At 33.5% G+C, this 69,976-nt stretch overlaps 8 protein-coding genes across 13 annotated transcripts in view; 4 read left to right on the top strand and 4 right to left on the bottom strand.

Moving 5' to 3' along the window:
• LOC109358513 (3-hydroxyisobutyryl-CoA hydrolase-like protein 2, mitochondrial) overlaps nucleotides 1–4,468 on the bottom strand; it is a 5,490-nt gene extending 1,022 nt beyond the window's left edge. The window contains exons 1-10 of the mRNA XM_019602788.1: nucleotides 4,246–4,468; nucleotides 4,075–4,155; nucleotides 3,901–3,969; nucleotides 3,749–3,812; nucleotides 3,054–3,133; nucleotides 2,337–2,420; nucleotides 2,141–2,225; nucleotides 1,020–1,105; nucleotides 824–945; nucleotides 69–129 (exon numbers count right to left, since the gene is read on the bottom strand). Coding sequence (XP_019458333.1) covers nucleotides 69–129; nucleotides 824–945; nucleotides 1,020–1,105; nucleotides 2,141–2,225; nucleotides 2,337–2,420; nucleotides 3,054–3,133; nucleotides 3,749–3,812; nucleotides 3,901–3,969; nucleotides 4,075–4,155; nucleotides 4,246–4,365 — 852 coding nt within the window. The 5' untranslated portion in view covers nucleotides 4,366–4,468. The remainder of the gene's footprint in view (nucleotides 1–68; nucleotides 130–823; nucleotides 946–1,019; nucleotides 1,106–2,140; nucleotides 2,226–2,336; nucleotides 2,421–3,053; nucleotides 3,134–3,748; nucleotides 3,813–3,900; nucleotides 3,970–4,074; nucleotides 4,156–4,245) is intronic.
• Nucleotides 12,049–12,980, bottom strand: LOC109357715. Of its 2 annotated transcripts, XM_019601734.1 has the most exons (2): nucleotides 12,382–12,980; nucleotides 12,049–12,191 (listed from the first exon to the last, which is right to left on the bottom strand). In XM_019601734.1, the coding sequence occupies exons 1-2, from the start codon at nucleotides 12,681–12,683 to the stop codon at nucleotides 12,188–12,190; spliced, it is 306 nt and encodes a 101-aa protein (XP_019457279.1). In that variant the 5' UTR covers nucleotides 12,684–12,980; the 3' UTR covers nucleotides 12,049–12,187. The 2 variants fall into 2 exon arrangements, with proteins under 2 accessions (XP_019457279.1, XP_019457278.1); XM_019601733.1 differs by lacking the exon at nucleotides 12,049–12,191 and having other exon boundaries at nucleotides 12,205–12,980.
• Nucleotides 13,296–17,730, bottom strand: LOC109357714 (probable protein phosphatase 2C 60). 2 transcript variants are annotated; one of them, XM_019601731.1, is made up of 10 exons: nucleotides 17,614–17,730; nucleotides 16,281–16,347; nucleotides 15,500–15,608; nucleotides 15,212–15,353; nucleotides 14,853–14,978; nucleotides 14,532–14,655; nucleotides 14,138–14,214; nucleotides 13,936–13,988; nucleotides 13,721–13,775; nucleotides 13,296–13,624 (listed from the first exon to the last, which is right to left on the bottom strand). In XM_019601731.1, exons 1-10 carry the CDS (start codon nucleotides 17,728–17,730, stop codon nucleotides 13,460–13,462), a joined length of 1,035 nt encoding a protein of 344 aa, XP_019457276.1. In that variant the 3' UTR covers nucleotides 13,296–13,459. The 2 variants fall into 2 exon arrangements, with proteins under 2 accessions (XP_019457276.1, XP_019457277.1); XM_019601732.1 differs by lacking the exon at nucleotides 13,296–13,624 and having other exon boundaries at nucleotides 13,750–13,816; nucleotides 13,914–13,988.
• On the top strand, nucleotides 19,908–22,772 carry LOC109357680 (probable folate-biopterin transporter 6). 2 transcript variants are annotated; one of them, XM_019601685.1, is made up of 4 exons: nucleotides 19,917–20,571; nucleotides 20,858–20,959; nucleotides 21,857–22,027; nucleotides 22,115–22,771. In XM_019601685.1, the coding sequence occupies exons 1-4, from the start codon at nucleotides 19,966–19,968 to the stop codon at nucleotides 22,703–22,705; spliced, it is 1,470 nt and encodes a 489-aa protein (XP_019457230.1). In that variant the 5' UTR covers nucleotides 19,917–19,965; the 3' UTR covers nucleotides 22,706–22,771. The 2 variants fall into 2 exon arrangements, with proteins under 2 accessions (XP_019457231.1, XP_019457230.1); XM_019601686.1 differs by lacking the exon at nucleotides 20,858–20,959 and having other exon boundaries at nucleotides 19,908–20,571; nucleotides 22,115–22,772.
• On the bottom strand, nucleotides 25,051–27,693 carry LOC109357769. Its single transcript, XM_019601811.1, has 3 exons — nucleotides 27,311–27,693; nucleotides 26,813–26,852; nucleotides 25,051–25,280 (listed from the first exon to the last, which is right to left on the bottom strand). Exons 1-3 carry the CDS (start codon nucleotides 27,641–27,643, stop codon nucleotides 25,207–25,209), a joined length of 447 nt encoding a protein of 148 aa, XP_019457356.1. The 5' UTR covers nucleotides 27,644–27,693; the 3' UTR covers nucleotides 25,051–25,206.
• On the top strand, nucleotides 34,597–41,283 carry LOC109357730 (methyl-CpG-binding domain-containing protein 2-like). Of its 2 annotated transcripts, XM_019601755.1 has the most exons (7): nucleotides 34,597–34,614; nucleotides 34,731–34,823; nucleotides 39,016–39,613; nucleotides 39,778–39,831; nucleotides 39,969–40,117; nucleotides 40,675–40,855; nucleotides 41,026–41,283. In XM_019601755.1, the coding sequence occupies exons 3-7, from the start codon at nucleotides 39,051–39,053 to the stop codon at nucleotides 41,087–41,089; spliced, it is 1,011 nt and encodes a 336-aa protein (XP_019457300.1). In that variant the 5' UTR covers nucleotides 34,597–34,614; nucleotides 34,731–34,823; nucleotides 39,016–39,050; the 3' UTR covers nucleotides 41,090–41,283. The 2 variants fall into 2 exon arrangements, with proteins under 2 accessions (XP_019457300.1, XP_019457301.1); XM_019601756.1 differs by lacking the exons at nucleotides 34,597–34,614; nucleotides 34,731–34,823 and adding an exon at nucleotides 35,979–36,183 and having other exon boundaries at nucleotides 40,675–40,854; nucleotides 41,023–41,283.
• LOC109358649 (cycloartenol synthase) lies at nucleotides 54,233–60,743 on the top strand. The gene is made up of 16 exons (XM_019603013.1): nucleotides 54,233–54,494; nucleotides 54,646–55,122; nucleotides 55,218–55,302; nucleotides 55,380–55,546; nucleotides 55,850–56,038; nucleotides 56,348–56,461; nucleotides 56,654–56,776; nucleotides 56,857–56,979; nucleotides 57,050–57,148; nucleotides 57,711–57,767; nucleotides 58,863–58,909; nucleotides 59,006–59,149; nucleotides 59,344–59,521; nucleotides 60,011–60,091; nucleotides 60,186–60,269; nucleotides 60,483–60,743. Exons 1-16 carry the CDS (start codon nucleotides 54,294–54,296, stop codon nucleotides 60,600–60,602), a joined length of 2,289 nt encoding a protein of 762 aa, XP_019458558.1. The 5' UTR covers nucleotides 54,233–54,293; the 3' UTR covers nucleotides 60,603–60,743.
• LOC109357676 (TORTIFOLIA1-like protein 1) lies at nucleotides 64,003–67,994 on the top strand. 2 transcript variants are annotated; one of them, XM_019601681.1, is made up of 7 exons: nucleotides 64,003–64,791; nucleotides 64,863–65,057; nucleotides 65,145–65,247; nucleotides 65,906–66,561; nucleotides 66,831–67,547; nucleotides 67,663–67,856; nucleotides 67,902–67,977. In XM_019601681.1, the coding sequence occupies exons 1-6, from the start codon at nucleotides 64,180–64,182 to the stop codon at nucleotides 67,846–67,848; spliced, it is 2,469 nt and encodes an 822-aa protein (XP_019457226.1). In that variant the 5' UTR covers nucleotides 64,003–64,179; the 3' UTR covers nucleotides 67,849–67,856; nucleotides 67,902–67,977. The 2 variants fall into 2 exon arrangements, with proteins under 2 accessions (XP_019457226.1, XP_019457225.1); XM_019601680.1 differs by having other exon boundaries at nucleotides 67,663–67,994.

The following is a 69,976-nucleotide window of genomic DNA, read 5'->3' as shown; positions in this document are numbered from 1 at the left end:
TAATTTTTTATTCAAATATATCCAACCTCACCAAATATCCAGTACAAAAGCTTAAATATGATGCTTACCAAGGCTTCAACAATTTCTTCAACTGTATCGTGGCAGAAACATCTATCGATAGTATCAATCCTGTGAAAAATAGAGAAAAAAAATTCAGAAGCAGAAAATGTGCAATTAGATCAATGTACAAATTCAAATGAGCAAGGTTCTATCTTCAAGAGAAAAACATGTAGAAGTAAAAAATATCTGAATAAGCATAGATCTATACAACAGTGATACTAAAAATTTGGCAAGCAGTCATCTGATTACCTAACAGAGCAATCTCTAATTTCTTATCATGTTGCAACTGATCTGGAAGTATATGTTTGATAAATGGTACATATGTACTCAATATCACAGGTGAAAATTGTGTTAGGCAGTCGACAGCCAACACAAAATTTTGTCGAATCTCTATGATATGAATCAACAATGTAGTTGTTGTATCGTTAAATAAACACCTAATCAGAGTGCACTAAAGTTGTTGTGGTACTTTTTCCTTAATAAAAATTCTAAGATAGCCTCATGTCACTATCATAATAAAAAATAAAACGATTTCCTAAGAAAACAATTTAAGAAGAAAGATAACCAGCTTTTATTCACTCTGATTGCCATTTAATAGAAAATTTCATTATTTAAGTTCTATCCCAGTAGCGATAAAATTTAAGATAGTAAATTACTGCAACGAATTGCGCAGAAGCTTCTTGACTCATAACTGGGTTATACTATAACCATGACAAAAACAAAACTACACTGTAGATGTAAGGATGTGCTGATGTAACATTACTTGTGAAGGACACTGCTTCTGTCTGGATAAACAAGATCACCATACTGTGCAAGGGATGCCTCAACAATAGAAGGATCGTCTGTCATCAGTTTTCCAAGGCGTTCTTCAAGCCAAGGAAGCCTCTGTCAGGGGAAGCCAAATTATGTAGCCAATGATTGACAGAACAAAGAAGAACAAAAAGGAAGAGGTAACATACTGCATTTAGTGAATAGTGAGTAGCAAGGCGGCAGGCAATCATTTCTACACCATTAAGCTTATCTCCCGTAAAGGCCAAGTATTCCCCTGCATAGTATGATATAAAAATAAATAAACTTGTTCCTATCATTTTCTGGGTTACATTGGAAACTATTAGCAAAAGTGTGAAACAATGCTTAAATCATGAATACAAACACGGCTCTTCACAATAACCGATGGCATATACAATAGTAAAAAAAATTAGCTGAGGAACAAAGGCCAGCATGGAGACACGCAGGGGGTTGGGTTTCTTAGGCGAAGCCAAACTTAAAGGGACATCACATCATTGAAATCAAGAATTCTAGTTCAATATTTCGATTAAGTTTGTAGCTGGAAGCAAGCTTATGATTTAATTGACAATTCATAGAGACTGTACAAAAATTACAAGGATGCTTGAGTGGCAAATCTTATGTTGATTACAGGTTTAAAAACTGTTTGTTTCAGAATAGCTATATAATACAACATCATGAAAATGGCAATGAAATTTATTGGGAGCCAGCTAAATGTGAAAATATTTCAGCTGAGAGTTTTCACTTGGATTTACAAGGAAGCAATGCTAAAGAAACCACCTTCTCTGAGAAGGAAGTAGTGAAAAGTTAGTAAAGGTGCTTGTTATTGATATTCAGCAGGATAGATGTGTAAGGGAATATCTGATTATCTTATTTCTATGCTATTCTTCTGGTAATAACATCTACACTTCATTACAGCTGGAGGTTCCAAGCTTATCACAAGGAGTGGTTTGAAGATTTGGAAGTTTCAATCACACTACCATATCGGGCTCATTTAGATGATGTAGAAACCTTAAGGAATTGAAAGCTTAACAACTGCTATCACTTTACAAGAAAGGATTTGGGCTCATCAACACAAAATGAAAATTTTCAGAATTCAGAAAACATTTTCCGTAGAAATATTCTCTACAAAAAGTGCTTTCACTTTTTTGGGTAGTTATCTTATTGAGGACTGAAGAGTTATAAAAGATGACACCTTTCCAGAACATTTGAAAAAAATAAGACCTTTCAATAAAATACTATCAAAATCGTTTGCAAGAGTCCATCTCTCAAACAGCATGCAAACTTATATTACCTAAGTAGCCAGGTAGATGAGACAGAAAATAGGAAGCTCCTGCATCAGGGTGGAAGCCTATTTGAGCCTCCGGGTGAGAAAAAACCTACATAGTTTGAGTGGGAAAAGAACTTAGTTGATTGCTTATTTGCTTATTACTGAACAGCAGCAGGATTTACTGCCCAAAATTCAATGAGCCTCTGAAGAAAGCACATACAGTTTTATCAGTTACTACACGGTACATTCCTGGTAGTGCAATGCTGGCACCACATCCCATTGTTATTCCATCCAAAATAGCAACCTGCATAAATGCCAACAAAATCTTAATTTCCAGTTGCCAAAATCTTTAAAGACAATATAATAAAAAAATTAAAAAAAATAGACAGGCATTTTGGGTCTCGTTATGTGGCTACAGTATACATCCTGATTCCAGTATACATGTTTGGTTGCATACATGTTTTCATCACCATAAAATAACATTGCAAGGCTAGGTTCCTAATTCATGAACATACCCTGACTTTTCTCTCTGCATGATTTTTCTTAGCCCCTAAATGTCATAAGTGATTTTTATCAAAAGAAAGTGTTTTTAAGGAAAAAGACTTAAACAAATGGACACTAGATTTAATACCCTAATCACCTTTGTCGTTGCTATCAATGGGCTTAAGTAGCTTCATATTATCGTAAACCCACAAAAAGATTTATTTTAAGCAAATTTCAACTGTGGTTCTTATTAGTATCTTTGTTCTCATGTTTTTTCACTTGTGGATTTCATGTGTGTGATATAATGCTTTTCGTTCTTTCCTAAAAGTACCATCAATCTACTGAAGATTTCTCTACTTCAGGTACAGATAGACTTTACACAATTTATATATCATTTCTCCAATCCAAGTACTCAAGATCTCAAACAAAAACCTTGGCATTATTTGTTGCTTACATGTGGTTTAAGATATGTCCCTTGAAGATATACAAATGAATATAATGTTTTGAAAAACTGTTCAACTTCGTCTGCTTTCCCTGCTCATAACAAACATAAAAACACAATGAATGTAAGAACAACTGACATAAAAACAGTTTGAAACTATGAAATAACTGGTTTTCACCACTGGTTAACCTAACGAGTAAAACTAGTTCATAGGTTCAGTTTTATCTCATATGCAACTATAAGAAAACTGAACCATATTTGAACTGGATAAATCCAAACTGATTCAACAAATCAAACCAAACTGATTTGACTATAAATTATAAGTGGTTCAGTTTTCTAACCAAACCAATAATCCAACTCTGCTCATTTTGATTTTGTTTTTATGCGAAACCATGCCCACTCCTATAATTATTTAGTAAGTTTGTTAATGCTTTTCTACACATACAGTATACACTAATCCTATATACAGATAAGATTTCAGAAAGGCACTACATGTGGCGATGCTATATAGAAGACGAAATGTGCTATCTAAAAATAATACAAATGTTAATAAATAATGGTAAAGTTATTGTCTATGAAAGATGATAAAAGTTGCAAATGGTAATCAGATTTAATACTGGAAAGTTGTCGGCATATCCAATTGAACGATCGGAAGTAAAAATATAATAAAATTGGTCATATAAGAATATTAATACAACCCAACCCACCTTCATTGAGTGTATGATACAGCTTAACAACATCTGTGCCAGAACAGAAAGCTCTGCCACTCCCCTTCAAAAAATTAAAGACAGTAACTCAGACTCAAAAGAATAACCAATATCTATTAACATTACAAAACTAGAAAGCCTTAAAACAATACCTTCATCAAAACAAAGCCAATATTAGAGTTTTCTTCCCACGAATCATATAGCCTCTTCAATCGACCAACCTATAAAATCACATGAACTCAAATAATCTTATTGTTATAAATGAATGTGGAAAAAAAGAAGGTAGAAACAATAATAAAAGATGGAATGAAGAAGAATTGGGATACCATTGAAGTAGTGAGGGCATTAAGTGAAGAAGGTGCATTGAGAATAGCAGTTCTCGATTTTGCTCTTCCTTCAACCAAAATCTAACATCAAATAACGGAACAATAATAATTATAGTGAGTTACATTGTAATTAATAATGATGATATTAAAGAAATGAGAAGAAAAAGTGACCTGTTGTTGAGGATCGTCGTGGTCTTCGACGTAACTTGGTTGAACAGAGAAAGGACGAGCGAGTGTGGGAAATGAGAACCTGGTTTGTTGTAGAGATAGAAGAGACTTGAATCTCTGCATCTTCTTCAATTGTTGGTTGCAGAGAAGGTGTTTGATGTTTGTACCCTTGAACACTGAATCAGAATGAGAATCGTGTGTGTATGTATGTGTGAAGTGTTAGTGACTCGGGTCAAGTCTCACGCTTAGTGTCCACAAAATAAATATTAATGGGTTCTCAAGGCCCATAATTGATTCACTTTACCCAATATTAAATTTACATTTCACTTTATTCATAACTAGTATGTCATGTATATATAAGTCAAAATTTCTTATAAGATAGTGTAATTTTCTCTTACCTAATTTACCCTTTTAATTAATTAAAGTTACAATATTTTTTCATAATAAAGAAATATTAATAGAATTTAGAGGAAGTTACATACACCAAAAATATCAAACAACCAATGTAATTTAGTAATGTTACAATTCATTTTCATACTTTTAATTTCGAAAATTATAATATCATATACACTCAATATAAAAAATATGATATAATTATCTAAAGTGAAATATATAAAAACGAAATATTTAATACTATAATATAAGAATGATGGTTGGCATATACTCTCGTGCATGTCGTGGATCCACATTTTTTTATTTTACACAACTAAATATTCAATTTTTATATATTTTATTTTGTATGATCAGAATGTCTTTTTTTATTGGTGTATTTTATATTATATTTTTATTCGAAATACTTTAAATTATGTTTTTTATTAATATCTAATTTAAGGTGAGAGAAATGGTTTCAACTTGCAATTAATATGTTAGTGGTGATTACCTATAATAATATGGGTTTTTTTTGTAAAAATTAAAAAATGTTAAGAGCAAAATAAGAAAATAGAAATTAATCATTATGGTAATTACACCATGTTTTGACTTTATATATAGTATATAAATAAATAAAATCATCTGAGTTGATGTTCATTATGTTCCTCAATTCCATGTTAACCTTGTCTCTTTGACAAGTTGATACAATCTTTGAATTGTCACTTGCTATTTCGTCAACATTCTTGTGCCATTATACAGAATTCTACAAGGAGGATGAATGGTTCAACTAGCCTACAACAAGGATTGTGTAACACCACCAGATTTTCCCAAATAATTTGCAAATAGGTATATTTGTTGATAAACTTTAATAGTCAATTATTAATTATTTGAGTTAATCTTTATTAAGTTACCACTAAGATTATCTATATATGATATGTGGTTATTCTTTTGTAATTATGTTATTTATTTTAGTTACTTGAGAGAAAACATAATTTTATTTCAATAGAAAAGTTACTATAACATTAGAGGAAGCCTATTGAATTTGAAGAAGGATATCATGTTTTTAAGAGAGTAGTCCCAACTATAGGGATTGACAGAGTCCTTATCAAATTTTAAAGAGGATTGGTCTTGTTGCTTATCAAATAGTTTTAACACATTTGTTGCCAAACATCCATAATGTTTTCCATGCCTCACAATTGCGGAAATATATTCGCAACCCATCGCATGTCATTAAGCCGGACTTGATACAATTAAAAGAAAATTTCACTTTTAAGACTCTACCAGTGAGAATTGTTGATAGTAGCACGAATAAACTAAGAGGAAAGAAAATTCCTTCAGTGAAAGTAATTTGGAGTCAATTCCATGACGAATAAGCCAAAGAAACATACTATTTTGGCTCAATCCACTATGGAAGCTGAGATGATAGCATTAGCAACAGCTAAAGAAGAAGCAAGTTGGTTGAGAAGCTTGTTTGCAAAGATTCCCCTATGGGAGAAATCGATACCAGCTATGTTGATTCATTGTGATAGTATTGCGGCTATTGCAAAGATTGAGAATCGTTTTTATAACGGTAAGAAATGACAAATACGTCGTAAGTACAACACTGTTGTAAATACCTAATTTTGACAAGAGTAAAAAATTTCAAAGCAAAAAAGGGGGGAAAATTTGAATTTCAAACATTGTCGCAACTGAGCTTTTTCCTTAGCCCAACCAGAAAACCTAATCCCTACCCCCTTATTTAAGCCTAACTTAGCAACTAACCTAGGGACCTAATCTGAAAAATGGGAGAAAGAGGCACGAAAAAAAAAACCTAAAGAAGAGAGAAAGAATAGAGGAGAATAGGATAGAGAAGTAGAAAGCTCTCACCTAATCTTCACCACATCCAAGTTCTCTTCTAGGTACATTCTTTTTTTTTTTTATATTCTTCTTTACTACATGTGTTCATATTGCGTATATTTTGTGTTTTTTGTTGCAAATTTTTCTGCATGTAGCCGTGAAATAGGGGCTGGACGGTGTCGGCTCCGCCTAAAGTCGTCGTCGCAACCCCACCGTGGTAAAGGGGGAACCGGACAGCAGCCATGGAGGGCTTCCTGTCCCAGCCGCGCCCATAGGGGTTGGACCGCTCTGTCCAGCGGCGGTCCTTGCAGTTGGCTGCACTGTCGCCGCCCTGGACGGGCGGTGGTGCGCCGCCGTGGCTGGCTGCCAAATTGTAGCAGCTGCTACCCCCTGTTTCAGCCACCAACCTCCGGTGTTGCTTCCATTGCAACCCTAACCCTAAACCCCAAATTGATTTTACCCTAAACCCCAAATTGATTTTACCCAAAAATTACCAAATTGATTTTACCCTAGGCAAAGTCATAGGAGCTTAGTTGCCCTATTTGGCCGCCCATCGCTTGACCAGGCTCACTCAAACTGGTGAGTCAGCAGCTTGTCCCATCTTGAGCAACTAACTTGAACAACCTATTGTGGGCTAGGTTACATGCATTATGACACCTCCTTCTTGCTTGTTCAAAACGCATGTCATACATGAGGTCATGTGTTTTGCCTTTAAGCAAAGAATAGGCAAGTTCCTTCATGGTGAAGGAACCAACCTTTCTTCATGCTGAAGTAATATTTTTTCCATGATTTCTTGAGTTGGTTTTAGTTGGTTACTTGGCACTTTTGGCATGACTCTTCAAGTCTAAGTAAGTTTTTGAGTTTATGCTTTGCTTTGCATACTTAGCTTGAGTTTCTTCATGGTGAAGAAAGGTACATTTCTTCAAGCCTAAGTCATCTTTTTGGTGGCAAGCTTAAGTACACAACATGTCATACTTAGTTTGTTTCTTTTGAGCATTTCCTTTTGGACTTTTGGCTTGTGATTTGGCATTAATTCTTGACTTTCTTTTGAATTAATCAATTTCCTACAAAATTCAAGGAAAACTTGGACAAGAGGTGATCAAAAATTATATTATCCAATAATATAAAATTTATCTAAAAGGTGTTGAATTTAAGTTGATTTTCACATTTTTGCATAGGATAAGTCAGTGACGATGCTATGTGGTGTTGAGGGTGTGCAAATGCACACCCTGAAACTTTTTGGGGAAAAAAATCTATATTATTTATAGATAAAATATATATATATTGAGAGTGTAAGAGTTCAATACATTGTTATTGCATTATACATGATCCATATTTAATCATCATTTACTCTTAAAACAAAAATAATTCAAATAAATGATAGATTATCTAGTGACTATAAATATTTAAGCATTGCATATATTACACTCTTACCTAAAATTCTACAAGCCCAAAATTTATTATTTTGCAAATAACATGACATGCTTCGTGAAAAATAAATAATCATTATTATATTGAATTATTTTATAATATTATAGATATGCAACTCGAGGAACTTCATAATCGAATATCCAAGACAAATACTCATTTGTTTCTTTGTATGTCTTGTTTGAGTCTAGCTGACTTCTTCTTTAGTTTTGATATGACAAAACTGATTGAATTTGTAAAGTTTTATCTACAGGATTTTTTGTTCACTGATTTTATGATGTTTGATAATCAACTTGAGACGTATATAATTGATATGCATAATATTATGGAATTTGCTTCTTTGAAATGAATAAATAACCTTAAGATAAGTTTATTGGAGGTGGAAGACACATTGTTTCTCATTAATTTATCTTCTTTTGAAGTTAACTCATCCTTACATATGTTGTAGGAATCATGTTTCTCATAATTTTATAGCATGTTCATTCTCATATCACTTCACAACATGTTATTACCCATTGAACCTATTTCTTGGGATCTCTAGTCAGTTAGGTCGGGTTACCATCATGAGTGATCCTCATTCTAAGGGCAATAATCTCATACTTTTAGAAGTATTATGGACTTTCTCTCTAGCTAGTCCTTTCGTCAAATTATCTACTAAGTTATTCTCGGTGCGTACATGATCCACTCTAACAGCTTCTGTAGAGAGTAACTCTCTAATGGTGTTGTGCTTACGACAAATTTGTCATGTCTTACCGTTATAAAATCAGTTCTCAATGTTTGCAATAGCCGCAGTACTATCACAATGGATCAACACAGTTGGAATCAGTTTTTCCCATAAGGGAATCTCTGCAAGCAAGCTTCTCATCCAACTTGTTTCTTCACTAGCTGTTGCTAGTGCTATCATCTCAGCTTCCATAGTAGATTGAGCCAAAATAGTCTGTTTCTTTGACTTCCAAGAAACAGCTCCACCAGCTATGCTAAATATTTAGCCACTAGTTGCTTTGGAATAATCTGAAAGAGTGTTCCAATCAGCATCGCTGAATCCTTCTAGAACAGTTGGAAACCTTCGGTAATATAATCCAAGGTTTATTGTTTTCTTAAGGCATTACCCTTTATATAGCATATCAATGCTCCATACTAGGTCTACTAGTAAACCTGCATAATAATCTCACATGTGGAATGCGTGTGTTGACTTGGTCAACACAGTCCAAGCCCATATAGCCCAAAAATAAATAAAATAAATAAATGTTTATTAAAAAAGAATGTTGAACCCAAGCCCAAGCCGGGCTCGAACATGAACCAAGCTAGCTGGACTGCAACGGCGAAGGAGGTGGTGGTGGTGCGTGCTCGTGTGTGTGGAGGGGTTTTGTGAGTGGGTGAAGACTCACTCACAAAACCCATTGTACCCCTTGGGGCACACCCCAATGATGAAACTTAAGGCTTATAAAGTCTTCGAACTTCCCTCCTCCAAGGAATGTGGGACTAGTGAGTTTTTTCATTTCACAAACTCAAAAGTCACCATAAATGACCTCATTAATGTGCATTAAAACCACTTCAAAAACTCATCATTTTCAATAAAATTCAACAAGAATTATAGAGAATCTGGATAGGGAAGATATTAGGGAAATGGATTCATATAGAAAATAGACAAGGAAATGTGCAATGTTTAGGGTATGCAGAAAACCATGATTTTGGATAATGTATGTGTTCTTTTGGTTAGAGGTTGTTTGGCATGAATAATGGAATTTAGGCAAGGTGTTGTCTAAATATCACTTGAGTTGAGTATGGTGGAATTTAGGCAAGGTATTGTCTAAATATCGCTTGAGTTGAGTATGGGAGTGCGTATCTTGGTATTTCAAAATATATTCTAATACTCAAGTCAATAAATAAGAGAGATATAGAGAATATAAGAGTAATATAGGGTTTTAGATGTTGTTGACATAGTCGAACATCTATATTGGTGTGCATGTTCCAGACAGGTGGTAGTTGCTTGAATTGAGACAGAACAGTTGCCCCCAGTTTAGTGATATGACCACAAGGCGGATGTGTCAGTAGACTTGATTCTCCAGCATGAGGCGTCGACAAGTTTTTGGACGTATAATAAGGGCAGTCAAATGGTGTTGCAGGCAGGGAACATTTTCGAAAATCCGGTTAGTGGTTGATTGGGGATCCATGACATGTGGTTGGTAGGAGATGCTTGAGAACTTGTACAAATAATGGGAGGGAGACGCTTGTTTGCACATGGCCTACCCTTAAGTCCCTTTGTTGGTGCATTAATGCGGCGCCACGATCTGGACTCGAATATACTCGAATATACTTAGACATCAAGGATGGTGTGTAGGGGGTGTGGGCTGTAAATAAGGCCTTCTCCTCGCCCCTAAATAAAAAGAAGGGTTATCTTTTTCATTTCCTCACATATTTGTTTTACCATTTTTCTGAAGAATTCACTGTCAGCTCTAATTTGTTGACCCTTTAGGTAACTCCCTTTCTTCCTCTCTTTGTTCTTTTTTAAATTAAGCATTTCTACCACGGTGAGGATAAATGTTTTAGGGGATGGTAATGTCAATGAAAGTAGTGTCGAGGTCTCGTCCAACTATCCTCCATCTTTTGCACCTTCGTTCTCTCAACGTTGTCGACAAAGGGGGGCATCCTCTGACATAGCTGGGGGACCTGGGTCATTGGGAAATAATCCAATGATTTCATGATGCCCATGGTTAGTTCAAAGCATGCCCGGGAAACGAGGGCCAGTAAAATCCTAGACGAGCTTGCCCAACGTGTGGTTCCCCATACAACACCTTTTATAACTTGGCTAGACGAAGAGTCGAGCCAAACGAAGAGATGTGCTCAACCCACCTCCCCTACACTGAGTGCATATATAAAGTACCAGATTTTTAAAAGGGGATTCAAAAAACTTAGAAACAATATGATTTCTAGTTTCATATACTATTCTGGTGCAAATTAGAATGTTTTTGGATTCTCATAATTCATATACTAGTATAGGCTGGCAATAAGATGTAAATGTAAAGGAAGATGATTGAGTTGACGAATACTCATGAAGGAGGTATTCCTTCTCTTTGAGTTATGTTTTTCTTCACCTTTCTTTGCTTTAATTTTGTACGAAAATGCTTAGCTAAGCTTCTCTTTTGCTAAGATTGATTGTAGTATTCATTTGATTTATATAATTGGAATTTAATTATTTTAATTATGACGTATCGATTTTTTGAGTTGTCTTTGTTGTGCTTAATGCTTATTCGGTGATGACGATTCTCCTTATATGAATTTGGAGGTTGAACTCATGAAGAAATTATGGTTCCATAGCCCAAACTCAAAACTCAACCTTTTATTGTATTGTAAACATAGTTTTATGCTTAATTGTCACTTGCGTGCATGATGCATTTGTTAGTATGATTGCTAGACTTAGATCCATATGAACATTGAAAAACTCTCAAAGTTATTAACATAAACTACTAAACATAGATAGATGCTTATCGATTCATATATCTTAATCTTAATAGTCTAGTTGCTAGACATAAACTAGTTTAATAAGCTACTAATATGTCCAAGATATTGACAATAAGTACAATTGAGGTGTTGCACTTAACTTCACTTTCAAAGACTTCTACACATAGATGTATGTTATGTTGGTCGTAGTTTGTAATCTTGTATGTAAAGTTACTAGACGTTGAGTTTTATTACAAAATTCACTAAATTGACTAAAACTTGTTTTAAACTATGAGTGAAATTATTCTCTGATCACATTATAATTTTGAATTTTGATAGGCATAAAGTCAAAAGTTGTTCTAGTCCTATATCTTACTTGATATTTAACAAAATATTCATCACAAACTTCCTGAATGATTAAAAATTAGAAAATAAAATCTAATAAATAAGGTAACACAATCTCAGCGATAAACTATGCCTATTGGTGTAAGAAATAGCATCGTCTAAGATATACTTGAATCTACATCAAGAAAGATAATTGATAAACAAATCATAAGAGTAATAAAAGTAATTTTCTTGAAGAGAGGAAGAATTAAAGTGAAGTTAACTTATCAACAACAAAATTCATCCTATACACTACACAAGATTAGATATAAATTACATTCCAAATTTCAACAATAGAGGAACAAAAGGATGCTAAGCTATCATTAGCTTTATGTATGTTCTTAGAGATGTAAAGTGATGATACATAATACATAATACATTAAGTAAAAAAGTGTAATTTATTTGATTAAGTAACTAGTGATTAAAAACACTAATCTGCAAAAGTGACAGACACATACATAGATAGATAAATGAGAAATGTAGGTAGCTATTTCCGAATGAGGATCTTCTGTCCCTAAAAAACCACGTCCCCATGTACCAAGCCAATTAAACACTTCCAACTAGTATAAAAAAGTTATTTTATCATTTTGTGAATTTTCTTTTTAAGTAGATGTCAATTTTCTATTGGGTTGGGGCACAATGGGACACAAAAAAGTGGGACAGGTGATCTCTATTCGCTATTTCCTAGGTTTAGTGTCCTGAGGTGTAGCAGTTCCAGTTGAGACTTTTGCAACATCCATAGCACTAGCCTCTTGCTTCTTCCTTGTATATAACACTGAGTACCCAATTGCACCTGTCATAAGTAAACCAACTAATGCCATTGTTGTAAAACTGAATGGAAGTGTTTTCCTTTGATGAAGAACTCCACCAGGATTTTGACCTGGTGGTCTCATTGAACCTTCTACTCCTGCTGCTTTCACTTCTTCTGCTGTCATTTTGTGTGTGTCTGCATTCTTCCTCCACTCTTCATTTCTACTACCCATCTTTCTTTATTTCTTCATATCTCATTTTCTAACAAATATAATGCATCAAGTATCACTTTGGAAGGAGCCACGTGTGAATCTTACTTGGGTTTCTTTCCAACACGTGGTTCTTGTTGCTAGTTAATTGCTACGTGCATGTCATTGGAGTAGGCACGTGTAATTCAAGGTACTTCCACATATCACCACAGAAGAAGTTTGAATAATCTAGCAGCAATGAGTTAATGGTATATGATTTAGTGGGCTAGTCATGAACTTTAAAAGATAAAATTGTTGAATAAAACTGATCCAACTAATCCCACTAAAGTTTACGTGCATATCCATCAACTATTTCTTTGTTCAAGTGATACAACATCTTCCCAACAATCTAAGTTTATCTCACATAATCTCACTTTTACCCTTAAAACTCAAAGGAAAATATTACTTTCCTCTCCATTACTGGGTAGGAGTCTCACTCGGATAAACCTGCAACTTAATTATGACATATACTTGCCAAGGGGCATATTTAAATAAAATTTTACACTTTTCTTTTTATTGATTGAGAAATTCATTGGCTTCTCTTCTATCCTAATATAATTAACTTGTAAAACTATTTATATAAGAATGAGTTATTGAGAACCAAGAGGAAGTGCAGTTTAGTGATTCCAAGTGCTTAGGAAGAACCTTCCTATACCTTGTTGAACAAGCATAACATACTATGCTAATTGAAGGTGAAAGTGGTTCATAGTATACAATACATGGTTGTACTGTTGCACTTCAAAAGTAGCCTCTACTAACATTCATTGCATTTCAGTTTTGGTCAGTTGAAGAAGATTGTTCTTCTGCTGTTGTTTCTTGAACTGCACCAAAACCATGGTCATGTTATCACATCCCTCACCAACTGTGATTGATGGTGCCAAACATCTATCTAGTACTCTTTCACACACTGCTGAAAGTTTTGTTACCTGTTAAATGAATTGAAATGGTAAATCATGTCAAAACATCATTGTTGTAGATCACCCAAACTACATTCAACTTAATAACTTTGACTTAAGACTCACTGAGAGGAGTTCTTGATGTACAAAATCTACCACCTGTTGACTTGACAAGCAATCCCTGAAAAATAAACCAGGAAGAAACATACAGCATCACATAATGAAAATATCATCTGTTATAAGATTTTAATGATGTAAATGAACATGATAAATTTCTAAATACATGATGAGTTGATGACATTAGGAATCAAAATAATGATAAGAAAGCATAAGAAGCATACCAAATGCCGTCACATGCTAGCACCATAAATTCATGTTCATCACAAAGGTCAACCTATGATCAAATATCAAAAACTAAACTATGTCATAAAAGATGAGTACTAAAGAAAACTTACATTCTGCTATTTAGAAACTGTGGTAGATCTATTTATGTTACTATGTTTCATTTAGGAAGTTATGTAACTTGAAAAGGAAGAAACTCACAGTGTTTATATCTGGATTGGCTGTCACAATTTGTTTTTCGGAAGAAAGAAATTTGTTCTGTTTAAATTCCATGTCACCTGCAGAACATTGAAAGTTCTAAATATATTAAACAGACACTATATAAACCATCCAAATCAAAAAAATCAGTGTCCAGAATATATATTGTATATTCTCAAATCTTCAATCATGCAAATTGAAACCAACCTACATGCAGAGCAACCTTCTCTTGCCTTATAAAGAATCAAAACATAGCATAGAAATTTCATTTGTTGTGCTCATAATTATCATTGAACATGTTCACAAGATCATGGATCTGCCTCACTAAAGATGCAGAGGACAAGGAAATGAAGCTTGATTTAGTATTTGAAAATCTCACATGCTTATAGTTAAGTACCTATAGCTCTTGCAAGATTTAAAATCCCATTAATTCGTCCAGCATAAATAAAACCACCAGCTTTTATGATTCTTTCCTTCTCAATCTCAAGATCAGGTTTGTGGTCTCTAGACATATTGTATGCCTGTATAAAGAAGGCAGAGTTAATAAGAATATGTGTTATCTATAAGATCTTTTACTTTGAAAACTCAACAAACATAGTCTACAAGAGAAAGAGACATAGTTTTCTATCTACTTAAACAAGTCCCCTTAGTAAATTTACTAAAAATGCATTATTTCCATGCAAGCATTAAGATAACAGAATTTTCATTTTGAAGATACCTGACCGTTCCTAGATATAACACAACGCGAATCACCGGCATTTGCAACAAAAAGTTGGTTGTTTCTGATAAGTGCAACACAGGCAGTGCTTCCTGAATTTGGTCCAGCATAATCAGAATGAGGTCCCTGCTTACAACATATAATATCAAATCACTGAATACCAAACAAAAAGAAACTACAATGGAAAAAATTATGGAAATAAAATTATAATTTAACACATGCACAGAAAACCATGTCTGGAGAGACATAGTTGTAGAATCAAGGTCATGTTATAACATCCCTCACCAACAAACCAAGTGGTTCCAAGGGAAGTATGATGTTAAAAAGTTATAGTATCATTCTTCAAATGTCATACCTACCTCCTCAAAAGCCCAATCATCATCACCTTGGTCATTACCATCACTACTTCTGGGAGACCAAATCCCATTAAACTTGTTTATCTTATCACCCAAGATTGCTAATTCCCTCCATCCCCTTTGACCACGCATCATTTCGTCCATTCTGCATAATAATCCAAAAGGATAAAAATGAAGGTTTAAACTTTAGTCGGTAGAAAGAATCAACCGCACACAAGCATGAAACATATTTTGGTCACATAACTGATCAATATATATGACAGAGGAACCACCTTAAGCAATTAACCACACCTGAAAAAAGCTTTTTGAAGAGAGGTTCCTACATCTCCAGCTATGTATTCTTCACTCTTGAGCACCTGTTGGTGAAGATACTTGGCACAAAACTTTGCAACCACCTTACCTGACAATTTTGGGGGTGGAGTAAGCATCCAAGAACATTGTGAATTACAAAACTACAAATGATTTATGTACTATTCTCCTCGTTCCCTGACTATGATCATTGATATTTGCAGCAAGCAGTATATGCATCCAATTTATATAATGAAGTCAACAAGGAGATGAGCAAAAACTGCACACAACCCTTACGAGCTACCGTAAAAAGGTGAAGCAGTTTCTTTGAAAACGTAACGTGTATGATATATGGAACATAAACGCAGACAAAATTTAGAGCAACAACAGAAAAACCAATTAACAGTTGGCCAAGTTCTTCATACATGTTTCACAAGGTTTAGTCATGCACTTAGCACAAAACTTTGCAACCACCTTGCAGGACAATTTTGAAGTGAAGTAAGCATCCAAATCCAAACACATTAATTACAAAACTACATATAATTTTTTTAGTATTCTCCTCGTTCCCCAACTTCATACATTTTTCGCAGATATTGATCCACTACAGTTGGACAAAATTAGAGCATAATAATTCATCAACAACAAATATTAAGTTGTGCTTCAAATGTTGAAATAATTGATGACAAGAAAGCAAAACAAAGGGTATTCAATATGCACAAGGGAAGCTTGTAACTGTAATAAAGTAGTATATCCATCCAAAATAGTCAAAATTTTCAATTCTCACCTCCATGACCATCATAAACACCAAAAAACGAAGCGGATGATGGAGCCAGATCAAGGTGTGCAGCATGCTAGCAAAACAAAAGAGAATGAAAATATCAATACAATAATACTGGTTTAATTATTATTGGTATGCCAAAATAAATACCACTGCCTCACAACTAACACATTAAGCAAAGCTCAACTATGCAGTACACTAAAATGCACCAAATTTCAAGGAATCTCAAGACTTCCACTTTTTTCATAGAATTGGGTGACACATATTTATCTGATTTTACCATTCTACCAGATATAGCACTATGATAGTGGCTCACAAATCACAACCCCCACTGTGAATTGCATGTATTAAAGATATATAAGAATAAGAAAAACCTATTTACTACCCCAAGAAATAGATACTTTTTTTTTTGCTGAGCCACATGATAACATTAACAGAGCACAAGGGGTGCTAACTCGGTACAAACAGAGAACCATACAGCAAACAGAAAAACTAGCAGGAAGAAAAAATACATGACCAGGGATTAATACACCAATTTGAAAAAATACAGGATTAGATCCAACTCCGGCAGAGAACCACACACATGATCTAATTTTTATAGAGTCCATGAGGTCAGACTAGAAGCACACCTTCCCCGCAAAGACTACCTCATTCCTCATCAACCAAATAGATCAAGTTGCAGAAAACCATAACATAAGCCAGAGACTGTAACCTTTAGCATTTGGACAGAGACTAATGTGTAGCTTAAACAGGGAGACACAGTTATTAGGAATTACAATTGATTTATTCAACCAGGCAAAGAACCCCAGCCAAACTTTAACAGAGAAATTACAGGTAACAAAAAGTTGGTCAATTGTTTCAACATCAAAGGCACCCTTTTGCCTATTAGTCAAATAAATCATTTCCCAAAAATCTGACTATATGTTCACTTGGGTAAGGCAGTGTTTCAAATTGCGGACCACATCACGTGTTGCGGCTGCAATATTGCGGTTACATCACACCGCAATTATGATACGACACCTAATCACAATGATGCGACCACAACGGGCATTAAGGCAACTACATCGGATCGCATTTTAGCCGTAAGGCAACTACATCGGATCGCATTTTGGCCGCAATGCAACTACATCGGACCACATCAGATCACATCACATCGATGTCAAAAGTATTTTTTTACTCACAAAATAATCTGCATCGCAGTAAACCCAACCACAAACACAATCGCAGTAAACACAACCGCAATTTAAAACACCGGTAGGAGTGACCTTCTTGCTGATCCATGAATGATAGGCATAGATAGGGTTATTATATAAACTATATGAAGTGATTGATTACTCACTGCATCTTCCATTGTTCCACGCCACCCTTGCATAGATGATAAACCATATCTGAGATGATCATTCTCTCCATCTTCAGAAACCTTTTCAGTTTTGGGAAAGCTCATATTGGTTCCCATTCTTACTATATTTCTGAACAAGAACAAAAAATAAGCATCAGTTAATAATGGTAGAGAAAAATATACAAAATGAATTCCATTAAATTAAATGCTATGAGGATATTGATAAGCTACATACATGAGTTATATGAAAGATAAAGGTGAATAGTAGAATAAAGAGAGTTGAAGGAAAGTGTGTGAGTGAGAAAACAATAATACAAGTTATATAGTTGTAACTTGTAAATGAATGATATTTGTTTGTTTTCATTTCAGCCTCTGAATTTGGCAGCTACTGTTCATCCACCACAACTACATTTTCCTACACACACACTCTTATATATTTCACATTCTATTTTCAGAGTTTATGGATATTATTAGAATTTACTTGTAATCATGTCAGTTTATAACAAAAAAGAATTTAAATGAGATTTTTTTTTTGTTAAAATAAAAAGCATCATAAACTTATAAGAGTTAACTTAACAGTTTAAGAATCATATCATACCTAATATATGAATAGTGAGGATCTACTGATAGGGTAAAAAACACATATATCATCAATATATACATATTAAATCATTCCAAAAATATAAAATTTAAGAAAATTTAGATTGAGTTTCCACGTAGTGGACGGGTTAAGGCTACAAAAACCGATTCCACTCATTATTTTCGGTAAAGGTGTCACATTCAACTAGATGACATTGTTAAATTAGAAGTTGGAATATAATGAAGATAAGAGATCCTAAATGTATCTTCAGTATGTATGAAAACTTACAATTTTTGCTTATTTTTCAAAAAACAACCTTAAAATTACCATATATGTTTGGTAACTAAAATGAAATTACACACATGATTTTTAAAAAGAAAAATTAAAAGTAGAAGCTTTAAAATTATGAGTTGAGTTATTTTGGGTGAGTTTATTTTTTTCTTCAATTTTTCATTTCTCGTTTTACCAACTTGACATTTGTGTATTATTTATTTTGTAAATTGTGTAATTTAAGTTTGCAAACATATATTTATTTATGTGTCATGTTATTTTTTATTATTGATATTGATTTTATATTGTATTTTATTTTAATATCTTTTTTAGTATTTCTTATGCAATATTAAAAATTTAAAAATTATAAGGAAAATATATATGATGGTAAATATTAAAGAATGAATATTTAAAAAATAATATAAAAACAACTAAAATAATCATAATATAAACAAATAACCTCATACATTTTTCTGTAATTTACTATATGAAAACAAATTTTATATCTTACTCAAACAAAAGAGAGTAGTTTATATTTAGTTTTCAGCTAAGGTACTAAGACATAAACAAGATATAATTTTAGCAGGTTATAATCTCACAGTTTATAAATTGAAACTAAAAACATAATTCATATAAAATGATAAGAATTTATTATTAGTGTGAGTATCTCTCTTAATAAGTGTTTATCCTATGAAATAAACTCTTACCATTTTGGTCTTTCTATGAATCTAACAAGACTTTATGCTACTAAACCAATGTTTTGTTGTTTATTAATAATGATATTGAAATGCATGTGTTAGTTTGTTTTCTTTGGAGTTTTAGGGAATTATCAATATTTATAGGTAGTTAGCGACGAGAAAATTGTCCTATTTTTCTCAGACAATGATTTGTTGTCCAAAAGTATGTCATAAATCATGTCCTAAACTGACGAAAACATTTCACGTCAATTAGAAAAATTAAATATTCATTATTTTTCTACTTTCCATTCATCGTCATTGATTTAGGACATAATTTAAGAATTAAGACACACTTTAGAACAGTAGATCATAATCTAATTTTTTTTCTACTTGTTTTTCTCTCAATATTGAAGAGAAAACATAATGGAATTAATACCATCATTTTTTTCTTTCCTTCATTCTTTTCAATACAATCAAACAATGGAAAATATTTATTTCCTTTCTTTTTCATTCTTCTAACTTTCTTTCCTTTCCTTTTTACCCCACTAAAGATATAGTAAAGGTAAAAAATTAATATTGGGATCCATGAATGAGCCTCTCATTTTACATTGGTTTGGATAAATAGAATATTAATTTAAGTGAAGCTATTTAAAGAGTAGAGTAGTAGGTGGAAGAATAGATTAATCCATTAATGTTGAGAGACAAAAATAAACATATAAAATAGTATTAAAAAAAGATGGGAGTGAGAGAGGTAATAACTTTGACCCAAATACAACTGAGAATTGAAAGGTTCCATGGAAACAAGTCAAAATCTGACAAACCCAGATGAATAATAACATGTCAACAATAGAGAAGAAGAAAGATGAACTTGTTTCAATAATAAAGATGAACCAAGCAATAGAATGGATAAGAATGTTATCAACAAAGCTGAACCCAACCTTCATCCTTGGCATCTTCATCATCTATGGACTCGGTCAAGGCTTCTCTGGTTCTTTATTCAGAGTAGTTGTTGATTACTATTGGAAAGATGTTCAATTACTTCAACCTTCTTCACTCCAATTCTATCTATCTCTCTTTTTCATTCCTTGGATCCTTAAACCACTTTGGGGTATCCTCACTGATGCATTCCCCATCAGAGGATTTCATCGTAGACCTTACTTCATCATTTCCGGTCTCATCGGAACGATCTCTGCTTTTGTTCTTGCTTTCTCTCCACACCTCCGTGTGGCTCCTGCATTGGTGTGCTTCGTTGGAGTGTCGGCGTCGTTGGCCATTGCTGACGTCACCATAGATGCTTGTATTGCAAGGAGTAGTATAGTGGTGAGGGAGGTTGCGTCTGATTTGCAAACTTTGTGTGGCCTTTGTTCTTCGGTTGGTGCTCTTGTTGGATTCCTTCTTAGTGGCTTCTTTGTTCATCATCTTGGTCCTCAGGTATAACTCCTCTCTGCAAATTAATCATTATCTTTCTTAGTTATGTCACGAGTTGACTTTTGGAGGAGACGAAAGTGAAATGAGAGACTTCAGAGTCATCTCACCAATATATTTTATGACTTTTAATTAGCTTTGAAATATACTTATGAAATGACTCTCAAGCCCTCCCTTTCAGTTTTTCTTTCCCTCTAAAAATCAACTCACTTTACGTCTGAATTGGAAAATGTTAATGTCCTTGGATTGGTGATGTTGTACTCAATTTTGACTTGACTATATTTTTGTGTAGAGATCGCTGAGTCTTTTGGCACTTTCACCTGCTTTCACAACTGTGCTAGGTTTTGTGATATATGAACACAGAACAAGTGGCCACCATGATGAAAAGAAACAGGTTGGTTAGAAAACCTTTCTTTTTCCCCTTCTCCACTTTACTCTGATAAATTTAGCTTTAGACCATTTATCACTGACAAGTGTGAATTTGTTTTCATGTTCCTTTGGTATCCTTTTAAAACAATTCTAGTTAATAATATTAATTTATATCCACAGTTGATAATAACTACTAAATAATTGTGATACTAGTATTTCCATTTTATCTTTTTATCATCTTAAGGTTCAAACTAATGTGTTTATAAAGTCCCACTAGATTCTTGACACTTATTGGAATGAACAGCCAACACTCCCGGAAAAAATTAATTCCTATTATAGGGATAACATAGTACCAAAAAAACTAATTTGTTAAAAATCATGAAATTAAACAGAGTCTCATTCTTAACCAATGTAGGGCCAAGGCACTTTTTGTATGTCATCCATTCATTTATGTATGCTTTTTCTCACTTTATTATCCTCCTTTTCACCCTGTCCCTTCATAATTTTATTCTTTCTTTGTTTTAATAATGCTGACATTCAGACTTCAAATTATTATTACCAAAACTTGTTAGCTCTAGTGGCAAAATTATATGCTCTCATTAAGAGAGATTTGCTTCATTGAGTGGGTCTTCTCAACTCAATTTTGATTTACTAACAAAGTGTCGGTATAGTGGTGTAAGTCCCTATTAGATTCCCAAGATGATCAAAAAGTTAAGGATTCGATTACTATGAGCGATATTTGTTGGGAGAGACAGTTGCACACCCTGAAAAAGATTAGTTATTTAACTAAAAGGGTGAGAGGATACCCTCGTTAGTACAAAAAAAAACTCAACTTTGATTCTAAAATGAAATTTCAAAGATCTATATAGGTTTATTTTGCTAGCTAGACATGTAACTAAACACATGAAGATTGATTTTGCAGGTGGTGGAGAGAGTAGGAGTGACAATTAGAAGCATGTACCAAACAATTATGTATCCTCAAGTGTGGAAGCCTTCTCTTTACATGTTCCTCTCCTTGGCTCTCAATGTAAGCACTCATGAAGGTCATTTTTATTGGTATACAGATTCAAAAGCTGGCCCTGCATTCTCTCAGGTACCTCTTTTATTTATAGGTAAAATTATACTCATATCCTTTGAAGTTTAATTAAATTATACACTGCATTCTCTTGTTTTTATGCAGGAATTTGTTGGGGTGATCTATGCAATAGGTGCAGTTGCATCAATAATGGGAGTTATAATCTACCAGAAGGCTCTAAAAGACTACCCATTTAGAAAGCTACTATTCTATGCACAACTCCTATATGCATTATCTGGTGTAGTGGACTTATTCTTTGTCCTCCGTTGGAACTTGATCATCGGAATTCCGGACTACTTCTTTGTTGTGATTGAAGAAACGGCAACAAGAATCACCGGGAAACTTCGATGGATGCCGATGATGGTACTTAGCACTCAGCTATGCCCTCTTGGCATTGAGGGCACATTTTTTGCTTTGTTAATGTGCATTGATAGCATTGGTGCACTCTTATCTAAAATGGGTGGAGGAGTGCTTCTTCGTATTCTACATATAACTAGGACTGACTTTGGAAATCTATGGTTGGCTGTCCTTGTTAGGGGCATGCTTAGATTTGCAACACTTGCTCTTATTTTCCTTGTCCCTAAGGCAGGTCAACATGAAGGGTTGCTTCCTTCTCAGCATTTGGAAGAGAATTTGAGTGATGATAACACAGATGAAGAGACATTAGAACTTGTCCCCATCAAAGGGGGAACTTAAGTTTAAGAACACGATTTATTATAGAGCATTGTTATCCTTGTAGACTCCACACGACAATGATTATGCAATTACACATGTGCTATATTTATACGCATACATGGATTCTTATTGATTGATATTCACTATATTATTCTCTTATTTATATATTATTCGAAAAGTAAGTAGAAAAAACTTATTTCACATCTTAGTCATTCATTCTAAGAAAATTTAATGGTTTAAATCTACTCACTAATTTAAACCATTAGATTCTTCTAAAATGGATTACTAAAATTGAAGTAAGTTTTTTTAAATTACTATTGAACTAAGTGAATCTCTCCTCTATATTAAATTCGTGTTTTTTTTGTCTGACCAATAAAAAAATAAGAATACATGGAATGGTATAAACCTTAAGATAAAAGATGTGGCTCGCATTATATGGAGAGCATCTTTTGGAATCGGTGTTCCTTACTCATCAACAACTAACTAAGCCACACATGAAAAGTTACTTACATTGAATAGAAACTACAAAAGTAGATTAGTGAGAGAGAAAAATACAGCAAGTTGGATTAAATAGTCAATCACAGTTGTTATAGATTACTATAGCATCTAACTAATTGCATTTATATGGAGTATTTTCACAAAACTACTTTCTACTTGTCAGTTTGTTATGAGTAATTGCGGAGTTATAGATACTAAGATAGTTGATTGAAGTAGAATTGTTTAATAAAATTAGCTATTATATTTATTAAACAACTAAAAAAATCAATTTCTTTTACTTAAAATGTAGGTAAAAATCTAGTTTGTTCCTTGAAGGAACCAGAATGTAAAAGAACCACGAATTGATATGAGAGAACCAATTAGCAGTTTGCTATAAAAAATGATAGAATCCTGTTTCAATGCTCCAACATTTATGATGCTTGCAGAAACCAATGTCAATGGTGTGTTCATCTTGCAACTCAAAAGGGCATGTTGAAAGCAAATGGTGTGAGGGTTACTGGTTTCTTCATTATTGGTGAACAAATGCTTTGTGAAGTCCCATCCAGAAACACTCGCTGTGTTATTTGCACTGGAAAGGTATGATGAAATATTTGAGTAGAGGAAGAAGCTATTCACACCAGTGGTAAAACCATTTACACACAATCACCACCGGATGAATAGAAGATCAACAACTTAGACTGAATGCAAGTGAAAAATCACTTACACCTATAGAAATGGACCCCTCCTCATTTCAACATTCATCAAGAATTATTGAGCACCAAAATTAGGAGGTGCATAAGCCATATCCACGAAATTGAGCCCTAAATCCTTCAGGTCGAGTGTGAAATTAAGAAGGTGTAACTGACCTTCCCAGGGAGATAGAATCAGATGAATGCATTACAGAAGATGTTGCAATATTTACAGATAAATCTAAGATGGAATGACTTCTATTATGTTCCAAACGAGCTTCAAATGTAAGAAGGAAGGAAGGATCGAAGTGTATTAACACTAGGCAACTCAGTCTGACTCTCCACAAAGGTGATCATAGGCTGAAAATCATCGCCTAAGCCATCTAAAATGAAACCTATATGCTCAACATAAGAGATTGGAGATCCAATTGAGATTATTGAGTCAACAAGGCCTTTGATCCTTGTGAAATACTCAAAAATAGAACTAGAATCTTTAGTTATAGAACGTAATTGAGACGTAACTAGCCTTGGCTTTACTAGCTTGGCAATAATCAATGATGTCAAACCATAATTACCTTCAATTGACACATATGAGGTTGAAATTCCAAAATAATCATTTGATCATGTTCCTCCAAGTCCGAAAAGCTGGATTAACGTGATGTTGAACACGACCAACATCAATGAGAAACTAAGCAGGTAAATCTCCTTCATCAATGGACCTCTCAGCACAATTGGATCTCAACACAGCCGAAACGAATTGACGATAGACGAGGAAATTCCTCTATGTGAGTTTGGTAGAAGGTAAGGGAAGAATGAGAATTGGAGGAGAAGCTTGCAAGCAGGAGATGGTGAACCACCATTGGAACCAGGATCTAAGGTGACAGCCATGACTAAGGACAAGTCCTTAACAATAAAACTGCTAAACTAATTTATACTGTTTCCTAATAATCACCAACTTATGAAATGAAGCAGGGCTTCAACAACAGATTACTCCAACAGTAAATGGTCTTGTTTGGCTGCCTCTATTTTAATAAACACTAACATTTTTTCCTTTATTACATGTACTTGTGTAGTTTTGTAAAATGCAACTTGAAGCACTGTTGAAATTATATAGGATTCAAGTTTTGTTTCCATTTCTTTACATTTTGGGTAATATTAAATCTGCTCTCTGGTAGTCATTAATGAAAATAAAAACACACATAGAGAACCAATAACAGCCACCCCTTTAACAAGAATAAGCACAAGCACAGTTCTACCAGTACCTCAAGACAAGTCTACAGTATATATATATATCATCTGTGAAAACACATGGAGCTTGACATAAACTGTGACATCTACAATCTTTCTGAAAGTAGTTCAATTGCTTTGAACTAAAGCAGAGAAGAGTAATTTGTTGAGATCTTCAGAATCTGCATCATGTGTTTTATCACCTGCATGAACACATAGTAAGAGACATTTATTCATTGCAGGCAACAAAGCAATTTCACTCAGATGTATAAATAGACAAGTACCTGAGTTGTAAAGACCAAGAAAGTAATCATAGTAAATTGAGGAGTCTATATTCCAAGGACTAGAAATGAGGGGATAATTTAATGATACTCATGTTTCTTCTTCAATCTATCATCCATTCTCTAGTGCTTTATGTTCATGCTCCACTAGGTGAACATCAGTATTTGATTCACTCAAGGAAGGTCAAACTGTACTGTTCCTTGCAATCTCAAAAACAATTATCTCATAAACCTTTGAGCGATTGAGCCTGAGGCTTTGTATCAGAGTTTGGTTTTAGAGGAGAAGGAAGGAAGAGATGAGATGACTTTAGAAAACATCTCCCTTGTTTGGAAGTTGAATGAAAGAGAGGGGAAGGTTTTGAAGGGTTTCTAGAACCCTCTAAAACATTTCATCAGCCTATTTTCATAGTTCCCCCAACTTGGGGTTTTTTTCTAGAGAGAAAATGTTAAATTATCTATTTGTACATTTCTCATTATTAATTACATTTTTAAAGAAAAAGTAAAAAATATTTTTTCATTATTATTACTTTACCTCTTTCCCATATAAATTTCACATTCCCAAATAAGAAAGAGATTTGCGTCCTTTCCCCTTCCTTACTCATCCTTGTCCCTTGATCCCTCTCATTCCTTTTCCCTCGTAACTCCCAAACATACCTGAAGTAAGTGATTTATATAGCGTACCACATTACCTGATGCGGCCGCAATATTGCGGTTGCGATGGTTGCTGCAACCGCATCATACCGCAATTGTGATGTGACTCCAAATCACAATGATTTGGCTGCATTGGGCTGCAACACAAACGCATTGTACCACATTCATTGGACTGCATTTGGACCACATCAGGTCACATTAAATTCAAAAATGTTTTTTTTAATCACAAAATAAGTCACACTGCAACAGTGCAATCCGCATTGCAATAACTGCAATAATAGTAACCACAACCGTTACCACAATCATAATCGCAATTTAAAACACTCAGTACAACATATTTAGAGGGAGACTTAACAATTCACTCAACTACAAGCCTCGAGATATACCCCACTCCCCCTTTTGCTCTTTCACTCTTCACAAAAATGCCCATCTCAACTCCATTCCCATCACTTGGTGCCAATCAAGACCTAATAGCAAACTAATGCATCTAAAGGGAAACTCAGATTAATGAAGCAGAAGGTGAAAAAGGAGATGAAAAAATATGTAGTAAACCAATAAGTAGAGTCATATATTACAAAGCCACACTTCTAAGATAGTGAAATCGATCCAAACCATAATTTCTTGTCATCTCTCTTTAAATATTTTTGCAGAAAATAAACACTTAATCCTAACCTAACCACTGTCTTGAAACCAGTAAACTTTGCTACCGATAAATAATGATACACATGTCAATATTTAAAAAGGGTGCTAACTTTAATGTGTGGAAAATCGCTTAAAAGCAAAAAGACGATGATAATCGTTACCTGTTTTTGATCTTACTTGCACCGTCCATTCTTCGATTATCTGCACAATAAGTTAAAACTGTGTATGAAAATCATGACAAGTAGACTTAGGGTTTGATTGTGAATTGGGTTTTGGAGGGAAAGGTATGGAAAAGAGAGAGGCTTCAAAGTCATTTCAGTGTTTTCATGATTTTTAAGTTTTTCATTTCCCTTCCTTCCCCTACTCACCTAGCAAACAAACCCTAAGACATTATTCGCGAGTTGAATTTCGGGGGGAAGGAAGGAAATAGGAGGCGTCAGAGCAGCCATGAAATACAATTGTGAGATAACTCTCAAGTCTTCTGTTTATCTTTCTCCCCCTCCAAATCTTAACTCGCAAACAGACTCTAATAATTAGTGGGGAAGAAAGAAAAAAAAAAAAAAAACTTGTAAGATGACTCTAAATCATTTCATTTTTTTTCTTTCCCTTCCAAAATCTAACTCGCAAATAGATTCTATGAAAAGAGATATGATAATTACTTGTTTGAAGTTAGTGAATGCATCATCATGATCTTGTTGAGTGTTGATGGGGATGCCGAAAGATGATTGCATTCGGTGGAGTAAATTTCTATTCTGAAGTAGAATAGTCTGAGCCTTATCAATCAAATCCTGCTTAGCTGCAAGAAGATGGTGACAGTGCCCTGTCATGATTAATATATCATCCTGTAACTTCTTAATCCTTGAGACCAGTTTCATAGGATTTGCGTTATCAGGGTACACATTTTCAAACTCCTTCTCGAGTCTGTGATGAAGCATACACAGATCGTGATTGGCTTTTGTGAATAGCCTTAGAATACCTTCCATTGCTTCCATTCTCACTTTCAACTCTCACTCTCTGCTTCTTTCACCCTCTCTTCTTTCTTTTATTCTCTCTTTCTTCTGGGCCAAGGCCCAACACCAATTTCTCATATTCTAATACTGATGGATGGTGATGTGTTTGGGTTGATCTGCTTCATTCTCTCATTTAGTGAAGTAAATCCATTCTACCAATACGTCTTTGGGTACTAGTTAATCTTTGATATCTACCCATCGTCTATGTATTACTTATTAATATGATATTGATATATAAAATTAAATATATAAATATATTGTTAAGCATGTATATATCATGAAAAAATTAGAGAGCTAATGATATTTTTGACCAAAAAATTATCATTATTCTGTACACAATTGAATAAAGACACATATAAACAGTGAGTGACTATGAGTCGAGACGGTCACATGGTAAGTGTCAAATTGATTATATTTTATACATTTTTACGGCATTTTAATGACTTAAATAACTCAAATGAATAAAATTATACTAATAGATTATTAAAACTTGTTTAAATAGTAAAGTCACACATTTGAAGTGTTTTGTAGGCTTCATCTGGATGAATAATTTCCAAAAGATAAGTTCCGGACAAAAGCAAGAATTCAACCATGTATTGTCCGAGTAAAATTGTGATTCTACATTTATTCACCGTTGGATCGAGCTGAATTTTGGATACATTATTTCTAACTAACGGATCTTCAGTGTGGACCATGAGATTGTCGAAATGAGCAAAAGTTGGTGCGCTAAGCATAGATTTGTGCGCTTTGCGGAATGGATAATTTTTTTGAATCATCGCACCTATTTGAGCTCATCGCAAAGGGGTGGTGTGCTGAGTGCACCAAGGCGTTTCCAATGCAAGTTGGTGCGCTGAAAGGTCACGAATAAGCAACACCAAAACACTATTTAAAGACTGCCAACTTGAGCCATTAGACACACACTTTGTAATATTGATTTGTAATCTTCTTTTCTTAGTTTCTATGACTGTTTGGCTCATTTTTAGTCATGAGATCAAGGTGTATGTATTATAGGAATTCCGATGAGTTGTATTTTATCACTATATTACTTACACCTTGTGAACATGAGTAACTAAAATGCTTTTTCATATTGAATGTAGCATGAGCTTAATGTATACACATTGATTCACCATTAATCCATAAAGTTTTGGTTATATTTAAGTTCTATATTTACGTTATGTTTGCTTTGAGTTTGATCAACTTTCAGCATAATTATTGAATAAATTGCTTAGTTCTTACTTGCGTTGTTTTGAATAAACATAACTCAACAAGTAGTACATTTACTAGGTGTAAATGTGTACTATTTGTCATCTTATGTGTATTACTTATTAGTATCTAGACATGACACTAATCTTGTAATATTATAACTTTCAAACTGAATGATATATACTATTAGACAGAAGTGTGCTTGAAGGTTCATAAAATAAAATTTTATCATTATAGTTGCTAGATATAGAACTATCTTTAGTAAAATGTTTGTATTGACCAAGATATTGGCGAGTAATATAATTGAGGTGTAACATTTTAATTCAACTTGCATACATAAATTACTAGACACATAGACATATTTTGCAAGTCATTTTCTTAATCTTATGAATTGAAGTTGCTTAACATAAGACATTCTTGCATAGACTACTAACTGACTAAAGACATTAGCTTTTAGTAATTTTGAGGTTATTATATGAACTAATCATTATTGAATGAATGTAAATTAAGAATAAGGTACACACGGATAGTGAGTGTGAAGTTAATTCCAACTTCCTTTTTTATTATTACAAATTCGATTATTTGTGTCACCAATCAAACAACCTTTTTAATTATAACTTAAAATAATAATTTTTAGTTGAAAGACTAATATCTAGCAAACCCTTGTGAATATGATAAGAGTTTACTTTATACTTGTTTGCAACATCAATGTAATTTTATACTCCTATTTTTTGGGATTTGTGAGAATATTTCTTCTGGGTTTAAAAAAGTTTTCATTATGGAATTTGGTTGCGGTCATAATGATCTCTATTATTTGGCATCCTACCAGAACAATATTCATACAGAATTGCTCATTTGAAAGATTGGTGAAGTGCGAGATTTTATGAGTTCATGTCGTAGAATATAGATGATCTACGCGAAATTCAAATTGGTCCATGTCCTAAGAATGCCAATGATGCTCTTTTACCAGCAGGAAGCTGGTCCCAAATACCACAAAAGATGCAGAGTACCAACAAGAGTTGACACAAAACCTGAATCGCATTGGCAAAGGGTCCAAACCTTTATGATTTACTTGTTCAATAAGAACCATAAAATAAGGTAATATTTATGTACTTTTAGTGTAATAATTTATACACATTCATTACATCATCCACTATTTATTTGATTTTTTTTGAAGAATCAATCACGATTAAATATGAATAGTGGATGATGTAACGATAATGTATAGAACTCATCTTAACCAATAAAACAAATACAGTCATAAAGTAAAAAAATTCTAGCACACCATCATCTTAACCAATAACCTTGTGAAAACCTCAAAACTCCAAATGATATCTAACTTCACCATAAAAAATTAATCTAAAAAAAAAACAAATTCGACTAAAATCTCATCGATTAACTATATGAGTATCCAATTTAGAGGTTACAGTGAGACAAAAAGGCCAACTGGGTATTCCAAATTCCCAATTCATGAAAGGAAAGGGGTTACATCTCAGAGGATTCTGTGAATAGGAATGAATAAGATTCAGGTGAAGGCATTTTCAGATGAACTTAACACCTCAAATCCATAGAGGATGTCAGAGAAGTTATGGAACCTCACCAGAGATCCAGGGTATGTGTGACAGACCATATATAAGTGAGGGTGACAAGATGACAACACAAAAATGACAACATGAGGAACAAAACTTGGCTGCATTCTAGGCTGAAGTGTTGGTGGCAGTGTTTCAAATTGCAGACCACATCCCATGACGTGGCTTCAATATTGCGGTGACTGCGGCAACCGCATCACACTACAATTGCGATGTGATACCGAATAATAACAATGCGACCGCAACAGACTACAATACAACCGCATCAAAAATATATTTTTTTACTCAAGATAATTCACACCGCAATGACCACAATCACAATAACTGCGACCACAACTGCGATTTAAGACGCGGGTTGGTGGTGAAGCTCTTTTGTAAAAGCAACAATGGGTTTCACTGGTAGAAGAACGAGAGGGAAAAGAAGGAAGATGATACAATGTGTATGTCACATGGACTAATTACCTAGACTTGGCATCAAACCACACTTCATGGTTAGGATTAATGTGCTCTAACATTTGTAACTTAGATGACGAAACTGATAAAAAGAGAAGATAGAGGACACAACTGAAGTTCATTTGAAATATTAAAAGACCATAAATGATTTATGCCATTATCTTTATCCACATATTCTAACACGTGAAATTCTAAGCCAAAAAACTTAACATTCAATATAAACTTCAACAAAAGTTAATACTCGGTATGTGAAAGCAAGTGCAGACCAAAAAAAGCTTACACTCAAGACATTCTAAAGCAGAATTAGTGAAGCATCAAAAAAAGCTTAAATACTGTGTTGATTCATGTCCAGTATTTCATAAAATATTGCATCAAATTCATGCTTTCTTTTTCCCGAAACATACCTTTATTAATTCTGAACCACAGCAAACAACATAACACAAATATGAAAGAAAAGAGGTCCAAACATGAAGTGGGTTAATAGGTCTTGAATATTTTACCAAACAACCCTTTTGAAATTAAGCAAAAGCATATGGTGTGGCCTTAAATTAAGGTCTAACATCTGCAACCCACAAATTATTACCAAGCATCTTCAATATTCTCACATGAACTTCCTGTACGGTCGACCATTATCTTCATCTTGCATATGCTGTAAAAAATAGAATACAATTAAAGGATCGAATAAAACAGCCGAAAGTAATTTATGATGAGCAAAAGTATTGTTGTTTTGGTATATCGGAACTAATCCTCCAAACAAGTGTGGCCCCAGGAATCAAACATTCGAGGATCTAGGGGTTTTACACCAGTAGCCGAACGCCTTGTTGTGTTATTGGAATAAAAGGATGGAATTAAATAGAAGAAATGAAAAGAGATCTGAACATACGAATTCACGGACAACACCCTTGTAGACGAGGTAGGGAAGAGCGATGCCAAAGATACCAAAGAGAGCCAAGTTACGACGAGTCCATCTGAAATTCAACTCCAGATTCTCTCTTGCTGTTCCCCAATCTTCTATGTGCTTGTTCTTCCTAACTTCCATTCCCCCTGCCATCTTCAACACACTCTCTCTCTCTCTCTTCTATTCTCTCTCTTCTCTTCGATTCTCTCTCGCCACCAACAAACTAAGCTCAGCGAATGAAGGATTCAAGTAGTCTTTTGCGCTCGGCTGGGCTGGGCTACCTTACCACTGGCCCATTAGTATTCTTACATTTTACGTCAAAAACTACTCAAATAGTCTTTGAACTTTGCTATCATGGATAAACACTAAAATACTAGTTTAGATCAAAGGTGTCAAAATAGGTGGGTTTGGTCTGTCCGACCCACTAAAATCTGAAAACTTATAAGACTTGAGTATCATATTAGATACTTTTTATAAAATTTGAGCTTTTTAGTCCGACTCGACTGGACTATATTAAAACTAGGTTGTGACCTGCTTTCTTTATTTGTTTTTTGTTTATCTTTTTTGGGACATTTGACTTAGTAATAAGTATTATGTGAAAATTTACAAAACTACTTATAATAAAAATAGATAATAAAATATTGTGTTATAAACTTGAATAAAAAATAGAGTAATGTCTAAACATAAATATTTGTAAATTATAATAATATTATAAATCTAAACATTATATTATTTTTTCTATTTTGAAAAATATTCTTTTAAGCCTAGTAACAAAATAATGTATCAAATCAAATGACAAGAAATTAAACAATATAGATTTCAATTATATTTAACTTCTAAAATAAAAACATAATAAAGAAAATAACGTTTACAACAAAACTAAAAGATAACATAATTGTTTACCATAGAGAACTCGATACAACCAAATTTAATATAATAGTTCACAACGAAAGTGTTAATAAAGAACCTACAAAAGATAATATTTTTGATAGTGTCCAAAATTTATATATTAAAGTGAAGTTATAAATTATATTGTGTTAGAGAGATACTCTAACAAAAATAGAGATTTAATAAATGAGTTATGTTAAAAATCATATACGTAGAATTGACATCACATTTTAACTCAAACACAATGCATTAGATCTTTAAGTTTGGTTGCATTGGGCATAACAAATGTGTTAAAAAAAATTATACGTTAATATCAAATGATATATATTTTTAAATAGATTAAATACGTTAAAATTTAAATAAATAATATTTAGTTTATGCGTGTCCACCCATCACAACCCGCAACGGGTTTTTGCTACAATTTGATATGCATAAATTATATCTAGGTTTTTTAGTTCAACTCGATTTAGCCGGAATCCAATGTGGGCTAGCCCGAACCCGTCGGGTAGCCCGTTTTGACACCTCTAGGTTAGATTGATGATTAACTTAAAATTTTGTGAATGTAGATCCATTTTGGCATGTGTAAAATTTTGTGTAGATAGTTATGGAGTGAGCAGGATTTTACCCACTCATTTGATTTGACCTGATCATCATCACACTCGAATATGGTCAGATCTCATTGAGCTTATGGTTGAGTTTAAAATTAGATTCGATCAATATTTAGGATTGGGTATGAAATAAATATGACCCGACCTGACTAGTTTCATTATCACTCACTTATCATATGTGTATGTGTCTATATTCAATTATGTAGTACAAAGTGATGACATCTCTCTGATAAAAAATATCATCAATTCTCTAAATTTTTATCATATATACATGTTTAACAATATATATATATAATTTCATATGTCAAATTACATATTCATAATAGTAAGTAATATCGAGAAGAATTTATCTAAAAGATGTATGAATTATATTTAATCGGTACAGGTTCGAGTTCAACGGCTAAGTTAGTCAACTTGAGATCAAGTTAGCTTCAGGTTTAGGGTTTAGGGTCGTATCTGAGTTAAAAAAAAAAAGATTTAACCAATATCTAGTGTCTGGTAAGATATAAGTTTTACCCAACCCAACTCAACCTATACTTACATAGACAGATAACTATTTTGAAATATAAAACTTTTGTGTATATTAATTTAAAACTACAAATGGTAAAATTAAAAAGTTCATTAGATTTAATATATGGGTAAAAATAGTTGCTGTAAAGTTTAAAATACTATTCCAAAAGTTTGTTTTAAACAAAAGTAATGATTTTTACGCTATAAATTTTTTAGATCAATTTAAAAGCATATGTAAAAAATATATTCCCCTTTCATTTTTTAACGTTTTCTACTCTATTCCAATTTTTTTAATGTTTTAAAAACTCCGGTATCATTTATATTTTTTCTTAATTATGTTATTATTTATCATTCTATTTGACCTTATATATTGATTAGTCGATTATAGTCTTCTACATCAAGTATAATATAAAATGTATCGTTCATTTGGATTGCTTCCTGATAATTAAAATGATGGATTGTTCTATACATTTGTTCTCTAATATAAAAAGGATTGTTTTAATGAGTATAAAATTAAAATGTAGTCTTTAAAAACTAAATTCAACCATTTTCAAAATATAAAAACATGATTGTTGGTTTAATGGCTTCATTAACATTCTCCTATGTTAACTATTAAGAAGGAAACATATTGTCTTAATTAGCATTTTTCAATGTGAACTCTTAACATGGAAATATCTTGTCACCAAGAATAGAAATGATAAAATACATATAATGTTGGCGCATCATATATAAGAAAATTAAAAACCTTAAACTTGTTTCTTTCTCCATTCTCTTCTCTCTCATCTCTTCCTTTTGGACTTTTCTGTATGTATCTCTTTCTTCCTTCTTCTTTTTATGTTCATGTTATGGATCCCATTTTGTGTTACAAACGGATCATAGATTTTAGACTCACAAGTTTCAAAATCAATTCATATTTTGAGGTGGGTGTGGTGCTGGAATATATATACAAACAAACAAAGGAACCCTTTTTCTCTATCTGTTTCATGCCAATCACTTCATCCATTTATTCCAAGGTTTACACTTTTCAATTCTACTTTCTTCAATGTACCAACAAAAGTTACCATTTTTTTGTTCTTGTTATGCTTATTTTTGTCATCTACTTTATATATGTTGTGTGCAAATTGCCCACCCTTTTATCCAACTTATTTATTTTCAAGCTCAGGTTATCTTTATTTTGATCGGATGCATTTTTTGTTTACCAACAATGCGTTAATCGAGTGATGTAAGGACCCGATAGATCTTTGACCAAAAGGTCAAATGTTCGATTCCTGAGAGTGAGATTTGTTGGGAGGGTAGCTACACACTTCGAAAAGAATTAGTTCCTTGCCCATACCCTTTGTAGTACAAAAAACATGCCTTCTTTGTTTGGTGTTAATATGTCATGATTTACAAACCTAGTTAGTTGATCTATAAATATGTCATGCTTTGATGCATATCCGGTGTCATCCATGATAAATAATATCTAATCTAACTCTATAAAACATTGTTGCATCAGAAAATAATATTACCAATTAGGAACTTTTGAAAACATCTCAATATTGCTCTGTAATAATTCTTACAAAACTTCCAACATTATGTAACAATGTAATGTTTAAAACTGGGTCAGATTTTATAGGACTAGGCTGCATAATTGTAGCAGCAGCTTACAGAGAAATATAAAGAAAAGTAAACTAGAAGAAGGCATTTTGAGAGAAGAAAGAGATTCATACCCTCCCTAAATGGCCCAACCCCGTTTACATCTTTTTCATTCCACACACAAAATCCCTCAGGTGTGAGTTCGTCGGTTATTTAATTTCGTGTACTTTTCATTTTCGTCCAATTCTCTGGACTGATTGTCACAATGTCCAGGTGCTATAATCTAGTAATACAAATTGGACTCTCAGCTCGAGAACAAGAACTATAGAGCACTCCCGATCTGTGCTACTTTGAACCTTTTCGTTATACCTCATCATACCTCTGCTAAATACTTATCCTTACTCATTAGCATCTAAAGTTTACTTATTTGTTGCCTTGGTGATATAGCCAAGCGAAATGTTTGTTGAGCTTTGTTTGTGTTCCTACCCGGATAAAGCAAGTACGTTGTTGTCCCCGACCATCGCGTTGGGCTATCCCAAGTGGGCGGTCATATCTGAGCATTGGGCTTTGCGATATTTGTTTTTAATTTGTTTAGTGGCTGGGTATTTGAATCTTGTTTCACATTAGGCAATCTCGTAGATTGTTCTGAATTTTCTACCTAGTTTGTGATGGTGGATATGAGTTTTCTAGTTTATTTCTTAAACTTTTCATTCTCCTTATTGTAGGGCCACAGATGTTGTGCTTAAGTAATGAAGGCGCAACAAAAAAGAAACGCATAGTATTCGAGGGGATTAATATGTTAGCCATGAAAGTTAATTCACTCAGTTAAGAATATTGTTAAGAACTGGTATAAAACAGAAAGAAAGAAACCAAGAATCCAGTGCAAGAAAGGCCTTAAATCAAAATCAATGTGATTCTTGGCAAGGTTATAAGCGCTCTGATTTATTGAAAAGAATAGTACAACAATGTAGAACTCTCACTAGGTCCCAAACCTCCCCTCTGGTTCCACAACTAGACTCAAAAAAATTCCCAATCCACTAACTACCTTCCCTCCAAGTTAGTTCTCTATTAATAAGCTAACTAACAACTAATTGTTAAGGGCATTTTAGGAAGTCTTTAACCAAAGTAGCCGTCATGCAGACTTGGCCTCTACCAGTTGATATTAGAGGGTTGAGGGGATTCTTAGGGTTAACTGGCTATTATCGAAGGTTCGTTAAAGATTATGGGAAACTTGCGAAGCCTTTGACAGATTTATTGAAGAAGGATAGTTTTACCTGGTCTGAGCAGGCTACTAGAGCTTTTGATTCTTTGAAAGTAGCTATGGTCGAACTACCCAAGCTTGTTGTTCCTGATTTTTCTAAAGTTTTTGTTATTGAGACGGATGCTTCTAGTACAAGGTTGGGTGCGGTCCTAATGTAAGAAGGGAGGTTGTTGGCATTCTGGAGCAAAGGGTTGGGGCAACATGGGCACAATTGAAGTTAGTGTATGAACGTAAACTTATGACCTTAGTACAGGTTGTGCAGAGGTGGAGACATTACGTGCTAGGCATACATTTCATTATCAAGACAGATCAGAGAAGTCTGAAGTTTCTGATGGAACAAAGGTTGTTTAGTGATGAGAAGTTCAAGTGGGCGGCCAAGTTGATTCGGTTAGATTTTGAAATCCAATATAAGCCGGACAATGAGAATTCAACTGCGGACGCTTTATCTAGGAAAGACATATACTCAACTATTTCAATCCTAACCATTTATGATGTGGAAGATTGGATGTCGGAAGTTCAGCAAGATCCTAGGTGGAAACAGGTGACACAAGATTTGGTAATTTCTCCCACATCTCATCCCGATTTTCAATTGAAGAATGAGCTACTATTGTATCAAGGGAGGGTGGTCCTTTCTAGAGTATCAAACATAATTCCTACCATTCTGGCCGAATGTCATACAACGCCAATGGGAGGACATTCGGGATTTTTTCGCACGTACAATAGGGTGTCAAGCTTTTTGTATTGGGAAGGTATGAAAGGGGACGTTAAGAAGTTTGTGGAGGAATGCGATATATGTCAGAGAGCTAAGTATTCTACCTTGGCTCCGGGAGGATTGTTACAACCTTTGCCAATTCCCCTTGAGGACAAAGATACTATTGTTTGGAGTAATATCTCCATGAATTTTATTGGAGGATTGCCTAGGGTCCGAGGCAAGGATACTATTTTTGTGGTAGTTGACAGGTTGTCTAAATATTCGCATTTCCTCGCTATGGGTCACCCTTTCACAACATGAGAGGTTGCAGCCATTTTTGTTCGAGAGGTGGTGAAGCTTCATGGGTTTCCGTCGACAATAGTTTTTGACCGAGATCCCGTTTTCTTAAGCCAGTTCTGGAAGGAGTTGTTTAGGTTGGCCGAGACACAACTTAAACTCAGTACCTCCTATCATCCCCACACTGATGGGCAGACGGAATTTGTGAATGTGACTTGAAACCTATTTGAGATGTTTTGTGGGTCCTAAACCAAAACAGTGGTTGGATTGGTTATCTTGGGCCGAATTTTGGTACAACACGACTTATCAAAGTTCACCAGGTATGACCCCTTTTAAAGCATTGTATGGTTTCGATCCACCTACCTTGATAAATGGGTGTTCGGTTCCATCTAAGGTTGAAGAAGTTAATCAACTTGTGCAGCAGAGGGATGAAGTTTTGGGAGAGTTATGGCAGAATCTTCTTAAAGCCCAGGATCAGATGAAAGCTCAATTAGATAAGCATAGGCGGATGGTGGAGTTTTCGGTGGGTGATTGGGTATACTTAAAGTTGCAGCCTTACAAACTCAAGTCCTTAGCCAACAGGCCGTGTGCGAAGTTAGCAGCCCGATTTTATGGTCCTTACCAGGTTTTGAGTAGGGTGGGTATGGTGGCATATAAGTTAGATTTACCAGTTCAAGCTAAGGTGCATCCGGTGTTCCATGTCTCTTTGTTAAAGAAAGCTCTCAAGCCAAATCAGCAGCCTCAACCGCTTCCGCCTATGTTGAATAAGGAATACGAGTTGGAGGTGGAACCCGAAGACATTGTTGGCTGGAGGGAGGATAATCAAGGGCAAATGGAGGTCTTGGTCAAATGGGTTCAATTACCCACTTGTGATAATACTTGGAAGTCAACAGCGGTGGTGCAAGATAAGTTCCTTTTGTTTCCCCTTGAGGACAAGATGGCTCTTTTAGAGGGTATTGATAAGTATCAGGGTGTTAGAGATGTTATTAGGCCTCTAATTAAACATGTGTATGTTAGGAGAAATAAGGGATAACTAACTATGTAACTAGGACACCTGTCCATAGGGTTAGTTAGTTATAAATAGTATTAGGGTGAGGATGTTACTCAATTTTTTGGAGGGAATTTCAACTGGTTGTGGAATCAGTGAGGGTGTTAGGATCAAGGGATCCTTTGTAAACAATTCTTCTTCTACCTATATTCAATAAAATTCTTCTTAGAACCTTAACGGAATCCGATTGATTCTGGTTTAGGGGCTTTTCCTTTCTATCTTACTCTTTCTTTCTTTCTAAATTTATACCGGTGTTTATCAAATATTCATCAAGTTTGTTCTTCAACAGCATTAATGTTCGACTTTTCATTGTTTTCTTGTTTCAACTTTTAGATATTAGTGGGTTTTAGATTTCAACAAGAAATCAGATGCATCGTGGTAAATTTTCCCTTACACCTAAGAATGAAGTCAAGAACCCCACAGGCTTAACTTTGCCGAGTAGCAGTACTCCAGATCCCATATACATTTCTTCTTCTTCAGACGATGAAAGTGGCCTGTCTAATGATAACATGTCCAGGCAGCTAGTCATTTATGATCAAGCGGCAAATGGTAATAACTCAATTCAACTTTCCCTTACTCCTCTTCGATGCGAACCTCCACCACTCCCCGGAAGCAGAGCTCCAAGCTCATCTCGCCGAGTTTTGCCATCAGTAGGCGCTTTCACCGTTCAATGTGCATCCTGCTTTAAATGGAGGCTGATTCCAACAAAGAAAATATATGAAGAAATACGTGAATGTATCATTGAACAGCCTTTTGTTTGTCAAAAAGCTCGTGAGTGGCGGCCTGATGTATCATGTGATGATCCAGAGGATATTTCTCAGGACGGCGACAGGATTTGGGCTATTGATAAGCCAAACATTGTGAAGCCTCCGAAAGGATGGGAGCGACTAACACGCATCAGAAGCGAAGGAAGCAGCAAGTTTGCAGATATGTATGCATCTTTTGTTGCTTTTCTCTTTTGTTCTGTTATTTGAATAGAAAAAGACTCATGTTCAGTATCCACTTATGAACATTTTGGGCTAGCAAATCTACACTAATGGAAACTCTATTGTGTCAACCATCAATTTGTTATTCTGATTCTTTTTCATATTTCAGATATTATGTAGCACCATCGGGCAAGAAACTCCGTTCGATGGTGGAGATCAATAAGTATGTTCCTGTTGCTTCTGCTTTACTATTTTTTTAATTTATCCTTCGAAGTAACTTTGCCTTTCCTGAAGTGTTATTTCTTAAACACGGGCTTTGACGTTTCAATTTTTTTGCCATCGGCGCCTCTGCATTTTTAGTTACTTGCTGGAGCATCCAGAGTATACGAGTCATGGGGTAGATCTTACGAAGTTCTCATTTCAAATACCTAAGCCACTGCAGGAGAACTATGTGCGGAAGCGCCCAGCTAAACCTGCATCTTCATATGAATGTAGTGGATTAGAGCAAGGTATACATAACACATTGTATGTTGGGGGTCTAGTGTAAGGGTTAGGGTGGTAATAAAATGTAACTTATCCTTAAAAATATGCTTGTAGAGGTAGGTACATTAATTTGTCTTGCTCATTCATATATTATTTGGTGCCCTGTCCGGTATTTTTTCTAATCATGAAGTATGGCATATGTACTGCAAATGATCTGAGACTCGTGAACTTCTCAGCTGATTCGGAATTCATAACGGGTCCATTTCGAGTGCTGATTTTGCCATGAAATTGAGCCTTGATATCGTAATTGAGTTTTGGCATTTTGATTCTGACGTTTGGAAGTCTACCTAGAATTGGAATCAGAGGTCAATGAACCAATTCTAGTTCGACGTTCTAATTTTTTATAGAATTACAATTCCAAGTGAATTACAATTCCGATAGAATTAGAATTGAAATTACAATTCCAAACTGCGAATCCATGCCAAACGGACTCTAAGAGAAAATATCTGTCATCCTTCTTTTTGAAAGAAGCATGTGAGTATATTTTAATGTAGTGTTGTAATGTTTATATTGTATGATGCAGTGCATCCTCTAGCATGGGCAAATCCAGAATTGCATGAGCGAAGGCTGGAGCTTCCATGCATAGGATCCGATGTTTGTGACCCGACCGGTCGTCCTGCTAAGAAGCAAGCTACTCACAAATGTCCTTCAGAAAAGTTGCACAAAGGTAAGAAGATTATTAGCTCGCAAGTTAAAACTGAAGAGTCAGACTCTTCTCCTGTAAAGAAGAGAGAAGCGTTGTACAAAACAATGTAAAAAACAAAATAAAACGATAATTCTATCACTTTAATTATACTTGTAATACCAAATTTATCCTTAAAAAGTGTAAAAATAGTACTTCTTTCTCCGGTAATACAGATGATCCTTACTCGGCCTTGATCCGATCTCAAAATATTGTATGGGTTGGTCAACTCCTTTTATGTGTTGCTTTTGGCTAGACAGTATATAATTTGGATTACAAAAGCAAGTGTTAAACTTGAAGATGAACTCTTTCAACAGAATGTGAAAAGGCACATTTTGATAGCCATAGTTCAAGTGTGAGTATTGATTTTTATGTTGCTTTCTTGGCCAGCTGCTTGTAGTGTTTCAAGTCTGCCAAGAGAATCTAAGTGACTTTGTTTGAGATTATTTTTATAAAATCACTTTTTTTATATAAAAAATATCCACTTATACGAAATTGATATGTTTGAATGAGAGTTTTTAATAATTACAATCTCAAAATACTCAATTTTCTGACTATAATCTGTTTTGAGTAGCTTCTAATTAACATGAATATTTTTTGCTATTATTTCATTTTAATTAAGCACAAATAAATTCTAGCTTGCCCCAAAATCTGTTAAAGGTTAATTAATTTTTTTATAGTTTGAAAATCACTTAATTTTTAATCCTAAACGAATGAATCACTTAGTTTGTGTGTATATATTGGAAATTTCTGTGCTATAGGAAAATAACAAGAATAACCAAACGGTTTCATACACGGTCACTTGGATCAATATGGCACCAATGTTCTTAACCCATATACAACGTTATTAAGAAGAAAAAAAATATATGTATTATGAATGAGTTGTATATACTGTCAGTGTATCATCAATCATTTATATTTTATTATCATTGATTTTTTAGAAAATGATATAAATGAATAATAAATAATATATTATCTATCTATAAATGATTTTTTACATTGGCAGTGTATAAATATACACTTAATGTTAAATGCTATTGAGTACAAAAGTCAAAGAGTCTCATGAAATCACTTGCATCAACATATCCGCAGTTAAAAATCACTTGGTATGAATTTATAAGTATTCAAGGTAGAAGGGGAAATAATTCACAATAGAGATAACTTGTACCCATTCTTATCCCACTTTGGTCCAATAAAAATGTGACACTGAATTAAGAAAAAAATTAGAAATATAAAATAATATTTTATATTATTTATAATAAAATGATTGATATACTTATAGAAGATCAAACTCTGGAATTGAAAACATTTCGAGAATAGAGATATGAAGTTTATTGAGAATATAGACAAATTAAATGAATTAACTGCTTAACTTATGCTAAAAGTAACCAATTTATACAAACTAGAATTTGCGGAAAATAGATAGGATGGTCACAAACACTCCAAAAGGATTTACAACCTATTTTGCTCCTGGAGTAACCAAATTTAGTTGTAGAATGAAATTTGATAATGATATAGGATAAATTTATTTCGGTGAGAAAAATACTCAAAATAACAATCCATAAATTTCATAAAAAGCACCTATATTAAGATAAGATAAAACAAAGTTATAGTCAACAAAAACTACAAAATAATTATTAGAATAGATATGACTGATATGGATGGTTTGATATTAAATAAACGAATATCTCCTCTAGAATAAGATTTGAACTATGGAAACTTCTTCATCGAATTCGTTATAAACTTCTCAAGTAACATTCTGAAGTGGTTAATCCTTCCATTTAATTCTCACATTTATCACTACCTTGCCCCTTTTTTGATTGCCGATACTATTGTAAGACCAATATGCTTCTTTAATTGTGAAACATGAAAAACATTGTCGACCAAGGAATAATCTTAAGGTAGATGTAATTTGTAAGCTAATGCTCCAATCTTGCTATTTATATGAAAAAGACCAAAACCTTTTAGCGGAAAGCTTCTCATTGCCTCTGTAAATCACAAAGTTCTATCTATATGAATATTGTTTCAGATATACCATGTCACATATATCAAATTCTTTCCCAACTCTATGCTTATTACCCATTTGATTCATTACAAGATGAGAAAACCTACAACATTTTCTTTAGAATGAATTCTATCAATTAGTTCAATTTTGGATTCTATAGGTAGTTAGAATAAATAGGTCTATATGGGATAGTTTCAATAAGAGTATGATAAGTAGTATTGTGCAACACTATGCTAATCACACCCACTTAAACCATTGTTGAGGATTGTCAACGTACATGCATATCAAGTAAGTATATATGCATATCACTTTAGTTTGACCACTTGTTTGTGAGTGATATGCAATGCATAAGTTCAATTGCACTCCATGATAAGCCATAAGTTCATGTTATAAAGATTTAATAAAATTTTATGTTAATTATCGACTGCTTAACACAACTTTCATTATTTATTTTAGCTTAGATCGACTATGTATATCATCAAGCACAAATAAGGAGGTTTAGGATATGTAGAGCATCTCAAGTTGTCAACCCTACCTAGTAAGATAAAGACTTAATTGTTGATGTTGTTATTATTGATAAGCCATAAATTCGTATAAAAAGTCACTAGTAATTAATTTAGGATATTCATGTAACTTAAAGTCATGGTCTAGGATCGAACTTGCTACACTACAAGTGGTGTAAGAATGTGTTAAGGTCATGAAATGAGCAACCTTTTCTTAATTTATCAACAACTACAAAGATAACTTGTTCTCCATTTGGGTTAGACATCCAATAAAGTCCACTCTAATATGTTAGCAAACATGACCAAGATGTTGCAATCACATTCCTACTTACACCCTTTCATAAAAATAAAGAATTTTAAAGATTTCAATTTGTTATATATATATATATATATATATATAAATAAAAGCTAATAATATTTTTTTGTATCTTTCAAAATGCAAAGAAAAATAATAAGATTATAAAGATAACAAAGATATGACCATATTTAAGATTGATTTCCAATAAACGAGATCATGTAGTAGAATAGACCTTTATTCTTTGCAAGGTAGCATTTCTTCTTGAGTGAAACTCACAACTATAATGTGCATATAGTGTAGTAACTCTTGTCTCAATGGCAAATTCCTTCCTACTACTAGTTTTCCTTTCCTTGTCAATTTCTTGTCATTCAAATGATGACACCTATGAGTATGGATGATAATAAGGTGGGGCAGGTAATTTGTACATGTTCCGTCATGCCCATACTTAGACCCGTTTGTGCATAACCGTGCGAGTAGTAGATATGTGTGAGTATCCAATAAAATTTTAAGTTCAATTATATTATTTATATATTTTGTAGTAATAAATATATAAAGAATAATTATTACATGAATAATAAGATATGTTTATATTTAAAGCTTCCATAATCTGTTTTGACACATAATGTATTTGATCCATTCCTATTGTAAACACAGTTACAATTAGTTATTTCAGGTTGATAATGCTTGTTGTTGGTCAGTAATTTTGTTGATAAATACCAATGGATGTTGTTACTACACAAGTAATGCACCAATTCCATATACAGATGCATCTACCTCTACCACAAATGTTTTGTTGAAGTCTGGTAAGGCTAGCACTTGTGCTTGAATTGGGGCCTCTTTCAAGTGCTTAAAATAGTGCTTAGTTGCCTCTATCTATGTGAGGTTGTCATTCTTTAACTTTTCAACTAATGGTTTGGCTATACCACTATAGTTTTAACAAAACATTTGTGATTAGCTATAAAAAATTCCAATTATTTGATGGTTTGAGGGGTAGGCACCTTTCTACAATCTTGATCATAGTTGATAAGATTGAGATCTTATGTAAGATTGAAATGATAGATGAAAACGTAAAACGTATGATCGTAACACGAATCATAAGATCCTACACAATATTGATTTTTTAGACATACATATACACAAAATAATAAAGACTTGACCTTTCTCCATTGATATAGATAACAAAATTAATAAGCACTTGATAAAACTTAAACTTCCAACATCAACATATATGCATATAAAAGTATCAGGTCTTACATAATTGCAAAACTAACATGTAAACACAATCAACTAAAGTCTTTGATAACAAAAAAACAATGAAAGCCAAATATTAAATTACATACATATTATATTATATAATATAATATATATATATAAATAATATGTAAATGGAAATATCATGTAGTTGCACTATGTTTTATGTAGAAACATCATATTTTATGTAGCCTACACATATTATAATAGTATATATGTGCAAAGTGGAAGAAAATCCAATATGAGTGCTGACAGTGACACATATAAAATAAAATTTAACAAAAACATAACATAAAAAAAGCACATAAAAAAGAAGAGAGGAAATATAACAAAAGTAACAAAATGAGCACCATTTTTATTCCATTACACATTACAACATAAAATAGAGAAAGAATATCACTTTAGAGAGAATAGGGAAAACAAATATGTTGAAGGTGAAGATGATAATTAGGAAACTTGAAAATGAAGTCTTGGGAGCTTCTGGTTGTGGCTGTACATTTTACTTCTATTCTAGTTATGGTATGTTTGTTGTTTTACAATTTAGGGTTTAGAAGAAATTTAGGCGGATCAAATGATTTTGGGCTATAGGTTTCCCCTTATATACATGTTTAGAAGATGGAGATTTTGCAATTTAGAGTTTTTGCCATAAAAAACAGAAAATCATAACGAGATGGCAATTTTACGATCCTGCAATCTTCCCTGACGATCTCACTAATGGTGGTGACATCACATTCAGAGTGGGCATGTGACTTGCTAGCTCTTGAAAACTTGTAAGATTTACTGATCCTATGAGTTAAATCACGATTTTAATTACTATGGCCTTGACCTTGAGAGGATTTATGGATACTCCATCTCTTGAAAGGAAATGACCAAAAAATTCAACCATCTCAACACCAAAGTAAAACTTAGATTTCTTTGCAAATAGACTGTTGTGACTCATGATTCTTAAAACGATTGTCAAGTGTTATGTGTGTGTTTCCTTGTTGGTTATATATATATATATATATATCATCAAAGTAAACTAATAAGACTTTCCTCAAAATTCCTAAAAAATATAATTCATAAGGGTCTGAAATGTTGTTAGAGCATTAGTAAGTCCAAATGACATGGTTATATAGTCATAATGACTTTCACTAGTTCTATAAGTTGTTGTGCGCATATGCTTAGGATTCATTCTCACTTCATAGAACCTTGACATGAGAGTTATAATCTTCTTCATTAATGGAGAGACAAATGCTTCAAAAAATAAAGGAAAGTGCAACTTTCAATTACAAATTTATCCTTTTGATTATAATGAAATTACACTTTTTCTATTACAAATAAAGGGAGAAACATGTACTTGCCTTTCCACTAATGGAGAGAATACTTGTTCTTGACATAAGATCTATCTTAGAAAATATAGTGGATATAGGTAGTTCATCTATAAGAGCCTCTAATAAAAACATGTCTTTCAATGTACCCTTATTCAACTAGTTGTAATCTATACACAATCTCATTGAACCATATTTTTCCTACCAAATCCACATGGCTCACATATGGGTTATTATTGTTTTGAACAATCTAGAGTCCAACATTTCTTGTTCCAACTTCTAAATAATAGTTTTATGATATCCAACATATATGTAAGGTCTTTTATTAACTAGTTTGAATCCTTAAATCATTTAAAATTGATGATCATGACATTCCCTTTTAAGTGGAATCTGCTTAGGTTCTTTAAACACGTCCCTAAAATATTATAATAACTTAGTGGTCTTAGAAGATAAGTCAACTTGGGCAACATGAGTATGAGGTTTTGCACCAAAAAAACCTTATTAGTGAAAATCATGCATCATAAATAGATATACCCCATTATGTTGTGTTCTTAATACATGCCTCTTTCCTTATGCACTAAATTCTATTCTTAACTTGTCAAAGTTTCAGATTATGTCTCATTTACTTGATCAACCATTCAACCAACCCCTAGCACCCTATCACAACAATAACATGGAATTAACATCATATCAACATTAAAAGTATTATATTGAAGTTTTGGTTGAAATTACTCACTATAGAAATATTTTGCAACTTGCTACCATAAGCTACTATGACCATTAATGATTCTAACTCCTATAATTCACACCCTAGTTTCTTAGCAACATTAATATCTAAGAAATTATGTGTACTACCACTATCAATTAAGATATATAATGTTTTTTTAGCTTCATGTTCATAATTGTGGGGTTCCCCAAATTCTAATTGCTAATCTCTCTTCATTTTCTATAAATTCTTCAATTTCATCCACATCCACTAGGTGAAACTGAATCCTTTTAAGTTAGGCTGTGTTTAGTAGTATTGGTTTTCATCACAAAAGTAACAAATGCTTGTGATCCTTGGTATTGGGTTATGTCTTAGCTATCTTACTCTAAGTTGTCTTATTTACCCCAAGAGCATTGACTGATTCATATAGTTTGGCTAAGGTAAAAACTTTCATATCCATCTATAGTTGAAACATCCTCAGTCATTCGAATATCATGCCTCAATCCCCTTACAAAACAATTAAGAGTGTATTCAGCTGATAAATCCAATATAGTGATTATAACATCAAATTCTTCATAATAACTACTCATTGCTCCCTTTTGATTTAAATTCATCATTTTCGCTATTGGAAGATCACAAATCTCTTCAAATATTTTCGTTAAGAGTTTTATATATTCCCAATAAGACTTCAAGTAAACATAATGGTAATGTAAAGCCTTTCGCTCAAAATGAATCACTGCTAGGTTAACTTTGATCGCTTGCAAAGTAAGGACAATCATTGTTTAACATTCTCACCGTTAAACTAAGGACAATCAATTCTAGCCAATCTTGTTGAAAAAGCACAAGCATGAGAATTAAAGTGAGTATCACTTGAGTTAGGGGTTCTAATTCTTATGTTTATTGTTAAACTTATTGAATTCTAACAATCGTTATGCTTGTAGGACCATTGATGATGACTCAACAAACATGGATCGTGATCAGCATAGTTCAACTACAAATGTGTATCTGGACAAAATTGGCTCGGTTGGTATTATGGCACATTGCTACAAACCAGAAGGGACAGGGAACATGCATCAGATTGACCGAGATAGGGTGCATCAGGTGCACACAAGCAAAGCGCATCAGCTGGTGCACCATCCTCGGTCAGGATTTCCGCATCAGCTGGATCTGTGTCGGTCAGCAATGCTGCATCAGGCGCACACTGGCAAGGCGCATCAGCTGGATCTGTCTCGGTCAGTAATGCTACATCAGGTGCACACGGGCAAGGCACAACAGCTAAATCTGTCTCGGTCGGAAGAGGCCATGGTGCATCAGACCAATCACAACCACACTTATCCAAGTCAGATTCATCATCACGATGAATCTCATGGTTACAAAGTTACTTGGGCCAATTATGGAATCACACATCATCAGAATTTGAAGACTTGTGATGTATTCCTTTATGATTATTTAAAAGGCCAACGATTTCTTGTAATACAAGCTATCACTCTTAGCTTTGTGTTAGGATCAATAATTCTGTTTTTTCTGTTTTTGATTAGTAGTTAGATGTTAGTTTTATTTGTTAAGTTTGTTATTTCCAGGGGTATATATATTAACCATTATATTGTATTTCAGTATTCAATTCTTAATCAATAAAGTTCATTGAGTGTTCTTTCCATATTGTTTCTATTTGTCATCTTTTTTATTAAGAAGAGTTTGATCTTCATCAATGAGGTTTGCATTTTCAAGAATTATCTTATTCTATTGGCTCAAAATTCCTAAAAAATATAATTCATAAGGGTCTGAAATGTTGTTAGAGCATTAGTAAGTCCAAATGACATGGTTATATAGTCATAATGACTTTCACTAGTTCTATAAGTTGTTGTGCGCATATGCTTAGGATTCATTCTCACTTCATAGAACCTTGACATGAGAGTTATAATCTTCTTCATTAATGGAGAGACAAATGCTTCAAAAAATAAAGGAAAGTGCAACTTTCAATTACAAATTTATCCTTTTGATTATAATGAAATTACACTTTTTCTATTACAAATAAAGGGAGAAACATGTACTTGCCTTTCCACTAATGGAGAGAATACTTGTTCTTGACATAAGATCTATCTTAGAAAATATAGTGGATATAGGTAGTTCATCTATAAGAGCCTCTAATAAAAACATGTCTTTCAATGTACCCTTATTCAACTAGTTGTAATCTATACACAATCTCATTGAACCATATTTTTCCTACCAAATCCACATGGCTCACATATGGGTTATTATTGTTTTGAACAATCTAGAGTCCAACATTTCTTGTTCCAACTTCTAAATAATAGTTTTATGATATCCAACATATATGTAAGGTCTTTTATTAACTAGTTTGAATCCTTAAATCATTTAAAATTGATGATCATGACATTCCCTTTTAAGTGGAATCTGCTTAGGTTCTTTAAACACGTCCCTAAAATATTATAATAACTTAGTGGTCTTAGAAGATAAGTCAACTTGGGCAACATGAGTATGAGGTTTTGCACCAAAAAAACCTTATTAGTGAAAATCATGCATCATAAATAGATATACCCCATTATGTTGTGTTCTTAATACATGCCTCTTTCCTTATGCACTAAATTCTATTCTTAACTTGTCAAAGTTTCAGATTATGTCTCATTTACTTGATCAACCATTCAACCAACCCCTAGCACCCTATCACAACAATAACATGGAATTAACATCATATCAACATTAAAAGTATTATATTGAAGTTTTGGTTGAAATTACTCACTATAGAAATATTTTGCAACTTGCTACCATAAGCTACTATGACCATTAATGATTCTAACTCCTATAATTCACACCCTAGTTTCTTAGCAACATTAATATCTAAGAAATTATGTGTACTACCACTATCAATTAAGATATATAATGTTTTTTTAGCTTCATGTTCATAATTGTGGGGTTCCCCAAATTCTAATTGCTAATCTCTCTTCATTTTCTATAAATTCTTCAATTTCATCCACATCCACTAGGTGAAACTGAATCCTTTTAAGTTAGGCTGTGTTTAGTAGTATTGGTTTTCATCACAAAAGTAACAAATGCTTGTGATCCTTGGTATTGGGTTATGTCTTAGCTATCTTACTCTAAGTTGTCTTATTTACCCCAAGAGCATTGACTGATTCATATAGTTTGGCTAAGGTAAAAACTTTCATATCCATCTATAGTTGAAACATCCTCAGTCATTCGAATATCATGCCTCAATCCCCTTACAAAACAATTAAGAGTGTATTCAGCTGATAAATCCAATATAGTGATTATAACATCAAATTCTTCATAATAACTACTCATTGCTCCCTTTTGATTTAAATTCATCATTTTCGCTATTGGAAGATCACAAATCTCTTCAAATATTTTCGTTAAGAGTTTTATATATTCCCAATAAGACTTCAAGTAAACATAATGGTAATGTAAAGCCTTTCGCTCAAAATGAATCACTGCTAGGTTAACTTTGATCGCTTGCAAAGTAAGGACAATCATTGTTTAACATTCTCACCGTTAAACTAAGGACAATCAATTCTAGCCAATCTTGTTGAAAAAGCACAAGCATGAGAATTAAAGTGAGTATCACTTGAGTTAGGGGTTCTAATTCTTATGTTTATTGTTAAACTTATTGAATTCTAACAATCGTTATGCTTGTAGGACCATTGATGATGACTCAACAAACATGGATCGTGATCAGCATAGTTCAACTACAAATGTGTATCTGGACAAAATTGGCTCGGTTGGTATTATGGCACATTGCTACAAACCAGAAGGGACAGGGAACATGCATCAGATTGACCGAGATAGGGTGCATCAGGTGCACACAAGCAAAGCGCATCAGCTGGTGCACCATCCTCGGTCAGGATTTCCGCATCAGCTGGATCTGTGTCGGTCAGCAATGCTGCATCAGGCGCACACTGGCAAGGCGCATCAGCTGGATCTGTCTCGGTCAGTAATGCTACATCAGGTGCACACGGGCAAGGCACAACAGCTAAATCTGTCTCGGTCGGAAGAGGCCATGGTGCATCAGACCAATCACAACCACACTTATCCAAGTCAGATTCATCATCACGATGAATCTCATGGTTACAAAGTTACTTGGGCCAATTATGGAATCACACATCATCAGAATTTGAAGACTTGTGATGTATTCCTTTATGATTATTTAAAAGGCCAACGATTTCTTGTAATACAAGCTATCACTCTTAGCTTTGTGTTAGGATCAATAATTCTGTTTTTTCTGTTTTTGATTAGTAGTTAGATGTTAGTTTTATTTGTTAAGTTTGTTATTTCCAGGGGTATATATATTAACCATTATATTGTATTTCAGTATTCAATTCTTAATCAATAAAGTTCATTGAGTGTTCTTTCCATATTGTTTCTATTTGTCATCTTTTTTATTAAGAAGAGTTTGATCTTCATCAATGAGGTTTGCATTTTCAAGAATTATCTTATTCTATTGGATGAACTATGGACATCATTTGTATTCTTTTTAATTAATTCTTCTATTGTGATCCTCATTTATTCTGTCAATTCTTTTCATGCTTCATAGAAAAGAAGCTTTGATACTAATTGTTATGGAATTTCTAGTAGTCAAGGTAGAAGATGAAGAAATTGAGAGGTAGAAACTCTAGAGTTGAAGGAGTTTTGAGATATGAACTTTATTGATAACATACGCAAGTTACCAAAGGAACTTACAGTGAATTAACTGCTTAACTTCTGTTGCAGGTAACCTACATATACAATCTTGAATTGGCCAGAAAAACATCCAGGGTAATGATAAATTTTAGTTGTAGAATAACAATTGGCAATATGAATCTCTATCATCATAATGAGAAGCAAAACAAAAAGTAATCATCGGATAATGGGGATTACTTATCCATTTTTTATATCTCATTTTATCTCAATCCAATTGAAAGTTGGTATCTATTCAAAATAAAAATAAAAAAAACATAAAATAATATATTTATGTTATTTTGTGGGATTTGATTGACTTGAGATATGAGGACAAATTTTTTTTAGAAACAGAAGATCCCGATTCCTTTTCACAATGCTAGTCGTGTCTAAAGTACCAAACCCTATACTATATCATACTATCAATACCACATCTTGTACAATATTATTCACATTATATTCAAACGCTATATATGTTAAGTATTTGCAAATGGCTTAAAGATATTTACAATATTGACTTTAATCCCTAAATACATTTCTATTTTTCCCATACTTTTTTCCCACGTGAGTACTCATTTATTGACAATTGAGAAGAAATAAGAACATCAACAAAAAAGTAAGGGGTTGTCAAACCAAACCCTTTCTACTATAGCATGCATCACTTGTTTAGCTATACAATGTGTAGTTAGATTGAATGTGCTATGACCAAACGGAAAAAAGCAAATATCAAAATAAAATAAGAAGCTTTATGACAAACATTTAGATCATCTATTTTTTTATCATGCCTTTTTGTGTCAAATGTTAGGGAGAGATTTGATTAGTGGCTCCAAATTCATATTATATTTTTGGATTCAATTGTGGATTTGTTTCAAGTTCATGAATCTTTGTGTAAATTTGATAAAGGTAATTTTTTTGTGGAAATTGTTGCAGTTCACTACTATTTAGAATATGAAATAATGAGGCAATTTTTAGGGAGGGGAAAGTTAGTTTCATTCAGATTATGGATTTTATCCAAATTGGATATTAGTTTTAGTTTTCCAGAAATTTGGATTCCTTTTCTTTCACCTTTGCCCAATGATGTATTAACTCTGTTACCTGTATTGATCTTTTCTATAAATTATAATTGGGTTGGAACCCCTTGTACAATATATTTTGCTTATACAAAAGAAGCTTCAGAGTTAATGCCATTAATGTCTAACATAACACTTACCTCTAAAAAATCAAGCTAGGAAAACAACAACTCATCAACCACCCTTTTATGGTAGCTTTCAACTTGAATTCATGGGAGTTGACTGAGGATTCAGATCATGAATTGGAAGCACTATTTTACGAATTTTCAATCCAATTGTTGTAAATAATAATATTCATGATTAACAATTAAACATACTAAAATAAGAATCATAATATGGAAGTAACATAAAATTCAAGTCCTAAGACTCATTATTATTCATTATTTTAAATAATAATAAGAAGGAATAAAGAGAAAATAGGAAAAGAACAAAGAAGAAGCAAAAAAAGACAACAAATGGTTTTACATGGTAGGCTTTACTAGTTGAGAGGTAAAGATTGTAATGGAATCAACGGTAAGAAATTAGGTTTAACCCCATTCAAAATGATAAACTCAACCTAGTTTCAAGTGTGTATTTTAAAAAAGTAACAACAAACCTAATCTTTTAAGGTTTCTATAAAGAATGTAATTTTTTATTGTGCCATTTGCCCATTTTGGACTCCAAAAATCACGATTAAGAAGCGATTATAACAATACAATACTATTTCAATAATACAATTAACAATATTATATGAAGTTTAAAACATGTATCAAAGATTGTCGAATTCAATTCAAAGTTTTCATAAAAGAATATATTATTTTTCATGTATCACAAATTAGAGAAAAATATAAACAATAGTTTCTTGTAAAATCATTAGAAGATATTCTTTCTTTCTCTTTCTCTTGGGTGCTTTACATCAATCAAAATAAATATAGACATAGAAATGTATTTTGCGTTAAATAGTTCGAACCTATATAACATATAGAAGTTTGAGCCTAATCTATTTAAAAAAGAAGATTTAAAGCCTATGTCTAATCTATTTAAAAATATAACTTTTAGCCTATTTTTTAAAGACTGATATAAGATTTTTAAATAGATCAAGAGACATGCCTTTAAATAGGCTAATGTACTTACTTTTAAATCAATCTATCTCACTATAAAAATTAAATTGATGGTTTGTTTGATGTTATCATCAAAACTTGTGAAATACAATCCTCCATTTGCACTTTTTATATAGTGTAATATACACGTACTAATATACAGTCAATATATCATCTATCATTCAATTGTATTACTTTTTTTGAAGAATCAATAATAGTTGAGAGTGAATGATTAATGATATACTAATAATATATAAAACTTTTACGCTGTGAGTTCATACATATCACCCTCTCTTTTTACTATACAACACTCAATTATTTAATGGAAATGTTTTTTTAAAGAATGAAATTGGTGATATGAGAAATTACTATCCTTGGGCCAGGTATGGAGTGAGTGGTATTTGGTTTGGAAAGGTCTGGCGAGTCCAGGTCCATTAGGGAGAGAGTTGTTATAAGTATATGAAATCTATGTACTCTTCTCTAGTTTCTTCTCACTCATTCTCATTCTCATTCTCATTCTCATATTATTATTTGCCTTAGTAATAGTTAAAAATGTGGAAGCTGAAAATAGCAGAGGGAAGTGGTCCATGGCTACGGACATTGAACAATCACGTTGGAAGACAAGTTTGGGAGTTCGATCCTGATCACACTGGATCTCCACAATTACTCAGTGATATTCAAACCGCTCGCACTCATTTCCACAACAATCGCTTCACTCACCCACACAGCTCTGATCTACTTATGCGTATTCAGGTTCCCTTTCTTTCGTACCACGACATGTGTCTCGGCGTGTGATTTATCAGAAAAATACTTTATTATTAAAATTTTAAATTAAATACATTTAATATTATGTATCTATGTATGTATTATTTTCTTATGTATTTAAATTAAAATAACGATGTAGTTTGCAAAAGATAACCCAGTAGGAGGTGATCAAGTGTTGCCTAATGTTAAAGTTGAAGATATTGAAGATGTAACTGAAGAAGCTGTTACAACAACTTTGAAAAGGGCTTTGAATTTCTATTCAACTCTTCAGAGTGATGATGGTCACTGGCCTGGTGATTATGGTGGTCCCATGTTTCTTATGCCTGGATTGATTATTACTCTCTCTATAACTGGTGCACTCAATGCTGTCTTAACCCAACAACATAAAATCGAAATGTGTCGCTATCTCTATAATCATCAGAACAAGGATGGTGGCTGGGGTTTGCATATTGAAGGTCCCAGCACCATGTTTGGCTCTGTATTGAATTATGTTACTTTGAGATTGCTCGGCGAAGGACCTAACGATGGAGAAGGGGAAATGGAGAAGGCGCGTGACTGGATTCTAGGCCATGGTGGTGCTACTTATATAACATCATGGGGCAAGATGTGGCTTTCAGTTAATCAATCTTATTTCAATGGTTTTGTTAATGATTATTGCTTTGTGATATAGTTCTTTTCTAATCTTGTTTTGGCGAATGGTGATGCTCATAGGTACTTGGAGTATTTGATTGGTCTGGAAACAATCCCTTGCCGCCCGAGATATGGCTCCTTCCATACATGCTTCCATTCCATCCAGGTTCTTCCTCGATTGTCTGTTTGTGTTTGTTTTAGCTCGTTCGTTGAGAAATCAAGTAATGTTTTTCTGCTTTACAGGAAGGATGTGGTGTCACTGCCGTATGGTCTATTTGCCAATGTCTTACTTATATGGAAAGAGGTTTGTTGGTCCAATCACACCAACAATACTATCTTTGAGAAAAGAGCTTTTTACCACACCATATCACGATATAGATTGGAATCAGGCTCGCAATTTGTGTGCTAAGGTTTGTGAAGACGCTAAACTGGTCCTATGAAGACGTTTCATGACAATTGTTCCACTTGGATTTATCATTTGCAAGTCCCGCTATTGAATATACTTGACCTACTTATACTAATAATCTATGTTATATCCATTGGCATTTATATCCATCGGCATTTATATCCATCGGCATTTATATCCATCGGCATTTATATCCATTGGCATTACATGGAACTTGGCATTTGATTTCTCTAACAATATCAACTGCCAATTTAATTGTGCTAGAGTTAACTAAGCGTTACAAGAAGACTTCTTTGTTCTTGTGCAGGAAGATTTGTACTATCCTCACCCATTCGTGCAGGATCTTCTTTGGGCGTCCCTACACAAGGTTGTTGAGCCTGTTCTGATGCGTTGGCCTGGCAAAAAGATTAGAGAAAAGGCTATCAAGGCTGTAATTGAGCATATACATTATGAAGATGAAAATACTCGTTATATTTGCATAGGTCCTGTGAACAAGGTAATTGTTGAGGGGGTATCTACTGCACCCTCTTCAATTGTTAATTGCTCTTTACTTTCCAGTTTCCACCCATTGGGTAGAAGTGTTAGAATATTATACCTGTTATACTTAACTTAATTCTTTGATAACTAAAATGATTCACAGTTTTCCTTTGCCTACAAAGTTTGTTTTCATTGTGTTTACTATATTCTTTTTAAGGATATTTTCTATGCTTCATTTATATATTATTTTATATTTCCAGCTAAACTAGGACATGTTTAGGAAATACTGACTACTTAGTTATCATTATTCTCTATGATTATTATTCAGGTTTTAAATATGCTTTGCTGTTGGGTGGAAGATCCAAATTCAGAGGCCTTCAAGTTGCATCTTCCAAGGATCCATGATTTTCTATGGCTTGCTGAAGATGGCATGAAAATGCAGGTTCACATATAAGTGATCTTATTCTCACCTTACCATAGTGATCAGATGATGTTTTTTCATGCAATTGGGCATATTTACAGATGTTTTGAATGATGTGAACAAAACTTTGATCTCCCTATGATATGTGGAACCAATGTTATAGCACTATCATGTTTTTATTAAGGTCATTTGTGGAACCAATTTCTGTTGCAGGGTTATAATGGAAGTCAACTATGGGATACTGCATTTGTTGTCCAAGCAATTATTTCAACTAACCTCATTGAAGAATATGGTCCAACTCTAAGGAAAGCTCATATGTTCGTTAAGAATTCACAGGTGACTTTTTACATTTTATCATCATAATATGCATCGGTTTGCCCGTTTTGATTAGAATCTGTTCTCTTTTTTCATTAAAGGTTTTAGAAGATTGTCCAGGTGATCTCAATAATTGGTATCGTCACATTTCGAAAGGTGCTTGGCCTTTTTCGACTGCAGATCACGGATGGCCAATTTCTGACTGCACAGCTGAAGGACTGAAAGTAATTTTTGATCCAGAGACTAGAGTTGCTTATTTTCCTGGTCTGTTTTGATTCTTATTCTCTTTTGCAGGCTGCACTATCACTATCCAAAATTTCGCCAGAGATTGTTGGTGAGCCATTGGATGCAAAACGATTTTATGATGCTGTAAATGTCATTCTCTCACTGCAGGTAGCTAGACTCCTCATTACTAGTTTTCTAAAATTATGTCAATAACGATGTACACACATTTGGGGACCATAAAATTCACTAAACAATTAAGGAATCTGTCTCCTTACAAAAGGGATATTCTCTCTTGATTCAATTGGGAAAAAAAGGTAAAGAACACCTGCTGACTTAGATGGTCTGCTCTTCCCCTAGCCAAATGGCCGCAAACCTTGACTCAATAATTGCCTACCTCATTTTCTCCCCCACATGTTTATAACCCTTTTCAGACATTCCTTTTCTAGTTTGTTACAAAATTCCCATCCACTCACCTTTCCCACGTCTAGCATAAAGTCTATTAACACACAGTTATACCTTTTCCATCATCTTGAAGTCTAATTGATTCCAATTTGTAATCTCGGATGATTATTAGTTTGGCTTTACAATACTTTTATGAAGTACATATTCTATATCATAGTACCATGATGGATGAGCTGGCACCTATTTATTTTATAAAGTCAATTAAGTTTTCCTGGAGAATCAATGGAATTATCCAAAATATTTTTTCTCTTTCTTTCCATCATTGCAGAATACAGATGGAGGCTTTGCAACATATGAGCTCACACGATCTTATAGCTGGTTGGAGGTAGCCTTCTTTGCCTATTCTCATTAGTTTATAGTATATCTTCTTTGTAATGCGAAACACGTAATGGCAAGTGACACATGCTTATCTTCCCATAGGAAGAACATAATATATCCATTGGTTTTTGTTTTTAGGTACTTCTTGGCTCTACAAATCTTCTTTGTATATTAAACATTTGTCCTTAAGAATTGTACATCCTTTGGTTTTTGTTTATACAGCTCTTCACATACGTGCTGCAAAAGTTACTACATATTGAATCATTGTTTACGAATAAACCTTTTGGGGTTTCATTAGGCATTCTTTTAGATTTTAGAATTAGGTCTTAACAGTTGATCCTGAGTAGGGCTGACAATGAATCGAATCAACTCGATTCGTTATTTAGCTCGATAAACTTGGTTCATGAACCAAACATGTTGAGCTTGAGAAAAAAATTGAGCTTGCAAAATAAATGAGCCGAACTTGAGCCAAATATAGTTCGACTCGTGAGGTTCATGAACTGACTCGATTATATATCTATATATACACACACACGAGGGTGACTCAAGTAAGTACAATTTCCATATATAAAATTTAAGAGCAGTAACTCAGTATCATACAAACATATGTGAATGATTGAGATTAAAAGTTAGTTAATGGTCACATGATCACTTAACAATGCCATGTCTGCATATCTTTTAATCTTCACAATTCAAATAAGATCCAACAATACATATTAATTGTTCTTATTTCTCACATTAACACTTGTTCTCACTTGAGTCACTTTATATACATACATATACATGTAGACAATCTTTACTACGTAAACTATAATTGGTCGCTACATTTATTATTAAACAAACTTTCTCTACATTTATTATTAAATTTGTTCGAAAGTTTGTGAACTTTATTTGAGTCAAACTTGAGCTGAAAAAATAGTTCGACATGGAACTCGGCACAAAACTCGACTCGAGCCAATCCTTAACAAGTCGAGCTTAGCTGAGCTGAGCTAATCCTTAATGACTCATTTCTGCCCCTAATCCTGAGAACTTTGGATTTTGTTTCTGGATTAATTTTATGATATGCATACATACACATTGATAATGCCTTCCTTGTTGTCAGTTAATCAATCCCGCGGAAACATTCGGAGACATTGTTATTGATTATACGTAAGCTGTCACATTCATATTCCTTTCTATATCCTTTTCAATTCCCGCAATCCCACAATTTCAATCTTTAATATATCTATAATCAATGTTCTATAGTTATGTGGAATGTACCTCAGCGGCAATTCAAGCTCTGGCATCATTTCAGAAATTATATCCTGGGCATCGTCGAGAAGAAATAGAACGTTGTATTAAGAAAGCTGCTGCCTTTATTGAAGAAATACAAGCTTCTGATGGTTCTTGGTATGCTCCTCCCTTTTGTGAAACCACTTTTTTCATAAGATTTCTGTTGATTTGATATGTAATGTTGACCTTATTTTTATGTGTATACATTCATCTCAAGTTTGCTCTACCCAATTTTTTGGCTGCTTTTGCTTATACTTGGAATGGAACTTTCTCAGCTCAGTTGACTTCTAACCACTCAAACTGCTATACAGGTACGGTTCTTGGGGGGTTTGCTTCACTTATGGCATTTGGTTTGGAGTAAAAGGGCTGATTGCTGCTGGAAAGACTTTTAGTAATTGCTCAAGCATCCGTCGAGCTTGTGAATTTCTGCTGTCTAAGCAGCTCCCTTCTGGTGGCTGGGGAGAGAGTTATCTGTCTTGTCAAAACAAGGTTAAGTTTGCCATTTCTATTACTGATATTGTCTTTTCTTCTTCTGAAAATTCACAATTTAACATCTGCTTGCCAGAGTGGCTTCTGAGTTCTTACCGGTACTTCTTTATTTGTTTGCTATTCTTTGGAACATAATATGTTTGTGCTCATTGCCTCTGACATGCATATACATGATAGTGAATATTCAAAGGATATGGATGTGAGGGAGTTGGAGAATGCTAAAGGAGAGTAGATCTAAATCAAGAAACCTACATGTTGGCAGTAATGATAATTGCAAGAACATTAATCCCTTAAAGAGTTCAATCAAACTATGAAATAACTAGTATAAGAGATTTCAGCATTTGACAAAGCTTTTACCTACTGAGGGAAATGCAATGTCATCACAAACTTTCTGCATAAGACACAAGTTTTATATATTTGCCCCAAAGAAATGAAATCATGTATGTTAGACTTGTAACAAATTTTCCGCATCGTCTCGTCGTTGCTCAGGTGTATTCAAATCTGGAAGGCAACAGGTCTCATGTGACGAACACCGGATGGGCTATGCTAACTCTCATCGATGCTGAACAGGTATAAACCAAGTTTTGTTACTTTTATGATACAGAACATATAGGGTATACTTATTTTCCTGTTTTCTCTTGTTGCTTTTGTAATAATGGAACAGGCTAAGAGAGATCCAACACCATTGCACCGTGCTGCTGTATGTTTGATAAATTCCCAAATGGAGAATGGTGACTTTCCCCAGCAGGTATTATAATTATTTTTTGAGTAAATACATATTTCAGTTATTCATGTTTTTCGATCTTACCAATTTGTTCCTTAAAAAATTGAAAAACCTAATATGGTCCTAAAATTTTTGAGCGACTAAAGTGAGTATTTACTATTTATTTCTTTATTTTTCTGTTTTTTTTCCGGTGAAGTGTTTAATTATTTTGTATGATTCTTGTTTTTGTATGTTCAGGAAATAATGGGAGTATTCAACAAGAATTGCATGATAACTTATGCTGCATACAGAAACATATTCCCCATATGGGCGTTGGGAGAATACAGATCTCGTGTATTGCAACAGGCTTCTACTTAATCTAAATCAATCTTATCCACCATTTCCATCCTTCAACTTTATGACTAGTGAATGAGAAAACAAACTAGTGGAGAATGCCTATATAAGTTTTTTTTACAACTTAAAAGCATGCAAAAAATGTTGGTTCGGATCATTGATGAACTAAGTTTGCATTCCGTCTATATGATAATTATTAATGAAGTCAACTCTTTAAATTTTCTATCGTAAATTAAAAGAGATGTAGTTTAAAATTATTGGAAAAAAGAAACAAATTTGTATAGTAGTAGTTAATTATAATTGAATGGTAGACGTAATATATAAATTTTACAACTTAAAAGCTAATTATAATTGAATTTTAAATAAAAGTAATATAAATGAGTGGTAGATGATAAATTTATTATCTAGAAAATTTTATATTGATAATGTATAGATATTAAATTCTTGTTATAAACTTTGATCTTTAGGAACAAATGACTTGGGGTGAGCATGAGTTGGGTTGTGTCGGATAAGGCTTGTCTCTTTCTCGACCCTATATATTGGTCGAATTAATTTTTTAATCTGGACCTGACCCTAGACCTAAAGTGGACCTGACCTTAGACCCAAAGTGAACCTGACCTTAGACGTCAACTGGGCTAGCCTTTGAACTCAAATCTGACCTTAGACCTGATTAAATATAATGCATATCTCTTTTAAATAAAATCTTCACAATATTATTTATTATTATAGATACATAATTTGACATATGAAATGATATGTGTGAATATATATTGTTAATATATATAATGAAAAAAGTTTAGAAAATCAATAATACTTTTAAGTTTTAACCAAAGAGATATCATTATTGTATATGCAATTACATAGAGACATATACAATCATGATGAGTGAGTGATCTTGGGTCGGGTTAGGTCCGATCATGCTTGTCCCTACTGGTTTGAAATATTGATAAGGTCTAAACTTTGAATTCAAACCCGGTCCTAGACCCGAACCTATTCGAGCTTGATCATGATGAGACCATATTGAGTGGTTGGTTAGAGTCAGGTCTTACTCACCCCTATAAATGACTATCTATCATTTATGTTATGATAAAGAAATGTCGGATGATGAACTATAAAACTTTACATTTTTTTGGGTACTACCAAAAGTACCATCTCATCTTTTGGTAAGGAATTAATCACTTCCGGGATGCGTAGTTATCTCTTCCAACAAGTGTCGCTCACAGAAATCGAATTATTGACATTTTAATCATTCTAAGGATCTAGCAGAACCTTATATCACTAGACTAACATCTTGTTGATAGAAAACTTTTTTTTGATAATATATAGATATTAAAATGTTTTGGTTATCATCTTTGTTATAAATTTTAATGTTTAGGAACAAATGATTGTGTATCATTTATGCATATGATAAAGAAATGATGCATAGTTAACATTAAATAAATAATATAGCAATGAAGGAGGAATTTATTGTAGTTGTGAAAGTTCAAAAATAGCTCACAAATCTCAAGTGAAAGTATGTAGCAATGATGTCAAAATAAAAGGAAGAGTAATTATACGGACCACCCTTCAGTTTTAATAGAACTACACATATTATATATTTCATTTTTATAGTTTCACATATCTTCACTTGATCTAACCAAAAGTTAATGTGAATGAGTAAAATATTAAATTACCCTTTTATTTCAAATAAATCTTCTATTCTTCCAACTGAGTAAATCATCTTTGTCAAATTAGGGTTCAAATAAATCAAAGCAAATTTGGAAATTGATTATCCATTGTTAAGAGGTGAGTAAAAACCATATCACATTTTTTATTGTATTCCCGTTTTTATTGTATTCCTATGTATTGCTTATATGCGAGCAAATGTGGAAAAATGTTGTGATGAAGCTTACTTCAAATCAAAATATTGTCTCACTTGTAATAAAATAATCCACTCTATGCTAGATATTGATGTTAACAATAGCAGAGTATCGACCAAATTGACCCCCACCACCACTATCGTTGAAGAGGCTACTTGGAAGGCCTAAGAGGGCTAGAAAGAAAAGTGTTGTTGAAGAGCCATCATGAACTAAGGATGCAAGGAGGTCAGATAGATGTAATGAACTTGGACATAACTATCGCACTTGTTAGAGAACTTCAATGCAAGGAAAAAAATAGAAACAGAAATGTACAAAGTGCAACATTATTTACTTATAATGTCATGCAACATTGTCTCCTAATTTGCATTGCCTTTATTATGCATTACGAAACTCAAAACACAAGCTCAACACATGCTTTAAATGTTGAAGTGCAAGTTGCAACCTTAACCCAAGTATAAAAAGCACACTTAATGAATTTGGATTCAAAGGTGTTTATAAATTTTTTACTCGACACTTACCATTTGTTCAAAGAGACAATCATTAATCAACAAGATGAAATAAGTCAACATGTTGCAGTGAGCATGATAACAAGGAATGAAAGCTATAAAATGACACATGAAAACGCATTAAAAAAAGAAGCAAACTAAAGAAGAACCCATCATAGTAGTTACTAATATGGATAATTATTTTTTTGGTTTAGGTTGTAGATAGTAGTGGGTGTGTGTGTCTTTTAATATTTGTCTATTTAATAGGAAAACAAATAACTCGATACCAACATTTGGTATTTTATATGGATTTATGAAGTTTTTAGAAGTGAAGTTATTAGAAGCAATTTTGTGTCTTTCTAACAACAACTTTATGGATAATTGGATTTATGAAATTTTAACATCAACATTGTGATATTATAGTAATATTAACAGAGGAGAAATGTTAAAAGAAATATTACAAAATGATATTATATATTACAAAAAATATTATAGTAATATTTATTAATTTATATATGTTTATGGATTAAATAAGAAATTTTAGAAAAAAATCAACAAAAATATATGACAAAAAAAGAAAAGAATGAAACACATTTTAGTATTATTTATTAATATATATATATATATATATATGGAATAATATTGACTATAATTCTTTTAAACATTTTATCAAACAAGTTGTGAGTAATATAGTGAAACATGTTTATATGAAGTCTAAAAATGATATTTTTATTATAATATTTAATTAAATGATATATGATATGTACATACACTATTATTTAATGTTCAACTAACAATAAAAGTAATTTGTGTAACGTGCTTATATAAATGAGAGGAAATTTGTGTAAAGTTCATGTAATTTCATTAAAACTCAGAAAAATTACGTAGTTACTCTAAATAAATGTAATTGAAGGGCAAATGAGATGAGATGATGAAAGTGGGCCGAACACGCGAAGCCCAAATCCAAAATTGGAAAGCAATGAGGGCGCCATTTTTAAAATGTGTTGAGGTGGGAGGGACACCACACAAAGAGAGAGAATTTGAATTGAATTGAATTGAATTGTACATACACCAATATACATTATTTAACTCTGTCTTTATGCGTGTGATTTTCCTGAACCCGAGGTTATTGCCTTTTAGATTCTTTTCTCTTTCCAATTTGAATTTGAATGTTGTTCCTGGTCTACTTTGGATATCACTCTTTTTGGTAATTTCTATTTTCAACTCATTCACTCATTGAAGAAGAAGAAGAAGAAGATGAAGAAGTCACACTCATATTCACAAGGGAAAGCTAATTTTGAGCTTAAACAAAAACTAGTAGTTGCTTTGAACAAGCTTGGTGATCGTGACACTCAACAAATAGGGATTGATGAGCTTCACAAAACTGCTCAATTTTTAACTCCTGAAGCCATCCCTTGTTTCCTATCATGTCTCTTAGACACCGATTCCAACCAAAAGAGTGGTATCAGAAAGGAATGTGTTAGACTCATGGCTACATTGGCCACATTTCACCACATCGGCTCGTATCTCCCGAAGATGGTTGCAACCATTGTTAAGCGTCTCAGGGACCCTGATTCGATGGTTAGGGACGTTTGTGTTCAGACAACAGGTGTGTTAGCGTCTAAAGTGAATGATGACGATAAAGCCTTTGTTGTATTAATGAGACCTTTCTTTGAGGGTCTTGGTGAGCAGAACAAGCATGTTCAATCTGCTTCTGCTTTATGTCTCGCTGCTATCATTGATAACACTCATCGTCCTTCGCTTCATATTTTGCATAAGATCTTGACAACTAGGGTTCTTAAGTTGCTCAACAACCCTCATTTCATGGCCAAACCAGCACTGCTTCACCTAACCAGAGCCATTCTCCTCGTCAGTTTTCTTTACCATTATTAGTATTGTAATTACTCTCATTCTTCTTAATGATTATTTCGCTTTGACAGGGTGGAGGTGCTCCGACTGAAAATATTTTGTGCAATGCTGTTGGTGGCATACAACAGGCCCTAAAACACAGTGACTGGACAACACGCAAAGCAGCTTCGCTAGCACTGGCTGATATTGCGTTCAGTGGTGCCTCTTCTTTTGCATCTCTAAAACATTCTTGCATTCATTCCCTTGAGTCATGTCGATTTGACAAGGTCATTCTGCTTCCTTCTTTATCACATGACACTAATTGATTGAGTGAGTTTGTGTATTACATGCTTCTTCTAACTTTGTTAATATAGGTAAAGCCAGTTAGGGATGCTGTTTTGCAAGCGCTCAAATATTGGAAAATTCTTCCAGCTCCAGATACTCCTGACCCTTCTGAAGCAGGTTCCTCATTAAAAGGTTTGCTGATGCTACCATCTCTCACTTTACTTTCCCTTCATTTATTAATTGTGAGCATTGTTTTAAAGTACGGTTTTGGTCCATTGTGGTAATGGTTATCATTACTGTGATTGTGGTCATTGCGATGCGAATTGCGGCCGTTGAGGTATGACATAATGTTTTCGATTATAATATTTTCTGGAGGATTAGTTATTCTTGAATCCATTATCCTGAATAAAGATATCCTTGGCTTTTTATAAGTTCCGAATCAGATAGTAATCTAATTTTTTTCGCACCTTAGCTAACCTTAACCACATGCCTAACATCTAACATCCGATGTGATGCACCAAATGATTCAAATTGTGGACTGCATCACATGATGCGATCGCAATATTGCGGTGGCCGTCGCAACTGCATCACACCGCAATTGTAGTGTGACACCGACTCACAATGATGTGGCTGCATCAAACTGCAATACAACTATATCAGACCGCATTTGGCTGCAACGCAACCGCATTGGGCTGCATCGATATAAATTTTTTTTACTCGCAAAATAATTCACACCATAACGGCCACAATCGTAGTAACTGCAACTGAAATTTAAAACACTGGATGCACCCTTCTGTTTGTAATCCTTTTATTCACTAATATGCTTGTCTTTTACTCATGTTTTCCACAGAAAATCTCTGCAGAGGTGATGCTGCTGATATTAGTAGTACTACTGACTCAGGACACAGGGATGATAAGCACCAAAAAGTTAACACAAAATCAAATACAGGAAGGATTCCTTTGTCTGCTAGAAAAGCATGTCAAAATTATGTTGGAAATTCGCACTATCTCAAACCAGATGATTGGCATGTTGAAATTGCAGTCCCTGGAACTCATTCTTCAGTTGAATTCCAGAATGAAGACTCTGAGAGTAACTCTGTCAGCAAGCCATTAGAAACAATCAGTGTTGATGTTACAAGCATGCAGGATGTTGGTTGTGAATATCTGCCCATGGATGAAAAGCAGGAGAGCTCGTCTGTGTCTAATCTTGCCGCCGATAACTTCGAGACCAAGTTTTTAACTGCTTCTCATGACTGTTTTATAGATAGTGGGGTGCAGAAGCCATCTGCAAGAAGGCATCAGTACAACGGCGAAGAGATAAGTTGTAACGAACGAATGTACTCCATAAGGACACAGCATCCTGGATGTTCAGATTCTACAATTACAGACTCTAGCCCCCAAACTTCACATAAATGCTGCGACCGAATGGCAAATGAAATCATTTGCGTTCAAAATCAACTTTCAGATATTGAAATTAAACAGACAAACATGATGCATCAATTACAGGTATTAGGGAGTGTTAGTTATATACACTTACATGTGTGCGATTTTATGTTTCTGAATTCTGATGCTGCTAGTCATTTTCTACATGCAATTATTTCTTGAACCTTTGTTCTCTTTTAAAAAGTAAACATCCATTTGCTTTATCACGTGGCAGTAAGGAAAAATATGAACTCTTAACTTTTCTGTTATTCTGGACTTGTGTATCTCTTATGTGCACAGCATGATATATGATTTAGCATTTACCTATGATACTACTGCCAAATCTTTTTCAGATGTTTACAACTGGCATAATGGATGCCCTTTCTACAATCCAATCAAGAATGGCAGGCTTAGAGAATGCACTTAATATATTCACTGAAGAACCTGTTCAAGGAGGAAGAAATTCTTTTTCAGAAAGCTCCAAATTTGTGAGGCATAGCCAGAATGTGGCTTCTCCCAGATTCTCCATATATACTCCAAGGCCATCTGTAGATACTGATAATAAGCAGACAGACTACTTGCCGGTTAAAAGTTCCGAAACATTTGAGAATAAAACATATTCAAGGATCCAACCAATGAATTCATCTGGAGTTAGTGTGGATATGTGGAAAAGTTGCAAGGCAACAACTAATGCCAAAATTTTCAAAGAGCAGGATAATTTGAACAGCTCAGGGAAGAACACACGGAGCATGGGCTCTGCTCAGATGAGAAAGAATGATGGTAACTTTTCCTCTTCTACGAGCGCCAATGGCAGAAATGGTTGTTCTTATGAGAGTAACACTAACAACTGGAACTGTGTGAAACGTCTTGTGTGTGAAGGGGATCTAAACAATGCATATATGGAAGCTCTGCGTTCTCGTGATGAACGTATTCTTGTTGAGCTTCTGAATAAAACTGGTCCAGTCATAGAAAGTTTATCAGTGAAGACTGTCAACGTTCTCCTTAACACTTTAGCATCATATCTTCTTGAAGGAAGATTTTTTGATACCATAATCCCCTGGCTGCAACAGGCAATTTCACTTACACTTCTTGATTAACTTTTTTGGTTCAACAATTATTTCAGTTTCTTGTAGCTTCATTGGAATGAACATATATGATAATTTATGGTAGTATTTCTCTTTTTAGGTTGTGGAGATGAGTACTATCTATGGACCAAAATGCATTGCTCTCTCCATAGGATCCAAGGAAAATATTTTATCTGCAGTTCAAGAGGCTGTGAACCTAAATATTTTCACTCTTGCTGAAAGAAGTTCTGCTGCAGATTTAGCAATGAAATTGAACCACGTTTGGGGTAAGATTACTGGAAGTTAAAAGTATGTGTATTTGTCAAAGCATCATGCGTGTAGCTATTTTTTTGTTGGGAGTTAGATCTTGTTTATGTTTGAAATTGAAAAGCCGGTGATAATTGTATGTATTTTGGTTAGCGAGAACAGATTTGATAAATATTGATAGCTCTCCTATAGAGTATTAGAATGGGAAAATCTATTAGATAATGAACTTTTGGTTCTAAGCCATCTTGCTTGTTGTTGCGCTTAGCGATGAATCAACAATTCGAAATGCTTTTCTTGCTTGTCGTTGCGCTTAGTCGATAACTTGTTGGTTAATTTCTGAACTTTTCTTTTGCTGATTCATAGCAGTGCATATACGAAATATGTGAACTTTTTTATAATTTTGCATATAGTTAAACATGTGAACTTTTTGTAATTTTGCATACATTTAAACATGTGAACTTTTTGTATGGTGAATATTGGTTTATGACGCATGTATGTTACTATATTATCGAAAAGGTATGTGTGATATATGAATAATTATATCAGTATATGCTAGAATGAAATTGGTGTTTTATGCTAGAACTAGAACCGGTTACTTTATGATTGATAATTTTATACAATACTTTATATGGAGAACAAAGTTGTTTGATGTGACATAAATTAAGAATTAAGAGGAAATTGCACGGATATACTTTCAAATATATCTTAATTATATTTATCATATTTTTATAAAATATCATACTCACCTTGTCTGAAGTGGAAGTTAATGTAGCATATTTATATAAATTATATAAGTGGTTTCTGCAGTTGTAAAAAATTCGGATTTGTATAATTTCATTAAATATGAAAAGTGTAATTTATTCTTATATGTAAGTTTCTCCTGCAAATCCTATTAACAATAATGAAGGTGGCGATTATTGGGAGAGACTAGAATTCCTAATTGAGTTATCTTATTTTATGGTCAATTGTCATCACCCTTTTTACCGGAAATACCATCAAACTTCTTCCTTTCACCTCAGCTTGGAACCAAAATTACTCAAAGCCTTCAAATTTCAATACTATTATTGACACTAATGACTTTTTGTACAAATTATAACAAAAAAAGTAGAATTAGATAATGATATTAAACCTGTAGGGGAAAACATATATACTTTATAAAAAAATAAAAAAAAGTACATATGTTATATCCAAAAATAGATAGTAACATGCAGTTTGCTTGGTGGTAAAACTTTCACACAGTGAACATTTCCGAACATAAATTTACATCCAATATAATCCTAGTTTCACGTACCTACATGATAAAAGTTTGGTTATTGTATAATCTTAGTTTCACACATCTAATTGTTATTGTGTCAATGCATGTGCCATTAATTACGATTAGTCAGAAAAATGGTTAATTGTTAATATTTTAATTTAAATATATATTTTTAACTAATTATATGTTAATGGTACATGCAGTTAACAAATAACATATGTTCTCCCAATTGTTATGCCACTTACATACTACATTTTCTTTCATAATACTCGGGTGAAAACAAAATTAGAAACAGTGATGAATTTTATTCACAAAAAATTCCTTCTAATTATACTTTTGGCTTTACTCAACTAAAAGAAATCCTAGTGGTTTATTTTATAACCTGCTAGATGTACAAACTAAGATTTATATTATCTTGATGATGGAACAATAATAGTTTCAGACTTTCAGATTTAAAAGGTTCAGAAAGAAATGGTCGTACAAAAGTGATGATATAAAGTATAAAATTTATATAAAATATAATCTTCATCTTGGCTTTCATCTTCATCTTTGCTACCTTCTGAATCTTCTTCTCCATCGCGATTTTCGGGCATCTCATCTCTTTTTCCTTTGCCATCAGGTTTTCCTAGCAGGGAAGAGGAAGGATCATTGTAATGTGAGTTAAAACAAGCTCAAAAGAGATGAAGACAGAGAGGTATGTGCAAAGGACAAGCATTTCATTCACAAAAAATGGAATTTATACCACAAAACCGAGATAGTATTCAAAGGTACTTACTAATTATGTAACATGGGATTGTTTCGATACCATTGTACCGGCATTAGAATTTATTCTAACAAAGCCGAGCTGGGGCAAAAAGAGAATAACTTATTCACATGATTATTAGAAGTAAGTTGTAACTGGAATATTCTTGAA

Source organism: Lupinus angustifolius, chromosome LG10 (genome assembly GCF_001865875.1).
Source record: "Lupinus angustifolius cultivar Tanjil chromosome LG10, LupAngTanjil_v1.0, whole genome shotgun sequence".
NCBI lineage: Eukaryota > Viridiplantae > Streptophyta > Magnoliopsida > Fabales > Fabaceae > Lupinus > Lupinus angustifolius.
This window is presented reverse-complemented; position numbering and strand designations above follow the sequence as displayed.

What these genes read in the sequence shown, in the direction of transcription:
- LOC109358649 (XM_019603013.1), top strand. Translation starts at nt 54,294, where the DNA reads ATGTGGAAGCTGAAAATAGCAGAGGGAAGTGGTCCATGGCTACGGACA. An exon ending in GGGGCAAGATGTGGCTTTCA is followed by an intron (nt 55,123 to 55,217) that starts GTTAATCAATCT and finishes TGATGCTCATAG; the next exon opens with GTACTTGGAGTATTTGATTG. An exon ending in GACATTGTTATTGATTATAC is followed by an intron (nt 58,910 to 59,005) that starts GTAAGCTGTCAC and finishes AATGTTCTATAG; the next exon opens with TTATGTGGAATGTACCTCAG.
- LOC109357769 (XM_019601811.1), bottom strand. Translation starts at nt 27,643, where the DNA reads ATGGAAGCAATGGAAGGTATTCTAAGGCTATTCACAAAAGCCAATCAC. An exon ending in CATTCACTAACTTCAAACAA is followed by an intron (nt 26,853 to 27,310) that starts GTAATTATCATA and finishes CTTATTGTGCAG; the next exon opens with ATAATCGAAGAATGGACGGT. An exon ending in GCAAGTAAGATCAAAAACAG is followed by an intron (nt 25,281 to 26,812) that starts GTAACGATTATC and finishes GTGTTCATGCAG; the next exon opens with GTGATAAAACACATGATGCA.
- LOC109357730 (XM_019601755.1), top strand. Translation starts at nt 39,051, where the DNA reads ATGCATCGTGGTAAATTTTCCCTTACACCTAAGAATGAAGTCAAGAAC. An exon ending in AGCAGCAAGTTTGCAGATAT is followed by an intron (nt 39,614 to 39,777) that starts GTATGCATCTTT and finishes TTCATATTTCAG; the next exon opens with ATATTATGTAGCACCATCGG. An exon ending in TCGCAAGTTAAAACTGAAGA is followed by an intron (nt 40,856 to 41,025) that starts GTCAGACTCTTC and finishes TCCTTACTCGGC; the next exon opens with CTTGATCCGATCTCAAAATA.
- LOC109357715 (XM_019601734.1), bottom strand. Translation starts at nt 12,683, where the DNA reads ATGGGTAGTAGAAATGAAGAGTGGAGGAAGAATGCAGACACACACAAA.
- LOC109357680 (XM_019601685.1), top strand. Translation starts at nt 19,966, where the DNA reads ATGAATAATAACATGTCAACAATAGAGAAGAAGAAAGATGAACTTGTT. An exon ending in TTCATCATCTTGGTCCTCAG is followed by an intron (nt 20,572 to 20,857) that starts GTATAACTCCTC and finishes ATTTTTGTGTAG; the next exon opens with AGATCGCTGAGTCTTTTGGC. An exon ending in ACCATGATGAAAAGAAACAG is followed by an intron (nt 20,960 to 21,856) that starts GTTGGTTAGAAA and finishes TTGATTTTGCAG; the next exon opens with GTGGTGGAGAGAGTAGGAGT.
- LOC109357714 (XM_019601731.1), bottom strand. Translation starts at nt 17,730, where the DNA reads ATGGGAACCAATATGAGCTTTCCCAAAACTGAAAAGGTTTCTGAAGAT. An exon ending in TGTTTATGATGGTCATGGAG is followed by an intron (nt 15,609 to 16,280) that starts GTGAGAATTGAA and finishes CAAAATTGTCAG; the next exon opens with GTAAGGTGGTTGCAAAGTTT. An exon ending in AAATCTTGCAAGAGCTATAG is followed by an intron (nt 14,215 to 14,531) that starts GTACTTAACTAT and finishes AATGTTCTGCAG; the next exon opens with GTGACATGGAATTTAAACAG.
- LOC109357676 (XM_019601680.1), top strand. Translation starts at nt 64,180, where the DNA reads ATGAAGAAGTCACACTCATATTCACAAGGGAAAGCTAATTTTGAGCTT. An exon ending in TAACCAGAGCCATTCTCCTC is followed by an intron (nt 64,792 to 64,862) that starts GTCAGTTTTCTT and finishes TCGCTTTGACAG; the next exon opens with GGTGGAGGTGCTCCGACTGA. An exon ending in AGTCATGTCGATTTGACAAG is followed by an intron (nt 65,058 to 65,144) that starts GTCATTCTGCTT and finishes TTGTTAATATAG; the next exon opens with GTAAAGCCAGTTAGGGATGC.